Genomic DNA, 70,736 nt, shown 5'->3' with positions numbered 1-70,736 from the left:
GCACTAGGAAATGTCCTTGTAATATTTCTTGCCTTGAGTTTAAAAGTTTTGTCTGAAATTAGCATAATTTTGCCGACCAAGGCCAGTAAGATGACTCATGGCCACCAAGCATGACACTCTGAGCCCCATCCTTGGGACTTGGGACTCACATGGTGGAAGGAGAAAACCTGTCCCGCCATTCTCAACATGAATGCAGTGGCACACGTATGTATGCACACACGCACCGACTAGATGCATTAAATAAAAATATAAAGACAAATCATACCAACTAATTGAATGGTATTTCTTCTCCCATTTTGTAAATTTTCATCTGTTTGTTTTTTAATCTAATTAAAATATGTTTCTTGGAGTCAGTATGTAGTTGATCTTGCCTACTTATTCACTATGATAATCTTGTTGCTTAAGTAATGAATCCGTCCATATATTTTTACAAACACAAATTAATAAAAATATAAATAATGGACTAATACAAGGGTCATTTTAGAGTATTTTCTTTTTGTCTCCTGTATCTTTTGTCCATGTGTTCCTCCTGTACCTCTTTGGCATTAAGTAAACATGTTTAATTTGCTGTTGTAGTCTTCTGGGGTTTTTTAAAATTCTGTTAGTAATTGCTCTGAGAGTTATACATGTCTCTTCCTGTATCACAATCTATTTCAGAATAGCAGTAATTCAATCCAGTAAAATAGGGAGGCTGTGACCTAATGCATCTCCCCCACTCTCGTTTTTGTGCTTTTATTTTTCATAATCACTGTATCCTTATATGACAGGAACATAACAAAATGGATTTATAATTATTATTGCAGAAGCATATATATGTAAGGAAGCTAGGGGAAGAAATGAGGGAGCTGAGAGATGATTCAGCAAGGAAGGACACTTGCAAAAGGCCAGTTTAGTTCCCGGCACTCACATCAGGTGGATTACAACCACCTGTAATTCTAGCTGCAGGTGATCCAGTGCCTTCTTCTGGCCTCTGTGGTCATATCTGTTTACTTACACACAAATGCACATACATACACATCAATAAGCTATTTTAAAGAGAATAAAATGAGAAAGACTATGCCTACAAAATTTTCCCTAATTGTCTTGATGTTTACCCTGTCCAGAGCTTTGCATTTCCTCGTGCAACAGCACCTCTCCTCCACAGCTTCAGTGTCTCATATGTAGGACAAGTCCAGCAGAGCAAAACTTCTCATTTATGTTTATCTGGAAACTTGTTTGTTTGTTAGAGGGAGTTCTACTAACACAGAGCTCTTGATTAATGGCTACCTTAATTGTGCCAGTCCACAGCCTTGGGTGCTCCATGGTTTCATATTGGACGTTAACTGTGAGTTCTATTTGGTGTTCCCTTGTATGTGCTTTTATGTTTTCTCTGTCTTCAGTAGTGTGACTGATGTGTTGGCGTGTGCATCTCTTTATGTTTATTCTACTTGGGATTTGCTGTGTCTCTTGGTGATGTAGAGCAGGTTACCAAATTGGGGAAAAATTGAGGTAAGTTTCTGAGGCTCTGTTCATATTCTCTCTCTCTCTCTCTCTATCTATCTATCTATCTATATCTATCTATCTATATCTATCTATCTGTCTCTGTCTCTCTCTGTTCTTTACATTTGATAACATTCTGTTCATTTGTTTTCAAGTTTACCAATGTATTAGGGTTTTACTGTTGCGAACAGACACCATGACCAAGGCAACTCTTGTAAGGACAACATTTAGTTGGGGCTGGCTTACAGGTTCAGAGGTTCAGTTCAGTATCATCAAGGCAGGAGCACGGCAGCATTCAGACAGGCATAGTACAGGAGGAGCTGAAAGTTCTCCATCTTCATCTGAAGGCTGCTAGCGAAATACTGACTTCCAGGCAGGTAGGGTGAAGGTCTTAAGCCCACGCCCACAGTGACACACCTATTCCAACAAGGCCACACCTCCTAATAGTGCCATTCCTTGGGCTGAGCATATACAACCATCACAACCAATTCTTTGGCACCTCATATCTGCTGATGAGTCCCTCTAATGGTTTCTTATCATTATCTTCTCTTGGTTCTAGCTAGCTTTGAACTCACTGGATAGCTGAGTGTCCTAATTAACTTTACCTGTCACCTCAACACAACCTAAAAATCATCTGAAAATGGAGTTCTAATTGAGGAAAATTCTCAAATCAGATTGGTCTATGGATTTATTTGTGGGAGACTGTATTGTTAATTGATATGAGAGGGCCCAGCCCACTGTGGGCAGCACCATTCCCTGGGCAAGTAGTCCTGGCCCATGTAAGAAAGCTAGCTAAACATGAGCTTTGAGCAAGCAAGCCCCATTCCTCCAGTTTCTGCTTCAAGTTCCTGTTGGAGTTCTTACGCTGACCTCCCTCGATGATAGGTTGTAACCTTTAAACTGAAATAAACCATTTCCTCCCTAAGTTGCTTTCAATATATGTTTTGTCACAGCAACAGAAAGGAAGCTAGAACTCTGAGGGTGGCGTTAAACCCCTCCCTGGTCCTCCTGGCTTTAATTCCCAAGTGCTGGGATTACAGGTGTGTTTTACCCTGCCTGGCTTTATCTAGCTCTCTACTATGGCTTACTAAGATCTTCTATTCCTTGGAGCATTGTAATTACACGTCCCTTAAACTCTTTAAGCACAACTTTCTTTATTGATTTACACATATTTATCATTGCTTTAAAATTTTTGTCTATCTAGTCTGATTAAAAAAAAAGTTTTTATTGACCAGTTTTTGTTTTGTTTTTATTTGATATTTTCTGACTATAAGTCCCTGTTTCTTTTTCCGTGTTTTTGTTGACCATCAAACCTTTTAGCTAATGTAGTAACTATGGAGTCTTACTTCTTATGCCATATGAGCTGTTGTTTGTCGAGTCCTTTGAGACACGGTTTGAATTAAAGCTGTAAAAAAAAAAAAAAAAAAAAATCAGTTTCTACAGCACCAAGCAGTTGCTGTTGTTTCTACTTGGATTTTCCTTTCTTGGCTGCAATCTTAAGATTTCCTTCGTTCTAGTTCATGGGAGTCTGCACAGTTCAGTGTTTACCCAAAGAGCAGTAAGAACTTGCACTCTAAGGCTTTAGACACTAAAGCTTACTTACCCGCTCTGCTGGTGCATTTGTAGTGTGAGGCCCAGGGGAACATTCACTCCCCAAACTGTTTTCCAGTTGGTTCTCATTTTCACTTCTCAGTAAGATTACATCTCTCTGCGCGTAAAGTCTGCATTACCGGGCAGTGGTGGCACACGCCTTTATTCCCAGCACTTGGGAGGCAGAGGCAGGCAGACTTCTGAGTTTGAGGCCAGCCTGGTCTACAGAGTGAGTTCCAGGACAGTCAGGGTTATACAAAGAAACGCTGTCTTGAAAAAGCAAAAAATAAAAAAAAAATTTTTTAAAAATGAAAAGACTTTATTTACTAAAACAGAGGCTCTCAGCATGTGGCTCGAGACCCCGTTAGGGGGTTGAATGACCCTTTTACAGGGGTCACCTAAGAGCATAGTAAAACACAGATATTTACATTATGATTCATAACAATAGCAAAATTACAGTTATGAAGTATCAACAAAAATAATTTTATGGTTGTGGGTCACCACAACATGAGGAACGATATTAAAGAGGTCTGAAACATTAGGAAAGTCAAGAACCACACTGGCTGACAAGATCTGGGCTCTGCTCCACTAGATGCCTGACAGTAGACAACCCCAACAGATTTGGAGAGCCTCTCAAGCCCTTGAAATGACTATTCAGGTCATTCCTGTGCCAGATAGCCCACTAACCCATTTCTTGCTACAGTCAGAGGCACAACTTCAGGCTAATATAACAGCTAACCCTGTTCATTCACCACTGCAGCTGCTGCTAAAATGGTACCATTCCAAGTCAACTGTACTGTCTCTTACCCACAGTATCAGGGAGCTGCTGGCTTCCACAACCTGTTGTATTTGGGCCAACAGAGACAGTGGGGAGTATGGAAAGCAATTCCAGGCAGAATCTCCCGTTTTTTCCAAGTTCTCACTGATCTTTGCCCAAGAAGAATTGAGACAGTATTCTGATCGTTGTGTCCATCCTGGTGGCTGCATTCGTGGAGTAGTTAAATAATCTACCTCCATGGTCTTGGGCGAGCCACAGAACCACCTTCAAATATAATTACCTTACTTGAGAGATGAGGACATTAAGGACATCAGTGACAGCATTATGTCACTAACCAAGGATTTTAATCATGGTATTTACCACCTGCAGGACTTCCTCTCCCTAAAGCTTTTGGAACTTCTAATTTTTTTGATGGTGGGGGGGATTATTCATTCTGCAATAGCAGATAATGTGTGGTGATCTACATGTCCCCTAGGTCTGACTTGTGGAAATAATCAGGAGTTTCTAACATAATACTAATTAGTGCATGTGTGTGTGTGTGTGTGTGTGTGTGTGTGTGTGTGTGTGTGTGAATCATGCATGTGCGAGCGTGCATGATTCAATTACAGGAGCCAAGACAAAAAGAGCAAAGAAAACCAGTTCTGCAGATTCCACACTCTTCTCTTTCGCTATACTTAGTTTTCTTTTGTTCATTTGTGATGAGGTCTCGCATAGCCCAGGCTGGCCTTAAACTCATTATGCAGCAGAGAATGATCTTGAACTGGTTCTCCTGTCTCTGGTTCCTGAATGTTAGAATCATAGGCATGTGCCAAAAATTTGACTGTGAGTATTTTTTTTTCTGTGTATCAGCTCCTTGGGGAAAACAAAGATTTTAATGATCTTTATATCTTGAATATGTTTTACATTGAGTTTCTGTCCTAGTTTTTTTTTTTTTTTAATTATCAACTTCACAGAGCCCACAGTCATTAGAGGAATTGTCTATCCAGATCAGCCTGGCCTGTGGGCATGTCTGTGGGAGACTGTCTTGATTATTAATGGATGTAGGAGGCCCAGCCCACTCTAGCCGGCACCATCCCTAGGCAGGGAATCCTGGACTATACAAGGAAGCTAGCTAAACCCAAGCCTGTGAGTGAGTACCCCTCGGTGGTCTCTGCTTCAAGCTCCTGCCTCCAGTTACTGACACGACTTCCCTCAGTCACAGATGTAAAGGAAGCTAGAACAGATGCCAACGGGATCGATGGACAGTACCTGCAGTCACATGCCTTTGATAAAGCTGCTTCCCAGGTCAGCCGCCTCAGTCCGGGCCCTGGGGCAGAAGGCTGCAGTGAAACTCTGAGAAGACAGCCCTTGAGAGTGCCTCAGCCGTCATGGCTCTAAAGCTATTTCAGCTTGTTCCAGGGACAAATACAGAAATCTGTGGACAGCATGGCCTCACCAGGGATCTTCTCTCTCTCCCTATGAGAAACAGCTTGTGGTCACCGGCAGCATTTGTGAATTTAACACTTAATGGATTAGATGTTCATGAGTTCCTGGAAATTCCATGTTAAGGCAAATGGTCATTTTTTTTTCTTCTATCGTGATTATAAGTCTCATGATGCAAGTTGGCAGGTTGGAGCTAATCTCCTTGATTGATGGGTGAGCCAGCCAGTCCCCTCACGCCGATCCTTACGATGCTTCTCCACTCCGCTCCACACTTCCCACGAATCCAGCCTACATAGTGACTCTACCAATGTTACGGGAACCTGGCTTCTCAGGGCTGGAGGTGTGTGGCTCAGTGGGAGAGTGCTTGTCCAGGATGCTTGCTGGAAGCAGTGGATTCGGTCTGCAGCACTGGGGAAGAGAGATGTGGAGCTAACTTTAGAGACAAAAGAGAAGAGCACAGGAAGCTCTGGAGACCACTGATGCATCTAGCAAGGGAATGAGAGCTGGTTTGGGTTCTAGACAAGTGTATTCTTCCACCACAGCTCTGGTCTGCAACCGCAGCTGGCTCATAAATAGGGAAGTTGGCTTGTGAAATTGGTTCAGTGGACTTCCAGCCCACGAATAAATATTTCTGCAAGCCAGTAATAAAATATTAGGGAATGATGGCCAAATGGTGAAGATACGGGATTGAGGTATGTGGAGAGACATCTGGGCTCATTTTAGTGTGTTTATCTGAGAGGCAGGATGTAGCCTAATAGTAGAATAAATCACTCCGGGCTCCTGTTTAGAGAATCGTTAAAGGCTTGTGGGTGGTCGCATGTATTTCCCCAGTTACATCTGAACACTGTAGTTGAAAACCTTCTAGTTCGCAATGGCATGCTCTCCTGTTAACTCTGGCTTGTAGACCAGATGGGAGCAGAGTCACTCTGCTGAAGTGAGACCAGGAAGCTCCGTCGACACAGTGAGTCTTCCCCTCTCCAGGCTACAACATCTACTGGAGGATCTCTCACTGTCCAGTTTGAGAGGTTCATTTGTCTGATTCATGGTAATGGTGCAAACCTGGAATGAAATAAGCACTTAGTGGGTACTGGATCAGGATACATGAATTTATGGGTAATGGATAGGTAGGTTACCTGGATGGAAGGATGGATGGATGGATGGATGGATGGATGGATGGATGGATGGATGGACACATGCATGCATGCATCAGGTAGATAGGTGAATGAATGAAGGTTAAATAGTTAAACAATGGTGGATCAATTAATGGCTGATAGGTAGGTGGGTAGATGGATTTATTGATAGATACATGATAAGTAGGTGGATGGATGATTGATGAGTAGATGGTTGGGTAGATGAACAAATAGACAAATGATGGTGGGTGGGTGAAGAGATAGATGGATGATGGAAGGATAGATTGATAAATGGATGGATGCTGGGTATATGGATGCACAGTTAAGTGGGTTACTAAGCAGATGCTGAGGTGCTGCCTGGCTAGATAATGCCCGAGAAGACTTCATTAGTTAGATTAATAGAGAACCAGTAAATAACTGGACAACTTTATACTTCATTCCTTTCTACCATGATCTGCCCCACTCCGGACATCACAAACGGACCTTGATTTTGCATTAGTTGATTTCTTGTAGAAGTACATCTCCATTGTAAGAAGAATCTTGAACAGCAAGTAGCCTATTCTCACTCTCATGGTCTGAGGTGACACTCCCCCCAAGAGTGCACCCTCCTCCCTGAGCTCTTCTAGGACCTAACTCCTCTATGGTTTTGCCCATGGTCCTCCTGCCTCTCCTCGTGTTCTGCACGCCGCCTTTTGTGTCCTCTCTGAGACATTTCTGACCTGCTAAGCCCTCTGGCTTCCTCACGCTGGCTTCTTGAAACATCTATTCCGTGGCTGGGGATCAGTAAGTGAGCTGAGGTGTCATTCAAGACAGCAGGGAAGGAGATGCAAAAAGGTCCAAGCCAACGATCTCTGTCCTCTGCACTCTCCCACAGGAAGCTGGGACCTGTCAATGGGGAGTAGAGGAAGGTAGTATCCCTACCATGTTCCCTCTGTTCCTTCTACTGACTGCTTGGCTACCCTGCTATGAAGAGATGCCCTGCTGAGTCCACACCTTCCCAGAAAAGTGCACCTGTGACAAATGCCTTGGAAATTTTTGTGACAGGAGCTATCAGTCAGATCTATGCCCTTGCTTCCTCCCCTTCTTTCTCTCGCCAGTATCTGTGGGAGAATGGGCCAAAAATGTTGACTCAGCGCCCTGGTGATGCTGTGTTTTCTCCCCATCCCTGAGGCTCAGATAGCTTGGGGCTATAAGGAGGATTCTCTGTGCTCACTGACTCTTTGGCTGCCCAAATGCTGAAATCAGCAGGGATTTAGCAGCAATGGTCTGCTACAGTGTCCCTGCCCTGCCCAAGTTCTCCATCCTAGAGTCAACCTTGCCCTCAGCCTAACAGGGATCTTGAATCTTGTTGCCTCCATTCGTGGTTGTCAGCCAGTCTGTCCCTCATAACCCCACCTACCTACCCTGCAGAGAGGACAGTTTATGGCAGGCAGCAGGTCCAGAGAGGACTATGTCCAAATCATATTATAAATGAGTCTTAGAGCCAGGATAGAGCAAAGACTGATCCCGTCCACTGTACCCTCTCTTCCCGATGTCTTTGTCTATTTGTTGCTAACAAACAAAATACCTGAGGTTGGTTACTTTATAATGATGTTTGTTCGTGGGTTTGGAGGTGTAGATGTATGGCACTGGTGTCAGCTTCTACTAAGCCTTGAGAGAGAGAGGGATGGAGGGATGGAGAGGGGGAGAGAGGGGCCCACATTAATTCTCTCATAACAATCCCCCTTCCATGCATACCTGCTCGAGACACAAAAGCTCTCACCTCTGGAAGCTTGGTATCTCACCAGCATTGTTCTGCTAACTTGGTCTGAGTACGCCTAGATCACACAGCCTGACAACACAGAAAGTAACCTAGAAGCCAGGCATCATTTTAGGAGACATTTTCTTTTTGCAAGAAACCCTGGGCTCCCGGGATACAACACCTGGTGTCCACAGACCTTCATCAGAACGTAGAGCAAGAGGGCTATGGCTTCCCATTGGCCCAGGTCCCTTTCTGCAGTGCCCTATGATGTTGGGGAAATTCCTTAACCTCTCTGTGGCTGTACCTTTTACCTGGGGATCTCATCGCTGAATTAAATGAAGTGATCTGGTAGAGCCACACAGTAGGTACTCGAGATAGCCACCACCCACTCTGAGGAATGGTGACATATCAGGGAATTGTGCACATGGTGAACTGGTGTGCACTTGGCCGTAGGCACCCTTGGAGAAGTGGCCTGGAAAAGTCAGGGGCTGAGACAAAGCTTGCTTCTTCCTCTGCCCTTGCCGCAGCTGACGCAGGGGACAGGGAGGCGGGGGTGGGGGTGGGGTTGGAGGGGGCTGTCACGATATTGCTCTGCAGTCATATTTATCTTCTTGATAAAATGGCCCTGAGTTTGGAAATTGCAAGACTTGCTCTCATGATTTAAAACAGAGCCTCCTCTGTGGGCGATGGTGACTGGGATATTAATCTCCCAGCCAGTCATGCAAGAGACACTGGCGCCAACTGGCTTCATCTGCAGGCATGGGAGCTGCCATCTCCCACCCAACTCAAAATGAGTCTGAAGTCCTTGGACAGGGGAAGGCTCTCATCTGCCGCTGCAGCAGGTGGAGGGAGGGATATCTTCAAGGTGGCCCCATGGGGCTAGCACCTGTTGGCAGCAGGTTCTGCACACTGAGCAAAGGAGACAGGGGGTATATGCGCATGTGCATAGTCTCACACACACACACACACACACACACACACACACTTCTGCTTACAGTTTAGGCACCTGCATCTCTGACAGGGACAGCTTTCCAGTATTGTATACATCTCTCTGCTTTAGATCAGGGTTTGACTAGTGTATTCCCAGCCCTCCCCACATTTGGGTTCAGAATAGGACAGCCCAGAGCCCCATTGGGAGCAAGACTCTTGCCCTGAGCTCCCTGTTCCCCAGTAGTACACACCCCACTCGCCACAGTCCCTGCCCCATTGACTCTGAAGGTGAGAGCAAGAACATGGCTGTTGGCTTGGGAGGGACAGCATGGTGCATTGTGTCACACAAAATGATTGACAGCTGAAAGCACCAATTCATGACTGACTCTAGGCAGCTTAAGTCATTGCATGGAGTGCCCTATTGAAAAGGATACTAAGGCTGTCAAACGGGGAGGAGAATCATGATTGATTAGTAGTACCTATCACCAGCATAGACATAAAACAGTAGAAGGCATGCTACAGATTAGCCCTACACTGAGATCAGACAGCACAATTTAAAATGATCCCTTCAGAATGGGGGGGGGGGGGGGTAGGTGGGTGCATGGGAGTTTCACCTTTCATCTGTGTGTCATGAAGAAAAACAGAAAACAATACCTGACAAGGAACATTAGAAGTTGGCACTTCATCTAAAATCCAAGCTGTTAAAGAGAGGAGAAATCAGATTCTAGCCTAATAGATAAAAGAGATTCAACCAAGTCTACTGCAGTTTATTCAGTCATCCTGCAGAAATTTAATGAGCATCTATTATGTGCCTGGCATTTGACCAGATGCTGCAGATTCACTGAGTTAGACAAGATAGATGGGATGTCTGTGTTCAAGGGACTAACAAACTAGTAAGGTGGGCAAGGAGCACAAAGATACAGAATCACAATAAATTACTAAACACATGAGCAAGCGAGGCCTTCAGAGATGGTAGTGGTGTCGTCTGAAGGAAGGACATGCTGTATATGCTATAGTGTCAGGTAAAGCCAGTCTGCCTTGTTTGGCCACCTCACTACACAAGTGACAATGGGTAGGAAATGTGTGTCAGGGTGCACATCTCTAGTCAGAGGAGAAAGTGAGAGAATCCACCAGAATCTCACATGAAGGGTATATCTCAGTGACCTACAGGCTCCGCCTCCCAAAGCATTCGCAACTACCAATCATACCACCAGATCTCTGAATTCAATAATCTCTGAGGATGTGGCTTTTAAGAAAAAGTCTAGAGCCAGGCAGTGGTGGTGCACAGCTGTAATCCCAGTACTCTGGGAGGCAGAGGCAGACAGATTTCTGAGTTCAAAGCCAGCCTTGTCTACAGAGTGAGTTCCAGGACAGCTAGGGCTATACAGAGAAACCCTGTCTGGAAAAAACCAAATCCAAAAAAAAAAAAAAAAGTCTAAAGACTGAGAAAGAGGAAGTTGAATTCTGTGTACTTTGGGGGTTATTAGGATATTATTTTGCACAGATGTGTTTTCCCTGAATATGGGAGGGTGGTGGCTGGATCATCTGAGATTACATTTGGAAAGGACCAGAGAGAGTACATTCAGAAAACAGACAATAGCATCAAGTGCATTCCATGTGCAGTCCAGAAGATTCTCACTCCTTCACAGTACTTGGTGTTATTGATCCCCCCCCCATTATAGCCATCTGTATCTCTGCACCTTTTCTTTCGTTCTTTGATTTTTGTTGTTGTTGGTTTGGGGGGGTTGTTGTTTCTTTCTGTTTGTGTTTGTTTGTTTGTTTGTTTGTTTGTTTTCGAGACAGGGTCTTTGCCTAAGTCGGTGTTCTATTGCTGTGAGGAGATAGCATGACCAAGGAAACTCTTATAAAGGAAACATTGAACTGGGGCTGGCTTACAGGCTCAGAGGTTTAATCCATTATATCATCCTGGTAGGAAGCATGGTGGCATACAGGCAGACATGGTGCTGGAGAGGAAGCTCAGAGCTCTAGTTCCAGATCTAGGCAGCAAACAGAGAGACAGAGAGGCAGACAGAGAGACAGAATGACAGAGTGACATAGACAGAGAGACGGAGACAAACAGAGACAGAGACAGACAAAAAGACAGAGACGCTGGACCTGGCTTGGGCATTTGAAACCACAAGACACACTTCCCCCAAAGCCACACCTACTCCAACAAGGCCACACCCCTCCTAATCCCTGTCAAGTAGCATCACTCCCTAATGACCAAGCATCCAAATATATGAGACTATGGGGTCCATTCCTATTCAAACCACCACAGTCTCTGTAGCTCTGGCTGTACTGGAGTTCACTATGTAGACTAGGCTGACCTCGAACTCACTGAGATCTGCCTGCTTATTCGTCCTCAAGTGCTGGGATTAAAGGCATGTGCCACTATACCCAGCACGTTTTCATGTGTATATTGGCCAGTTGTATTTTGGAGAAATGTCTATTCTTACTGTGGTTTACTTCTAACAGCATAATCTTTATATATTCAATGTGGTAATAACTCTTTATATATTCAAGACTCTCACACCCGCTGAGATATCTGACTCACAAAGTTTCTCTCCCATTCTGTGTACTGTCTTTTCCATTCCTTCATAGTCTCCCTTGGTACAAATGGGTTATAAAAATGTTATGTTTATCTGTTTCCCTTTGGTCTTTCATGCTTTTGTTGTCATATCCAAGGACTGGTTGCCAAATTAGAAGTCATGAATTCAACAATGCATTTCACTAGCATTGTAGCAGGAGGCTTTGCTCTATAAATTTTGGCCTTTTGTTTTTATTGTAGTGCCTTTGTCTGATTTTGGTATCTAGGTAAACATAGCCTTACATAATAAGTTGATAAGCATTCTCACCTATACGACTATTTTTAAGAAAAAAATAGTGAATTTTTCAATTCTGTAAAAATTGGCATTATTTCATATGGATATTCACATATATATAGCAGTTGTACATATATAACTATTTTATCTGTACAGATGTCCAGATGTTATTTAACATCACCATCCTCTCCAGAACTTTCATTTTCCAAACCTGGAACTTTGTACCTATTAAAGTTATTTATTCTTTAAATGTTTGGTGCAATTCACAAACAAAGCAGTCTCATGCTGGATTGCGCCTGGAGGAATTGTTTTTATTAGTCATTTATCACTTCACCGGTGATAAATCTGCTTAGAGACTTTGGGTTATCTCGGGTCTATTCACCCAGTTTTGTGTATCTCTAGGAATTTGTTCATTTCATGCAAGATATCCAATTTGCTGGCGTTTAATTGTTCACAGTTCTCCTTGAAACCAGTATTTCTGTAGGGTCTGTAGTAATGTTCCCTTTTTCATTTATGATTACAGTATTTTGAGACTTCTCTGTCCATCCTTTCCTTGGTCATTTTGGCATAAGACTCACCTATTTTGTTCATCTTTAAGGAATAAAGTATAGCCATTCTGACATTACCTCTCTTTGTCTTCTGAGTCTCCATTTCACAAATGTCTACTCTAATATTCCTCCCTTCCTTCTTCTTACAGACTCCAGTTTGTTCTTTCCAGTAGTCTAAGGGAGAAGCTATTCGTTGATGCAAGATCATTTTTAAAAGTACACAAGCACTTGATGCTATAAATGTCCCTTAGCCATTTCTCACAGGGGTTCGCTCAAACTCATCTTAATGTGTGTTTGGATTTCCCCTATGCCTTTCTCTCTGACGTATCTGTTTATTGGTATGTCGCATAATTTCCACGTATTTATTATGTTCACAGATTTCTTTGTGTTCATCCTTCTAATCTTCCTTGTAATCAAAGAACATGCTTTGCACAGTTTTGATCCGTTAAGATAAATTGTAGTTCATCCTACACCTGGCATGTGGCCCATTCTGGAAAGCATTGCACCGGACTGGAGAAGAGTGCATGTTCTGTCAGGTGGAGTGTTGTGGGTGTATGCTAGGTCTAATCTGTTTATAATTTTGTTCAAGCCTTGTATTCTCTCTCTCTCTTTCTCTCTCTCTCTCTCTCTCTCTCTCTCTCTCTCCCTCCTGCTTAGTTGTTCATTTGTCAGTTGGCTAGCTCATAAGCTGGCTTGTGAGAGGGCCTCACTATGTAACCCAGGCTGGTCTTGAACTTAGGATTCTCCTTTGCTGGGATTATAGGTATTTGCCACTACACCCGGCTTCTACCTAATTTTATAGAAAATGAAATACTGAAGTCCCAGCTTTTGCTGTACTGTGTCTATTTCCTCTGTTCTTTAGCCTCTGCTCAGTGTATTCTGTAACTCTGTTGTTAAGTGAATACATGCTTATAGCTTTTTGTGGCTTCCTGAAAGATTAACCCTTTTATTACAAGATGTCCTTTTTATTTCTAATGACTTTCTGTTTTAAATTTTTTTCTTAACTATTACAGCCAGTTGAGGCATCTTTTGTTTTCATAGTATATATTTTTCCATTATTTCACTCTTAATTCTGGTTCCCAACTGAGATGTCTGCAGACAGTTGCCCAGCCTGACAGACTCTGCCTCTCGGTCAGGTTGGTTAACAAATCATGATCAGCTGACAGGTGATAGAGCTGTGCTTACCATGCCATTTTACCTTTGTCTGTGCGTCTCCTGTCTTCCAATTCTCCTTCGTGCTGTAACTGAATACTTTATAGTATAATATTTTGATTCTTTCAAAAGATTTTCCACCATATTCAGTGATTTTTTTCTAGGGCTTGCCACAAATATCTTGCCACCGCTACCTCACATTTATACATATTAATCCCAGTGAGAATTAAGTTACTCACATTCTTACATAACTCAGTTCTATCTTCCCCAAACCTATTGTTTTAATGCTCCTGCCAGCTTCTTATCCATTTCCTCCTGACTTGTTTAGTGAGGGAACCAACCACAGCACAGAGAGAACCTGCCTTAGTTACCTAAGGGAACTTTGAGTCATCTAATAGCATGTAGTCTCAGTGTCTTCACACTAAATGGGAAGTGGATGAACAGAAAGAACCTCAAAGAAGAAGTGAAATCTTAGCCCTGAGCCTACATGCAGTAGAGCCTCTGAAAACTGCCCTGTGTTTGCCCTCACTGAATCCCAAGAATCAATTTTCATCCACATTCTCCTGTCAGAGCGTCAAGAAGTGTGCGCATGGGCTGGAGAGATGGCTCAATGGTTACAGCATTTGCACCCAACCTTGGAGACTGTAGTTTGGGTGCTCAGAACCCATATAGATATGAGTTGGGAAGCTGTATAATCCCAGCCTCAGAAGTTAGAGACAGAGAATCTCCATTCAGCTGGTTACTAAAACTAGCCCTATTGGTTATCTCTGGGTCTGACTGAGAGGCCCTGCTGCAGTGAGTGCAGTAGAAGAGTGATAGGGGGTGATTCTGGACATGCTCAGGTTTCCACATGCATGCACCCCATGTTCACATGAAAACATGCGTACACACATACAGAGAGAGAGAAAGAGGAGAGAGCACTAAAGAGAAACATGCATGCCTAGCGAGGACCATGGAGTGCACATCCCTCCAGGGGTCAGGCAGGGATAACAGTGACACACCCACTGATGGTGATGATCAGTGACCTGCAAAAGCCCCCAACATGTGCTAACATGCTGCCAGGCATGTTCGAATCCCAGCTAAGCTCCCGAATTCTTTCTTTACCCTCCTGACCTTGCTGGGGACTGAGCGTACTGGGGCTTTTGAGGTAAGTGGGTAGAGTTTTTGAGGTAAGTTCTGGGAAGGGATTTGAAGAGAAAAGCAGCCACCATTGAAAGGGGATGTAGAGACCCTCCATAGAATAAAAAGCCTTCTTTCAGTTACCCAGGCAGAATACCATTCACACTCCATTTGATTACCACCCAAGACAGAAGCCTCAATGTTCCAAAGCAACTCAAACCCTCCCTGACATTCTCCCATCTGATTTCAAGTCTGGAGCCACTCACACCATATACACATTAGGTGCCTTGGATACACCCAGCCTGGTTGCTGGACATGAGGACACAAAGGGTAAACAAAGGCAAGGCCTGGAAACACCACACAGTCCTAAGCAAAGGGTACACCTAACATGGGCTGTGGACAGACAAATAGAAATCCCTCGCAGAACATGACCCAGTCATGGCCTAGGTCTATCTGAATTGTCCTATCTGTGGGTTAGATGGGCTACTGAGGCAGAGGGGACAGAGGAAACACAGTAGGACAGCCTACAAGCAACAGAAGTCTCTAGGAGCCATTGAATGGAATCCTGCTTCTCTCTCCCACAGCAGGAACAACCAGGATGAAAAGTCTGACCCTGACTTTCCTCCATTTATTTAGAAACAAATGACTCCCAGGACAGCAGGGTTGAGAAAATAAGGTTTGTGACAGGCCTGGGACCCGGCTGAGTGTCATTTCTCTCTGTTCACAGTAGCACGATACAACCGTACCAGCTACTTCTACCCCACCACATTCTCCGAGAGCTCCGAGCACAGCCACCTGCTGGTGTCTCCAGTGCTGGTGGCGAGCGCTGTCATAGGTGTGGTCATCACTCTCTCCTGCATCACCATTATTGTGGGAAGCATCAGAAGGGACAGACAGGCCCGGATCCAGCGACACCATCATCGCCACCGCCGCCACCATCACCATCACCGCCACCGCCGGCACAGACACCGAGAATACGAGCAGGACCACGGTGAGCTCTGAGTCATGCTACTCCTGCCACTGTGACTGACTTAAGGAGGTGTCCAAGGGATAGAATCTCTGCTGTCGGGTCAGGGAAGTATCCTAGTCTGTAGGAAGAGCACATATGTGTCCACTAATATGTCCCACAGCATGAACAGGCCTGTGGTCTACCAAGAGAAGGGTCCACAGAGGCTGAAAGCCAGACGGAAAGTATGTCACATTCCTCAACCCCTGCCATTGTTGAGTCATGCTGTGCTGATACTGGTCCAATGGCATCTGGCTGGCTGTATAGATAGATGGATGGATGGATGGATGGATGGATGGATGGATGGATGGATGTGTTTGTGGATGCATGGTGGATGGGTGCATGGATGAATGGATGGATGGATGGATGGATGGATGGATGGATGGATGGATGTGTTTGTGGATGCATGGTGAATGGGTGCATGGATGGATGGATGCATGGATGAATAGATTCATGGATGCATGGAAACATGAATGGATGGAGAGATAGATGGATTTGTGAATATGTAGGTAAGTGGGTAGATGGATGATAGGATGAATGGAAAATGGTTAGTTGGGTGGATGATAGAGAGATATGTGGATGGACAAATGGATGAGTGAGTAGAGAGATGAATTAAAAATGGATGAATAAACTATTCCACAAAATAGAAACAGAAGGAACATTACCCAACTCGTCCTATGAAGCCACAATTTCGCTGATACCAAAACCACACAAAGATCCAACAAAAAAAGAGAACTTTAGACCAATTTTGCTTATGAATATCGATGCAAAAATAGTCAATAAAATTCTTGTCAACAGAATCCAAGAACATATCAAAATGATCATTCACCATTATCAAGTAGGCTTCATCCCAGGGATGCAGGGATGGTTCAATATATGGAAATCCATCAATGTAATGCACTACATAAACAAACTCAAAGAAAAATACCACATGGTCATTTCATTAGATGCTGAAAAAGCATTTGACAAAATTCAGCATCCTTTCATGTAAAAGATCTTGGAAAGAACAGGAATTCAAGGCCCATACCTAAACATAATAAAAGAAATATACAACAAACCAGTAGCCAACATCAAACTAAATGGAGAGAAACTTGAAGCAATCCCACTAAAATCAGGGACAAGACTGACCTCTCTCTCCATATCTTTTTTAACATAGTACTTGAGGTTTTAGCTAGAGCAATTAGACAACATAAAGAGGTCAAAGGGATACAAATTGGAAAGGAAGAAGTCAAATTATCACTATTTGCAGATGATATGATAGTATACTTAAGCAACCCAAAACACTCCACCAGAGAACTCCTATAGCTGATAAACAACTTCAGCAAAGTGACTGGATATAAAATCAACTCCAGCAAATCAGTTGCCTTCCTATACTCAAAGGATAAACATGCTGAGAAGGAAATTAGGGAAATGACACCATTCACAATAGCCACAAACAATATAAAGTATCTTGGTGTGCCTCTAGCCAAACAAATGAAAGATCTGTATGACAAGAACTTCAGGAGAAGGAAGAAGGAAATGGAAGAAGATCTCAGAAATGGAAAAATCTTCCATGCTCTTGGATTGGCAGGATTAATATAGTAAAAATGGCCATCCTGCCAAAAACAATATACAGATTCAATGCAATCCCCATCAAAATCCCAACTCAATTCTTCATAAACTTAGAAAGAGCAATTCTCAAATTCATCTGGAATAACAAAAAACCCAGGATAGCTAAAACTATCCTCAACAGTAAAAGAACTTCTGGAGGAATCAGTATCCCCGACCTCAAGTAGTACTACCGAGCAATTATGTTAAAAACTTCATGGCATTGGTTCAGTGACAGGCAAGTAGATCAATGGAATAGAATTGAAGACCCAGAAGTGAACCCACACACCTGTGGTCACTTGATCTTTGACAAGGAACTACAATCAACCAGTGGGAAAAAGATAGCCTTTTCAACAAATGGTGCTGGTTCAACTGGAGGTCAGCATGCAGAAGAATGCAAATTGATCCATTCTTATCTCCTTATACTAAGCTCAAGTCCAAGTGGATCAAGGACCTCCACATAAAACCAGACACACTGAAATAGAAAAGAATCTGGGGACATAGACATAGGGGAAAATTTCCTGAACAGAACACCAATATCTCTAAGATCAAGAATTGACAAATGGGACCTCATAAAATTACTAAGTTTCTGTAAGGCCAAGGACATTGTAAAAAGGACAAACCAGCAAGCAACAAGTTGGGAAAAGATCTTCACCAACACCACATCTGAGAGAGAGCTTATATCCAAGATATACAAAGATCTCAAGAAGGTATACTTCAGAGAGCCAAGTAACCCCATTAAAAAAATGGTGTACAGAGCTAAACAGAGAATTTTTACCTGAGGAATATTGAATGGCTGAGAAGCACCTACAGAAATGTTCAACATTCTTGATCATCAGGGAAATGCAAATCAAAACGACCCTGAGATTTCACCTCATACCATCAGAATGGCTAAGATCAAAAACTCAGGAGAAAACAGATGCTGGTGAGGATGTGGAGAAAGAGGAACACTCCTCCACTGCTGGTGGGGTTGCAGGCCGGTACAACCACTCTGGAGATTAGTCTGGTAGTTCCTCAGAAAACTGGGAATGATGCTTCCGGAGGACCCCACTATTCCACTCCTAGGCATATATCCAGAGGATTCCCCAGCATGTAATAAGGATACATGTTCCACTATGTTCACAGCAGCCCTATTTATAATAACCAGAAGCTGGAAAGAACCCAGATATCCCTCAAAAGAGGAATGGATACAGAAAATGTTGTATATATACACAATGGAGTACTATTCAGCCATTAAAAACAATGAATTCATGAAATTCTTAGACAAATGGATGGAACGGGAACATCATCCTAAGTGAGGTAACCCAGTCTCAAAAGATCAATCATGGTATGCACTCACTGATAAACATATATTAGCCTAGAAGCTTGGGATACCCAAGACACAATGCACATATCAAATGATGCCCAAGAAGAAGGAAGGAGTGGCCCCTAGTCCTGGAAAGGCTCAGTGCAGCAGTATAGGGGAATACCAGGACAGGGAAGTGGAAAGGGGTGGATTGGGGAACAGGGGGAGGGGAGAGGGCTTATGGGACTTTCAGGGAGGGGGGATCCAGGAAATGGGAAATCATTTGAAATGTAAATAAAGAATGTATCAAATAAAAAAAGAGAAAAAACAAAGAGAAATTCTGTGGCTAATAAGTGAAGTAAATGAGAAAATGGAGTAACACCAATAGCAGAATCATTTGGAGATAAGAATCTAAACGTGAAGATGAATTATTTTAAAACAGTAAAAGGAGAAAAGGGAATAAATATATATAAAGAATTTTTTTAAAACAATGGATGAGTAGAAAGATGGAAGGCAGGGTGATGGTAGGCGGATGAGTGACTGCATCAAAGCATAAGTATGTAAATGAGCAGATGAATGAGAAAGGGATGGGTGAGTGGGAAGTGGAGATGTGGATGAGAGGACGAACGAGTGAGTGGAAGGATGGATGCGTGGGTGGGTGGGTGACTGGATGGAGAAAGCGACTGGTGGGTGAAATAGGCCAGTAGAGGGATAGGCACCCAAGGATTGAATGCATAGAGCGGTGGACAGTTGGATGGAGGAAATGGATGGGCAAATGGTCATGGCGGATGGATAGACAAGTGGAGAAATAGATGAATGGGGTAGAAGGCTGGATCTAGAGGTGAACTGAGTCATATGCTTGACTAAGATGGATGATCTGGGTGAGAATATGGGAACTCAGGCCCAGGTAGGAGTGGATAGGAGGAGTAGCTAAACAGACAGATGAATCGATGATGGGATGAATGAGCAGTGGAAATATGAGCCCACAAAGAAAAAGACCATTGCAGGGTTTCTTGTCATACACTGGTGGCTATTTAGGGGACGGGGGGGGGACCAGTCCCAGAATTGTCCATCTGGTCAGAATGCATGGACTTACACAGAACATGGCCACCTGACTCCACCTCATTCCTGGCAGGGACCAGCAAGGAAGCAGAACAGTTCAGTTCTGAGGCAATGTTCCATTGCAGGGACAAGGCCCATGGGAGCAGGGACTGGGCAGCCAGAGCCACTGCCCAAACTAGGGACCACCTGCCCCTTAAGAAAACAAAACCAAAAACAGACTTCCCCATGACATTCAGGACCCCGGGAGGCCTCTCACGGTAGCTGAAGGTTTTTTTATGGGACCTTCAGGACCCAGTCTAGAAATTGGGAGAACCAGCAGGGCTGGGACACCTGTTAGCAGTTAAGGGACACCTGAAGCCAGCACAGAGGGCTGGTGGGAAAGAGCACCTGCTGATTCTCGGGACATCCTTTGCATAATCTCATTATGCAAAGTCCTCCTCCCAACAGTTTTGAGTGGCTAGCTGTGCTCCTCACTTCCATTTGGTGATGCAAACTTTTAGGTTGGAACAGTTGAACAATGTATCCCGGGGTCACCCTCTTGCAAGAGGTAGGTTAGAAATGCCCTGGGTAGCTGACCTGGGTGCACTCAGGACTTTAGGACTCCCATGCAGCCCTAAAGGGCCACCTGTAGGCTTAGGGCTGGGTGCAGCAGACACCTGGACGCCAAAGGCCCTTTGGACCTAGATGTTGCTCCTCTGGAAGCCTAGAGGGAAGCAGGAGGCCGGATCTTAGACAAGACTGAGAGTGGTGACAGTGGAAGGACAGCCAGTTAGCGACATCAGAGAGCCATTGCTCTCTGAAGCAACTAAGACCAGTAAGAAAAGTCAGCAGGTTTGTGCATGGACAGAGAAGGAAGCTCAGGCAGCCAAGGCCAAAAGTCTCCACGGGGGGGGGGGGGAGGGGGGGGGGGAGGGGGAGCCAAGCTCTCCCTAGCAGACAAGTCAAGGGCACATACAGCCCAGACCAGACTGGCGTGACCTATGTTCCCATGAGGAGACCAGGTACTACCTTAACTGTCCTGATCCGGGCAGGCACAGTACATCCTTCCTGCTTCCTGCTCCTCCCACTCAACCCCTACTGCCCCACCCTTCACACCACCCCTCCCACACCCCACCCCCACGTACCTCATGCTCTCCCAGCACCCAGCCTTTCACCCTAGGTTACCCCCACCTAGCCACTGTTCTGAAGCTGCCCTATCAGTCTCAAAGGCTGTTGACTTCCTTTGGGAGGTATCCCCAGCCCTCCTTATCCCTATGGGAAAAGTGAAGTGAACAGGGGATTCCCCCCTTCTTCCTTCCCTCCCACCCATGCCTCCTGCCTCAGTCACGGGAGTGGCATCCTTGAGAGCAGGACCTGGGTGTGGTCCACCCCACCTGCAGCCCAGAGGAGGTTTTGCAGAGGCTGTGGATGGACTGACCTTCAGGAGTCTTTGTGGTTAAGTCTCACATAGAACCAGGGAGGAGTGCTGTGGATAGCTCTGGGCTTGTATTTTGATGCTAATTCCACTCCTCAGAGGGGCTGCAAATGAGGAGTTGCCTTGTGAACCTTCTCCCCACCGTAACTTTTCAAATAAAGGCTTGAGCCAATGATTGGGCAGGAGAAAGTGGGAAGAGCTGAGAGAGAAGGGGAGGAGGACTGCGGCAGAGAGAGAGAGAGAGAGAGAGAGAGAGAGAGAGAGAGAGAGAGAGAGAGAGAGAGAGGAGAGGGAGAGGGAGAGGGAGAGGGAGAGGGAGAGGGAGGGAGGGAGGGAGGGAGGGAGGGAGGGAGAGAGAGAGAGAGAGAGAGAGAGAGAGAGAGAGAGAGAGAGAGAGAGAGAGAGAGGCTCGTGGCCTGGAGAAACCTCAAGTTATATGAGATAATATAGATGGAAATAGAGTAAGTAGTGTAGTGGGAAGTCTGCCCAATCTAGGCTTGTAGCTTGTTTTGTTGAGTGATTGAATTGAGCTTTATTTTACCGGGGAATTGGGTTGGAAACAAAGTAGCAACAGACAATTTTGTAATTCCCAAGTCAGGGGTATGGAGACAAGGAAAGCAGCAAACCCCTGCTTCCACTCTACAAGTGGATCCCCGCCCTGGGTGAGCCCAGAGATCCTTCTGGGCAGTGCTGCTAGCGCAGGACCCCAGCTCCAGTGCCCGGCAGCTCCAGCGAGTTTCTGCTTGTCTCCTCTGACTCTCCTCTCTCACATCCTTCCAAGCTCCCATTTTTCAGCTGACACCTGAAGGGGAATAAACCTCATCTCCCTTTTCACAACCTGCTATTGGGTTGGATTTATTTTTCCTAGTAGAAACATAAACTATGTATTCATTGTAGAAAAATGTTTAAAACCCAGGCGATATGGGAGATAAGATAAGGATCATGACCTGCCAGACAGACAGAGCCACCAATAATGAATAGATATCTCTATAATATTCTCCTCTGAGAGTTTTCTTGATTCCCATGAATAACCCCAGAATTGGATCGGTGAATATAGTTCCTCATCCAGATTCTTCTGTTGCTATTGGGTCAAAAGTAAGAAGTTTGTATGGGGACTGGGAGTTAGTCTCTGAAGTCACATGTGTGCTGAGCACACCTGTCTCTTCACCCGCACGCAATCCTGTGCTAACATAGGTGACATCTCCATCACCTCCATCCTCAAAGGGACTTGCTCAGTTGGAGGGAAGAGGATGTGGCCAAGCCAACTTATCAAAGCTTAGCAGGTACCACCTAGTGCTATCAACGCCCTGGGCTAAACTGTCACCATCCTCAGGATAGCACCAGCCTTGACTCCTCTCTGGGACCCCACTCCCACAACTCCACATTCTGGTGGTGTGGTTGGGATAGAAGCAGCTGAGTCTGGTAAGAGGATGGTCATGCGGGGGACCACCTTGGATAGATGGCCTGCACTTCTGTTCTCTGCAGCATCTGGAGGACACACACACAGCCACTCCAGCCACAGGATGCCCTATGCCTGCAGCCCTGCCGAGGACTGGCCCCCGCCCTTGGACATCAGCTCTGAGGGGGATGTGGATATCACCGTGCTCCGGGAGCTGTACCCAGATTCTCCACCAGGGTAAGGAGCCCCTGTGGTGGGGGGAGCAAGGGATTCCCTGAATAAAAAGATCTCCAACCCAGGGCAAGAACCTCAGCTGCCCCTGTGTGCAAATACAAAAGGACTCCAGTTGACTTGGACACAGCCTCTCTCTTCCCTCCAACAAATCAAGCCCCCTTGAGGATGGAGATGACTTGGGAGATGCCGCCAGGGTGGACAACAAACACCAGCTGGCTTCTTCAGGCTGATGGGTGACGGGCAGAGAAGCCTTGTCGTTTTTGGCATGGTCTCATGACAGTTTTCATGAGCCCCAATAAGTGGGGTGGGGAGGAAGAATAGTGCGGCACTTGGGATCATAACTGTGGAATCAGTATTCATTCAGGGAGCAAAATCTGTTGAGCTTCTGTTTGTGACACCAGGAACCTATGCCCACTCAAAGATCAGTCTTTCTCACATATTGTGGGTGTAGCCACAGAGTCCCCAGACTTGGCTGGCCCCTATCATGTTTGGTCTCCATGGTGTGCTGTGCGGTCGGCCTGCCTTTCCAGTCCTCTCTCTGGCCTCTGCATGTTCTTGTCTTAAATCCTAGCCTTGCCTTCTCGCAGTCTTGCTCTAGCCTTTCCAGTCCCATCCCCGACCTGCTGCACACTCTTGCCGCTAGCCCAGGAACGGCTCTCGGCCACCCATTCCCATCTGATATGAACCCAGACAGCTCTGACTCACAGAGAGCCCCACCTCCTCCCAGACGCTCTCTGCCTGCATCTTTACATCCATCGAAGTAGCCCGTGGTGGCCCTGCCCTTTAGATGAACTACAAGGTCAGAGGGGTACCCTTTAGTGTCCAATTCAGGCTAAAACAGCTGGGCTCCCTGGGGAACAGGGACATTGGCATATTCTCAGGGAACACTTTCAGAAGCTGTAGGGTTCTGGTCCACTCTGAACTGTGTTGCCCCCAGTTACCCACAGTACCATCTTAGCACCAAGAAAAACCCAGTAAATTGAATGACCCATACTACTTTACACAAGAAAATAGACTGTAGGGTCTGGGATGGAGGAGATAAATCTACTGCTCCAGGAGACTCAAGGGCAGTGTCCAGGGCAAGGGAGGAAGACAGAAGGAAGTTCGCTGGACACTAGGCTTCTGCCCTTGGGGTGAGATGTCTAGATCCCCAGATTCCAAAAACTGTTCAATGGGACAGGAATTATCATCATGGCCAGCCTTCACTGGGGCACTGGACCCTGGGAAGTGACAGTGCCTTCTTGGACATTTGAGTTCTCCCAGAGCCTGGTCCTGGCAAATATGTCTTTTCCCTCCCACCAGAGGCTCTGGGAGGAGCAGATGGTGCTCTTGGCTCTATAGCTATGGTTTCAGGGGCCCCAGAGACTGCTTCCTAAATCTAGAAAACAGCAATGTGGAGACATCTCAGGAGGGTCCTACCGAACCCATTCACAGTGCCCAGGCTGGGACTCTTCCCTAGACAGGGGCTGCTCTTATTCCAGGGAATCTAAAACCCCAGAGAGAGGAACAGTGTGAGGACTTGCTTGGGTTCACATGGGATGTGAGGGTAAAGTCTGGTCCAGCTAACAATGTCAGGCTGTCCTCCCTGGGGACTAGAGGGTCTCATACGTGGAGTCAGCATATGTGAGGCTGGCCGTATTCTACAATGAGGGCAGCTCCTCCCCACACAGAATACAGACTCTTCCACCTGCCCTACGGCCTTGGAATTGATAACCTGAGTGAAAACTCTTCTCTCGCAGCTATGAGGAGTGCGTGGGACCAGGGGCCACTCAGCTGTATGTCCCCACTGATGCGCCACCACCGTACTCAATGACTGAGTCCTGCCCCACGCTGAATGGCGCCCTTGACTCAGGCAGCGGCCAGAGCCACCATCATCAAGAGCAGAGGACCCAGGGCCGGAGTGGCCTCCACACTGTCTCCCTGGACTCGCTGCCACCTTACGAAGCCGTGTGTGGAACGGGCTCTCCGTCTGACCTGCTGCCATTGCCAGGGCCAGAACCTCAGCCAAGTAACTCCCAGGGCTCACCCACCCCAACCCAGGCTCCGACCCCCAGCCCTGAAAGGATTGTGTGAGCGGCCAAGCCCATAAGTCCCATTGGTCCGACCAGGCTACCCTGTCTCCTCCAGGCACACAGGTGCACACACAACTCATGCACATGCATATATATGACTACAAATATATACTGACACCCCCCCCCGAGTGCATACACTGACACATCCCACACATACGCAGACACCTGTAATATGCACAAGTCCCACTACCACACAAACTCACCTGGGAAGGTTTTCTTTAGACGAAGTATTCCCTACCTGGTATCTCTTCCTCCCCAGCCTGGTGCCTGGTGGTAGTGCCTCTCTGAACAGTGCTGAACAGGCTTTCCCCAGCCTCCTCTAGGCCGTGGCCACAATCTGATTCTCCCGCAGATACTGCTTGGTCAACTTCCTGCCATAACTCCTACCCCAGGGCTTATCCTACTGGGAGCTGAGACAGGTCCCAATGAGGTCCTACTGTGCACTGTGCCTATCTCTCAACCCCAGGGCGGAAGAGTCACAATGTCACCATCCTGCCACTTACACGGTGGAGAAAAAACAGGTCTGGTGGCTTAGGCGTGACCTGGAGGCCTCGCAGCCCATTTAGCCTGTCTCGATGTCCTCAGTTTGGCGGTGCTAGTGGGGTTAGCTCAGACTCCCACCCTAAGTTTCAGGGGGAGACAGGCCCTTGGGCATGTGTCATGAAGGAACGTCACATGTGTTCTTATGTCCGTGCCGGGATTAAGAGCTCAAGGAAAATAAGGTGTGGGTAGCCACCCCCCTCCCCACAATGCTGCCTAGACACCACCCAGAGGAGACACAGAAGGACCCACTGCTCAGTAAGTGCCCAGCCAGCCCTGGCAGCCTGAGTCTAAGAGGTCTCAAGCCAACCCAAGAGCCAGCGCTGTCGTCCAGGATGGCGACTCTCAGCTGAGGACTGACTGAGTTGATGAATTTTGGGCTTGCCTCTCTGGGGCATATGCAGAGACAAAACAAAAAAAAACAAAACAAAAAGACAAAAAAAAACCCACAAATGTACCCCACTCTGTGTCACTATGAGAAGACCAGTGCTGCTACCAACACCCCATCCCGGAAGCAGGTGTGTGGAGACAGTCGGTTGGAGACAGGCTCAGATATTAGCCTGCGGGCTCCAGCAGTCTCCACCAAAGACTATATAAGGTGACAAGGTGATCTTTGAAGACCCAGCTTGCCAAAGCTAAGCACTGAGGAGTATCCCGTCAGCACTGCTGCTGACAGGGAGTGAGACCCCCTGCCTCCCCGACTCCGACCTTCTGTCAGTCATCCCCAAACAGCAGACCTGTCCCCCCACTGATCCCCTTCCCACATTCAATTCCTCCAACGAAGGGCTAAGAAACTTCAGCAATCCCTTTCCTAAGCAGAGGGGTGGCAAGGACGGCTATCTTGATTTTTATTTTCTATAGAAATAGCATTTATTCTGATGCAGAACCGAAAGAGCCCAGCCCACAGGTTCTGTAACATCGGGCGGGCAGCACCCTAGAGTCACAGCCTGGGGGAGGGAACCTTGTTTACAAGCACTTCTGCCCATCTTTGTGGTGTTCTGCTTTCTAGGCAAAGATGTCTGTCTGTTGTACTGCACAGCCTTTAAAATGCACCCCAGGGGTGAGACTGTTTTAAGAAAGGCAGCCTGTTTCTAGAGCTCTGGAAAGTGGTGGGGGCAGAAGAACATTCCTGCCCGCTCAATGCCTTGGAGGGATCTACAGAACAGCTTTTCTCCTTCCTAGATTAGGCTGAACAAGCAGCAGTGTATCTTTTCTGTACTCAAAATAAATGCTCATTACCAACAAAGGTGTAGAAGGGAGTCCTACTTTCGAGGAGTGCATGGGGGCCCTGAGGGTTCCTGGTGGCTGCAAATTCAGAGGCAAAGGAACCCCTCTAAACAAGCAGGTCTTAAGTCAGTCTCTGATCGGTGGCACGCCCAGCTGGCCGATTCTCAAGTTTGAGCCAGGTGGCGCTCTTGTAGGGAAGGGGTGTCTACACAGTCTCACAGGATTTCCGTTTTTTGTTTCTCTTTTATTTGGGTTTTTGAAACAAGATGTTACTATGTAGCCCTGCTGGCAATCCTCCTGTCTCTGCTTCCCTATTTCCTGGAGACCCCTATTAATTTAGATTGGCTGGCTGCCCAAGTCCCCCAAACCTCCTGTGTCCAGCTCCCAGTCCATGCTGCTGCCCCTGGACTTTTATGTGGCCCTGGGAATCTGAACTCAGATCCTCCTGTTTGCACGGCCGGCCCTTTACTAAGTCATCTCCTAGGCCCTTCTCCTGAAGCATGGTGCCACTTCTCTGAGACCCGTCTGATGGGAGAATGTGATGAGTCATTAATTCCAGAACTTGACTCCACATACACAAGGTACCACCTTTTGGCCTTCAGTACTGCAAAAGCTTATCCTTCCGAGGAAAACAGACAGAAATATACGCCTTGCTTCCCTCTGCAGAAACACTCGTCTTTCCTATTGCCCTTCAGACAGAGGCTTTGCCTAGTTGACCCCTTTTTACGCACAGAAGACTGTCTTTCTCGGACACATTTCTTTTCCTTCCGCTAGCATAGAGAACCCCAAAATCACACCCAAAAATTCGGGTGTGATCCTGAAAAAGGTGAGGCGGATGGGGAGGGTGGGGTTATGAGACAGGGAGCCACAGGTTCCTTCTGGAAATCCCATTTCCCTGCTTGGGGAAAAAAAAAAAAAATGCAAGCACTGGCCAAACTCAAGCTCACACTGCCACCTGCTGGCCCTCTGCTGCCACTGCTATACGCTGAGCTTGACGTTTGGGTCCTGGACTTGTCTTATACTGCCGATTTTCTAAAGGAGTCTCTGTCCCTGGGTCTCATTTTCAGGCAATCCCTGTTGGCTATGGTCTCCTCTCTTTGCAAAACACTTGCCCCCTGTTCTTTGCTACTATGTCCCACTGTGAGGCTCAGTCTCCTTTATGGTGATGGTGTCCAGACACACGGACTCCCACCCAGACCTCCTACCCTGACACCCGCTCTAAAGACTTAAACGCCAGGGACTACCAGCCTCTTGGTTCTCTCTGTCTCTTCTATCCATGTACTCTCTGGGCTGTGGGAATCCTACTCAAAGGCTCTGCACATTCCCACAAAGAGTCTGAGTCCTCTCTTTGGCAGGGGCAAGGCCCAAGGAGAACAGCTGGGTGCCTGGAACCCCTGGGAGATGACATGTGATGGTCCATCACTCAGATGGTACGCCAGGAGGAAGAAGGACCAACCCCGGCTACACAGCCATGCTATGAAAAGCGCTGGTTAGGGAAATATCCTCAGGGAAGTAGGTGAGGATGGAGGGTGGGGGAGAAGAAAGCCAGGGAGGACACAGGTCACCAAACTCTCCCGAGGGCAACCCAAGGGACAGGGCACACCATGCCTTGAAGGCCTCAAAGTCAGGCTTCCAGAGGTGACAGATCTGTGTCGCTCATACCTGGCTCTCGGCAGCACTGTTTGGAGGCTGCCCTTTATGGAGTGTGGATTCCTGCAACGCGGGCCCTTCTGATCAGAGGAGAACTTCCTATGGGGAAGCCACAGCTGTTGACAAAGCCAGGCCGTAGCTGAATCATTATGGATGCACACAGAAAGACCCAGGCCTTGGATAGCAACCGAAGGCCTCTGCCACTCCTGAGCCCCAGACCTCACCAAAGCAAAGGCAGAAAGAACAAGGCACTAGTGAGGCTACAGCAGTCCTTGGCCACCATGTGCAACATTCACACAATCACTAGGTTAAGCCTGTGTTCATTCACAATCTGTGCACACACAAGGCACCGTTGCATAACTCCCTTCTCCTTCATATACATTTACTCAGACAACCTTGGTGCCCTCTGCATGCAGGGCTCCCGTCTGCACACCAGGTGCAGCTCCAACCCATGCTCAGCTGATCCTGTCTGCATCCTTTGGCACTAGCTAGCATGGTCGTCCAAGGACTGGATATGAAGGCCGCAGCTTTATCATCAGAGGGAGAGCTATTGTCCTGGGTTCCATTCTGCTTAGCCACATGGTACTTCCCAAGCCCACGCAAACTCTCTGGAGCCCAGGAGCCCTCATCTGGCCAAAGCCTAATGGGTCTGAGCTTGGAGGCTAGGCACACCTTTGACCACTGGGCTGTAGCACAGCTGTGTCTGCTCAGCGCATCTCCAAGAAATTCCAAGGTGGCAGCCCTGTTATAGACTCAGCCACAAAACTGTCACCCTCATCAGGTCTGGGGAGGGGCTGCAGTGCTGTTTTCTATTAAGATAGAGAGTTTGACCCTCTGACTGGCTCTGAACCCCAATCACCACCCTCCTCTCTACTCAATTGCAAGAGACAAGAAAGAATACTTTACTGGTTCACGTGACCAAATTGTCCAAGTGATAAGTCAGACTTCGTGCATGGCTAGATCCAGGAAGTCCAAGGGCGTGGGTTGAGTCCCTCTGGACTCTGACCACCACATTGTCTCCATTCTCCCATTGGTAAAATGGCAGTAAACGTCCCATGTCTGATTTGGTTGGTTCTGACTCAGAATGAAGAGATGCTCTCTCTGCCAGAAACCAAATATCAGATCTCACAGGACTCTGACTGGACTAGACAGGACTCTCCTGGAGCCTCTAAGTGGCTGTGGTTGGGGCAGAGCAAGGGGGTCTGATTATCTCTGTCCTGAGGACATGTGCCACTCTGGGGATGATAAACCAAATATTCTTTCCTAGGATGGGTTTTTCCAAAAGAGGAAGAGACAAGGAGAACTGTATGCTCACAGTCTTCAGGCTCTAGCCTGTTACCTCTCCCTACCCATCATCCTACCACCCTACCCACCATGCCCAAGCCACCACACTCTCCTCCTTGACCCTCTCCATCCTGGCTCTACCCACCAACCATCAGTCTCAGTGATGGCCAACCAGAGGTAGATGGTGACCACATGGTGAGGGCAGACGCCCAGGAAGGCAAGGCAGGGGATGATGAATGCTGACCATAGCCAATAAAGTCAGAATTGGCCTCCAGTCAGACTGGACTCACTGAACAACATCTTGATTCCATCTTGACTCCTACCTCCCTGTTGGGGGGAGGGGGACACTGAGCCCAGAGAGGCACAGCTCCAATGTCCATTATGCCTAGCTGCAGACTCCATCCTAAAGCCACTGACAGGACTCTCACAAGAAAGACAATTATCCCTTGTTAGCATACAGCTTTGCTTCTGACATAAGTTTGGCCAAGGTTTAAGGTGTGACTCTGTGACATCACATAGGGCCTTAGGCTACAGCCCAGGGACTTGTCACAGCCCCCAGGACTATCTCACTGGGACTCCTATGTCTCCTCCTTCCAGCCTCTCCTTTCCTGGTTTGTTCCGGAGTAACTGCGTTGTATCTCTACCTGGGAAGGTTCAGGGTCAAGACTAGTTTAGAGGGCGTGGTCCATCAGAGAGCTCAACAGGGAGGGGTGGGGGAGGTTTGGGACAGAGAACATGTAACAACATACGCTTGTATTCTGACAGAAAGCAACCCTTCCCTTGGTGTTACACATGAGCTTGATAGTTAATGCTGAGTCTCAGATCTGGGACCCTCTATCCAGGCTGCACCCTTAACTGGCTCTCCCTTCTTAATAAGGCCGAGTTCATAGGTTATACCAGGGACCTTAGGGCTGTTGAAAGTGGAGGTTCTCCAGTCTACTGAGACCAAAGAAGTCCTTGAATATCCCTTCGTCCAACCTCTACTAATCCCCATTGCTCCCCTGAAGCTAAGTGCCTGGGCAGCCAGTGAAAGCACTTTCTCTCTGAGTCTATCACTCTCTCTCGTGAGGGCCCAGAAAGTATACTCGCTTCTCTGAACAACAAATACACCAGGCTTCGGCAGGCCAGATGTGGATGCAGGCGCCAGGCCAGAAAGCTGCCTTGGAGAAACTGGGCAGGTTCGAACTTGTGAGGACCGAGGGGAGACTTCAACCACGCCCAGTGTTTTCACCCTCCTTCCCAATCACGGCCTCCCTCTGAGAATTAGAAGTGGGTGGCTCTCAGGCACGATGGGTTTCAAGTGATGGGGACTAAGATGTCTAGAGTCAGGGAACTGCTTATTAAGAAATCCAAAGCAAACAGAAGAATCCCATGAGGAGGAGGAAGCTTGAGTCAGTTTGTGAGGCCACTCCAGTCTTCAAGGAACAAGTCTGCCCACAGCCAAGGAATCAAAGAGAGAGATAGGATGCCAACCATGGTGATTAGTGTCTGTCAGATACCTGAGTGCATGTCAGCACTCAGAAGGTGGACGCCAGGGAATCGGATCAAAACCAGGCTCAGCTCCATAGTGGGTTTGAGTCCAGCCTGAGTGACATGAGCTCCTGTCTCCAAAAACAAGAGAGAGCAGAGACTCTTGATTTAAACTGTCTCTCCCACAGATACACTTCTTGTCTTAGGATTTCTATTGCTGTGATGAAACGCCATGGCCAGAAAACAACTTGGAGAGGAGAAGGTTTACTTGGCTTACACTTCCATGTTGCTCTTCACAGCTCAAGGAAATCAGGACACAGGGAGAGATGCTGGAGGCAGGAGCTGATGCAGAGGCCATGGAGGGGGTGCCTCTCACTGCCTTGCTTCACATGGCTTGCTCAACCTGCTTTCTTATAGAACCCAGGACCACCAGGTCAAGGATGGCACCACCCACAGTGGTCTGGGCCCTCCCCCACTGACCACTGATTGAGAAAATGCCTTATAGTTGGACGTCATGGAGGTGTTTCCTCAACTGAGGCTCCTTCCTCTCTGATGACTCTAGCGTGGGTCAAGTTGACACACAAAACCAGCCCGAACAGCCAAGGACCTAGAGTCCTGCATCTCCCCATCTAGCACCCCCACTCTCAACTTTCACAATATTGGACAGGTATGACTTTGAATATCAGCTAGACTTGGGATGACAGACCACAGAAGGACTCCCCTCCCATGCAAAGACACTTGCATATTAATCCCAGAGCCTGTGAACCTGCTGCCTTTCTTAGTGTTGGTCAGAGCTGTGGGGGTAGCAGCAGGTCTATCTAGGTTCTTGGCCTTTTAGCCAAAGAATTGACAATAAGGGCTCAGCTTTCCCAAGATGTGGTGGTGCGCGCTATGGAGCTCTGTACAGTTCGCTCCTCCTGAAGAACAAGTCGGTCAGGAAGCCATGCCTCAGCTGTGGCATTTAAAGATTACAGGAAAGAGGCCCGTGGAGCCTGAGATGGCAAGTCACCAAATTCAAGTCACACTTGCCCACCCGCAACGTGAAGTCGCTGGAGGTTTGTGCAGACTTGATGCATAAGCTCACCCTTTCTAGCTCTTTCTGAACTCCAGCTGGCTGGTTCAACTCAGCTGTTCTGGCTCCAAACTTCTCTCCAAGCTGACTGATCAAACTGGTTTCTCTCAGCTTCTGACTGAATTGCTCTGCTTGGCCTCAGAACTTTGGCAATATGTTCTAATCTTCTGGTCTCTTCTCATTCTCTGGCTCATTCTGTCTTCACCTGCAACCTGTCTCAGTAATACTGTCCTGGTAAGTCTGTCCTCCACCCTGCCCCTCTCTTTCTGTGCTGCTCTCGTAAATCATCTCTCTTGCCTTCCCTCTCCTCATGAGAGTTGGGCAGATCCTAGTCTGTCAAATCTTTCTCTCATTTATCACTTTGTCACTCAATTAGACATCACTTTCAAACATGGGTGCTTCCTTCTACAAACTAACCTTACCTGCATCGTTTGGGATTGAAGGTGTGTAGCAAAGGCGTGTCTGTATTCCAGCCAGAGAGGTCATGTCAGTTGGACCACACAGCTCTGAAAGGCCTTTGAATGTGCTCCTTTGCCATAGCAAGTAACTCTAATCAGAGCAAAGTGATGGAATAGATTGGAGAGGGACACACTGTGGGTGAGGACACACAAGGTTCCGACCATGGTTCCCGAGAGAATGGTTTGTTACTAAGAGGTGGAGTGAAGGCGGTTCTCGGATTTGAATGATAGCTTTGGACATCTAATCATCTTTCTGCTGTGCACACCCTTTCCTATAATTCATCTGACTTTCATCATACACACCCCGTTATGCATAGGCATAAGATGGTAAAAATAGAAGATTCTGCCTACAAGCTTAATCCAGGACACAGTTCTGCCTATCCTGCATGTACACCCAAAACCAGTTGAGGCCGTATCAGCCTTTCTATTCTTCATACCTAGACACACTGGGAACATATTTAAGTAGAAACCATCTGTTATTAGGGGAAGAGAAACTTACTCCATTGTTTCAATACGTGTGTGTGTGTGTGTGTGTGTGTGTGTGTGTGTAGTCCGTCAGAGGTAGTGAGCCGATATTGCTAGGTAACCTGGTTGTGTAAGGAGGGGTGTGTGCATGGAAAGGAGCTTGGCTGCCCGATATTACAAGAGGGAAATAAATGTACCTGGCCTAACCCAGAAGAGCCCCAGTTACTGAACTATCTCTAGATTGCTTGCCTCACCTTACCTGGCAAAGGAGCTTTGAAACATACCCAGTGAGCCCAAATCTGAGCCCCGGCACTCACATCCAGCATCTCACAACAGGTAACTGCAACGCTAGGCATCCAGGACCCTCTTCTGGACTCCAAGAGCACTGCACACATGTACATATGTGGGGTGCCACAGATACACGGGCATACACATGATTCAAAATAAAAATAATGTTTTTATTTAGAAAGCCAGAGTCCAAGAGGTTGGGAAGTACCATACATCTCTCTCCCTCCAAGACTCCCAGACCCCCATAGACTACTACTCGGCCTGAGAAATCCTGGAGGCCAGGAGCAAGGGGACCTTAGCCACAGGTCATCTCTTCACAAAGCCTGAGAAGTGACCCTCCACAATGAGACGCAGTTTGTGAAAGCTGACCCAGATGGAAGGAATGAGTGAGTAGAGGTCTTGGTGTCAAGCAAGGACACGCTGGCTCTTCAGGGACGCCAGTCCCTGCCACATTCTACCAGCCACTCCAAGACAGCTGGAGGCAGTGATGCCCTGCGTCTGAGCTTGTGGCCAGCCATGAGCTACCTGCCCTTTTCTGGCCATGAGATGTCAGTGCTGGTACTTGCTCCACGACTCTTGCCCCTCCCAGGTCTGCCTCATAGATAGCAGCCCTTGGGAAAGCTGGTTCTGGCTGTTTTGGGGGTGATCTATGAGCTGGAAGGTTCTGGAAGGTTCTGCAAAGCTGAGCCACTGCCTGCAGGGTTGCGGTGCAAGGTCGGCAGGCTCTTGCGCACTATGCTATGAAACATGGTGTTGGAAAAATGAACACGGGGCTGCAGAGGGGTCCGGGGTCCCGAGCACTGGCTGCTCTTTCTAGGGACCCTAGGTTCCATTCTAGAATCCCCATGCACCCCACAACTGCAACTCCAGTCCCAAAAGATCCAATGACCTCTTCTGGGCTCTATGGTCACCAGGCAAAACACCCAAACACATGACAATAAAAAATAAAATTACACCAAATCAAAAGTGAACGCACAAGCCTGATGTGGTGCCACATGCCTGTAACTCAAAAGGCTGAGGCAAAAATGCTGCTGAGAGTTCCAGGCCAGTCTGCGCTATATAGTGTAACCCTAAGAGAGGGGGCGGGGAGGGAGGGAGGGAGACGGAAAGAGAGACAGAGACACAGAGAGAGGGGGAAAGAGAGAGAGAGACAGAGACAGATAGACAGAGGGAGAAAGGGAGAGAGGGGGAGACAGGGAGAAAGCTGACATCAGAATAGCTTTAGAATTTATTGGCTACCACAGAGGAAAAGAAACATCACATTTTCCCCTCCAAAACAAGTGCTCTGGTAGAGTAAAGGGGCGAGTAATGGGCTGTTCATTTACAAATCCTAAAGACGCCCCCCGTCAGGGCGGCCGTTCAAAGCCCCATCTCCCTTATGGCTTACCCACTACTGGACTGCATGTGCTGATGGACAGTCCCCTGGCTGCTACTCTTCATACCAAGAACTGGTACAAACAGGAAGGACCAAGAGCTGGACTCTCGGCCCTCTTTCTGGCTACCACACAGCTACAGCAGGGCCAGCTGGCGCACACTCCTCTGTAGCCCCACCCCAGCCCCTGCTGTTTCTCTAGAGTACACAGTGACCACCCCTTATATCGTGTGTCCAGTCTTGTCCAGATGCGCTCCATCTGTTCTGGAATGTCCAGAGCAGCAAGGCTTTAAACGCCTGTGTTGGCAAACTGTGCCTTTCCAGGCTCTGTCCCAGAGGAATGGTCGTCGGTCTCTCTCTTGGTCTCAACTAGTTCAAGTAACAGTTGCTCCTTTGGTGCACAGTGATGGCCAAGCAAAGCGAAGGTATTTTCTCATCCAACAGAGATGACTTCATGCTCTGTGGTCCATGACATCCGCTCATATGGAAAAATATTTCAAAGGAGTGAGTGAGTTAAGGCCACATCACTCTCCCTGGAACAGGGGCACTGCTCCTCACACGGGGACAGGAGAAGTGGTGGGGTCTTGGACGCCCAGCTGGCTGCCCCTGGCCTCGCTCAGCACAGGGCAAAGTGTCCAGGTCCCATGGCCCCCTCTCTCACACAGAATGACACGAAACTGGCAGTCTGGCAAGGAGCTCATCCTCAAGGACTGTGGCACCATGCAAAGGCCGGCCCAGGATTCCCCATGGACACCGAGGTCCAGACGACAGAGGGATGGAGGTTGCGGTGCCTTCATGCCAGGAAATCCTGGGCTCATGCCAAGTAACAGAAGTGCGCCAGCGCCTCGTGGTGCCTGGTCTCCTTGAAACTTGCCCAGTACTCAAAGATGATGTATCCATAAACTGCCAGCCCTTGTCACAAAAAGGTGGGGGGCTGGTGCTCAGACCAGCAGGGCTGTGGGGAACAGTTTAGGGGGAGACAGCCCAAGCCAGGTGTCAGAATGGCCCCAGCTCCACCATGTTCCGACTCGAAGAGTCCCTGCACCTGTCTGGGCTTCAAGTCCTTGCCTGGGATGGAAGACTGGGCCTTCACCCCATGAGGTGACACCCTAGGGGTGGCTAGGGACTTTTACACAGGGCTTCAGCATTAGGAAGCCACCAGAGGGGACACCAGGGGGAATGTGTGCTGCAAGCATCTGACAGACAAAAGCCATTTGTACTGCAGTGGAAAGATCATTGTGAAAATAGATCTGATCAGGTAACAGAACCTCCTGAGAGTAGATTCTTGCAAATGCTCCTAGCAGCTAACCTGGCCCCAGCTGGGCTGTTTGTGGCACTGTCTTGTAGACCACTCAGTCCTAGGGTCCATGCTTCCAGTTCTCTGGAGTTAATATCCGGGCCCGGTTTTGTTCAAAGAGTTCTAACATTTTCTCCAAGTTGTGGTCAGCCTCAATCACCTGGAAGTAAAACAAACAGGTCACAGACTGCACTAGCCAACTCCATTGCCACTGGGGAGGCAGACAAGAGGCTGAGAGCCTCGGACCACAGACTCTGGCCCCAGAGCAATTGACACACTCAACCAGATTCCCAAGGAAAAATCCATCCCGTCAACAATGCCTTTCCTTTTCACTGGGACTAGGAGTCAGGGGCTCTGCCAGGGGGCTAAACCCAGGGACTCAATGTCTAGACAAGCTCTCTGCCACTCTGCCACTTCCCCAGCCCTCTCAGGTTTTCTTTTCACAGTAAAAGAAACTAAACTCTGAAAAGTTTCCACAGTTCCTTGCCACCTGCCCCTCAGGGCCAGACTGTCCATGTGGCCTACAGCCCAAGGCCATAACAAAAGCCCTTGATGCCCTGCTGGACGTTGAGACAGCCTCAATAGCACCTGCCTGCCTGAGAAAATGCAGGAAGAGCACAGTGGAGCATGGGGCACACGAGGTAGGACAGACGGACAGGTAGGACACACCAGCACTGCTACAGTAGGCCTGGAGCTTAGAGGCAGCAGGAGCGTGTGCCACTTGTAACCCTCAGCACCTCCTGAGGTGCCACTGTGTGACAACTAAGGACAACCACTGAGATGCCTTCAGAAGATATGGAGTCACCTAACCATCATGGCGGGCTCCGTGTCACCCACTAAAGAATGGGGACCATCATCCCCAAGGTCTAAATAAATGCAAAGCCAGATCCAGAGCAACTGGGGATTCTCTGTAGTGATGCCGTGTATGACAAGTTACTAAGATAACAGTCTTCTCAAGTCTGAGTCCCTTCTGTGGCCTGGGTGACATTCTCAGGGGGATGGGGGTGAGGGCACTGACTTACCAGAACAGGGGCTGCAGCTGGGAAGAGACTGCCATTGACCAGCCACTCCTCGTAGAGGCGGTGAATAGCGCTGAGGTATTCCTGCCATGGAAACACAGAGGCTGTGGGAGTGGGAAGAGGGAAAGTCCCACTCACCAGGGGTCCCTGTAACCATCCGCCTGGCTGTGGAAACAGCCTGTGGTTTAAATGGTCAGTGTACCCCCAACCACCCACTGGTCCTTGCCCGGCCACGTTTCAATGCACACCTCCCAACATGGTAGCTCCCATTTCTTGCCACTTCTCCAGCAGGAGACCCAAGTCCACAAGGTGTCAATGACAGGTGTCCCTGGACTGATCAAACCTTTCCTCTTACTAAACCCTCCCTGTAGAGCACTCATTAGAGACTGCCCAGGAAGGCCATAACCTCTCCGGTGAAAATCCGGGTGTGGGATTGCACAAAGGAAGAAGACAGACATGCCCACGCCATTGTTACCTCCACTCTGGGAAGCCCTGACCACCCGCACTCTCAGGCACTCAGCCAGTGTAGGCCGGCTACCTGGGTACCTCCTCCAGCCACATTCTGCCCTCCACCCCAGAAGCTGGCCCACGACCCATGCTGCTGCCCTCTTACCCACCACTGGACTCCCCCTGGGTACTAATGCCAAGCCTGTTCTAAAGGCACTGTCAACCCCTAGGATAATGGCTTAGATAACTCCAGACATTTCTAAATGCCAAGCCTCATTACAGCACAGCCTGCGGAAGCCAAGCCCACAATGCTCTGCCCCTCTCTCACTCCTGTCTTTGAGATTTCAAAGGAAGTACCCAGCGCAAGGCCCGGGCCTTCATGGCCGGGATGTGCCTTGCTGGTCCGAAATAAACCCTGGCTGAGTTTTAGGGATCAGACAGGCCTTTCAGGGCCCCAGCTCATCTCAAGTCCAGAGCACCATGATGGCCCGGAAGAGCTTGCCAAGGCCCTGCCTGTCCTTCAAGGACAGCTGTGCACATAAGGTACTCAGTCCAGTATTAACTGAGCAACTGCTAGATGCCAGGCCCCAGGACACATGTCAAAGACAGAAGAAATAAGACCAAAATCTAAAAGTATTCACACTGTAATGAGAATAGGAGCAAACAATGCCAATATGCTGTTCTGAGGGCTATCACTGCAGGAGGCCTGCGGGGCAGTGTAAGGAAGGTCGGGGAAGTGACATCACAGCTGAAGACAAAGAAACCACTATACAAAGGCACATCTGTGTAAGTCCATGGTGTATGAGCGTATGCGTGCGTGTGTGTGTGTGTGTGTGTGTGTGTGTGTGTGTGTGTGCGCATATACACAGGAGTGCAGAGGCCTGCATCAGGAACCACAGGAAGTAAAGTGGCCCTGGCACCCACAGGGCTCCAAAGCCGCAGAGGAAGCCAGAGTTGCCCTCAGTTGTACTTCCTGGTTTTTGCTACAGATGCCCTTGATAATGTCATGGTGGTGAGGAGGGAGGGCTAGCAGGGTGAGGGAGAGGTGGCCCTGGTCTCTTACCATCGGAATGACTTTCTCCTCCTCCCGACACCTCATCTTCAATCTCTGGTAGCAGATTTCAGGAGTGGTTCGAAGATAAACTGAGAAGTAAAAACACAAGTGGCTCTGAGTGCAGTGCTCCTGCTGTGGGAGGTGACAAGGGCGGGAGCCTCACCGAGCCTGCTCAGTCTGCAGGACCCTCAGCCCCGCAGATCACTGTGAAGCTTAAAGGGATGCCACTTTTAGACAGGGTGTGGCAAGCCATTGGCTTAGCCACTCCCCAATGTCTGTCCCTCCCACACACAGAAAAGCCATCAGGTCAGAAGGGGTGGGGCCCCGGAACTAAGTTGTCCCAGAGGAAGGAAGTTTAAGGAACCAAGGCCAGAGTCCCTTCACAGGCAGAAGAAACCCCTAAATTCTGCCTGCCCTGGTGAGCTATGCTAGAGAAGGAATCATAGGTGATAGGTGTCCCTGCTGTCTCTACAAGGTGGAACCTCCCAAGTATACCCCAGTGGTGCCCAGGGAAGCCTCCAGGTAGGAGACAGGGAGAGACTGTCTTACCTATCAGATCAACAGAGACATCAATGTTCCTTAAGATCCAGGCAAACCACTCAGACAGAATCGCATAGTCAACCTCAGGCATCTTCCCACTGCAATCAGAGGTCAAAGGTTTGCATTCACCCGTGTGCTGTGTCATTTTCCCAAAGGACCACGGGGTGGCGTTTGTTTGGAAGGGCAGCACCAGGAACATGCTGCATCGTGTGGTCCATGGGTGACGCCTGTGTGGCACTGCCAGGACCCCGAGCATCTATCTGACCTTCTACCACTAGGAAACAGGGGCTGGCCACGGCAGTGACTGATGGAGACTACTTTGAAATTGAACTCCAAGTAGACAAAAGCACCTTCGTCTGCCCTCTAAGTGTGGAGACATCATTCAGGTTGGGAGTGGATGGGCAAATCATTTTCACTTCTAGAACTCATTTTCTGTGAAAATACTCACGGATGCTTGCCATGCCCCACTGTTCAGCATAATGAGAAATGAAGCCTTGATCTATCTCTGCAGCAAAAGCACACAGTAGCTGAAGAATGCTGGAGTAAAGTCATATGCAGACAGGAGAAGGCTGAGCTTGATGCTCAATACACACAGGAGGTTAAACTGTGTGCACACACCCCAACCAACACCACACACACATACACACACACAATATATATATCCACACATTTGAAAAGAAATGCACAGGGATGCTCGCAGTGCTTTTCTCTGAGCTGAAAACTGTAGACTTTTTCTCCTTTGCAATTTACTTTTTAAACTTGAGCAAAGTATCAGTGCACAAAACAAGAGTGAAGTGTGTGGCATTATGACATAGTTTAAATAGCAAAGCTGGGAAGAGGGCTCAGTAAATCAGAGTGCCAGCTCTGGAATCACAAGTTCAATCCCACAGGAAAGAAAACACCAGGCAGACCCAGCCCGGGTGCTGGACAGACAGGGCTCCCAGACCAGCAAGTCTAGCCAAAAGGCGAGCTTTGGTTCAGTTAAAGACCCTGTGTCAGAGAAGGTAAAAAAGTGAGAGAACAGGACTCACAGCCCTTATGTGGCCTCCACACTAATATATAGTGAGCACACATACACGCTGGGTGCTATAAGAAAGCAGGCTGAACAAGCCATGAGGAGCAAGCCAGTAAGCAGCACCCCTCCATGGCCTCTGCATCAGCTCCTGCCTCCAGGTTCCTGCCCTGCTTGAGTTCCTGCCTGTTCTAACTGGTTTTGACGATGAGCTGATCTATGGAACTGTGAGTGAAATACTTTCTTCCCCAAGCTGCTTTTGGTCACCGTGTTTCATTACAGCAATATTAACCCTGACCAAAACAGAGTCCAATTCAACTCATTAACTGAGCCACGGGCAGGACAGGAGCTCACCATAGTTTGCACCAGGTTTCCATTTAGTTCAGCTGAAAATACCTGATGCTCAAAAAACCAAATCAAAGGCTGGTTGTAGTGGCACCCACCTGTAATCCTAGCTCTTAGGAGGTGGGTTTCTCTTGTTGAAGATCCCAAAAGCAAGAACACTAAGAAATTTTGCTTTGAGGAAAAGCAGAACAGCAATTCACATCTGTGGGCTTTTCCAGAAACCCAAACCTTCTATTACAGACTGCAAAACCAGGCCCCTATCTCCAGATCCTCAGGGATCGCTGAGGAAAAGATGAACCCGGCAGTGCCAGGTCAGCCATAACTAGACCCCTGTCTATGAAAGGACTCGCCATCACTGCACATTAGCAAGCCTTGGACATCACAGGAAGTGGGGAAGCACACCAGCTGAGCCTCCACAGGTGAGAACTTCAGTCCAAATGCAGACTAAAGAGAGCACTAAAGCTAGTTCTGCATTACATGTGGTACAGGCTCAAAACAACAGGTTGACAGTGCATAGACATGCTGGTTGTAACTCTATATAGACATGCTGGTTGTAACTCTATTATAGACATGCTGGTTGTAACTCTATTTTATCCACTATATGAGCCTGGCATGTATTCCAAGTCCTGAAGAGCAAATAAAGATATTCAGATATCAGTCCAGAGTCACTGATGCCCAAACTGCTGCTTAAATGACACAGGGCACATTGACAGTTTGTTTATTTAGTGGTGCTATTTCAAGACAGGGCTTTTCTGTGTAGCCCTGGCTGTCCTGGAACTCACTCCATAGACCAGGGTGGCCTCAACCTCAGAGCTCTGCCTGCCTCTGCCTCCAGAGTGCTGGGATTAAAGGTGTGTACAACCACACCGAGCAACCAGAACCATTTTAAAGAAAAGTCAATTGCCAGCCTGAACAAATAAATCTCTCTGCTTCAGGGTGCTGGGATCCATCCTCCATCTTGCTGTCACCCACGACACACTTCTACCCACAAGTCCCTAATAAACTGCACTTTGCATAGTCCTGGATCTATCTGCCTCTTTATTTGGTTTTAGCACCTTTTATCTTTGGTGACTAATTCTCACAGAGCAGGATGAGAGGGGAACAGGAGGCAGAGAGCTCTAGACAATTCACCCCACTGTGACAGCCCAGTGCACTGGGCATGCTGGAGTTACAAGGAGAGTGACCTTACAAAAACCCCAAACTCCCTTCTCCTCCCATTGGTCCTCTGATCGAAAACCCTTTTCACTGTCAAAACAGAAGCCTTTGGCTGACAGCTGCCCCACACTAGGCCTGGATGGAAACCTGGGAACCTTTACCACAAAAAGTGTAAAAACTGAACCAGCAAAACCTCAGGCAGCACATGTGAAATAGAAATCACATGCTGAGCGCAAGAAAGAGGAAACCTTCACTCAGTCCCAAGATCAGCTCTCAGAACTCACTCTTGTTCCCAGACCGAAGCCTCCTTCCCAGGAAAAGGGCTAAGGGTAGGGATGCAGGGCTCCAAGCAGTACGCGGTGGTCCGACTCTACTGGACCTCATTTACATCATAGTCCTCAACCAGAAGGTATTTGATAAACATGGAGAGTCCTGGGCCTGCCCGAAGTTCTAAGGAGACTTGCTCAGTATGGTAATAGAGGGAGAGGCAGGCCAGAGTAAGGCCAGTGGGGAAAGAGGCTGGGTTATCCAGAATAAGGGAACTCTGGGAGCCTGTCACTATTCCACACCCCTTGCTTGCCCCACTAGCAAGATGTAGATAACCATCCCTTGTCCTGGACTGTTGCTTCCACCTTGGAAAGGGAGCTGGCTTTGTGATCCAGTCTTAGCTCCTCCCTTGCCACACAGAGCCTAAAGTCAATCAAAGCAGCTGTGGTCCACGGCCCCGCCCATCCCCTTAACCCATCCGCAATTGCTTCTGTGTCTAGGGACTAATAAAGCAGGCCCAGTTCTCACACCAATCACCCACCTAGCGAAGCTAGTGCCTTGTCCAGGTTCTCTCTGCTAACCTCAGGGCTCGGGGCATGAGATGCGGGAGGGGGCCTCCAGGCCTCTCACTAAGCATGGTATTTACTAGAAGATCGTCCATTTCTCAGGATAAGTATACAGACTAACTTTTATATGTGAACAGAAGAACATGACGGGGACATAATGGAAAACAGATTCCTAGGATGAAAGATGAAATGCCCAGATGGTTAGCCGGGCGGGAGGAGGGGGGTTGCTAAGCTGTCTCCATAGACATTCTAAGGCTCACAGCCCTCTCCCATGCTCCCCGACCCTGAGACAAGTAGTGTTGCTCTCAGGGTGTCCCAGTGCTGCGGCAGCCAGTGAACTACGCAAAGCCACACGTGGGCCACCAGCTTTGGCTTCTCACAGGTGTCCAGGCTACAGGAAGGTCTTCAGGGAACCCTGCTCCCTTGAAGGCTATATAGCCTCAAAACAATTATATTGCATGGACAGAAACAAAGACACTAAGCTCTTCTGTGCTTCAGTCTTATAAAAATCCAAACTACAGCTACCAGGGAGGCACAACCATGTAGTCACCAGGGCAGGAAAAGCCCTGGAAAAGGAACAGAGGGGAGGAAAAAAGGGGGAGGAGACTACATTCTCCTCTTATGCCACCTGCAAATGCAAACTGCAGAGCGACACCAAGGAAGCTCGGGGCTGCCCTGCCGAGCCTAAGGAGGCAAGGCAGCAACAAGGCGCCAGCTAAGCCCTCCAGAACCTAGGGCAAGGGGGCTCTGCTGCACAGGCAGCCTACCTTGAGAAGGATGAAGATACCATACCAAGGACTTCACACTCACCCCTCACCTCTGGCCATTCTACTCCAGGTTAACACCTCACAAAGCAGCCCCAACAGTCCTCAAGAAGGAGTAGTGATGTCTCCAGGTACACAGGAAATAACGCGTGTGCATGCGCGCGCACGCGCGCGCACACACACACACACACACACACACACGCACACACGCACACGCACATACCATGTCCTCTGCCTCAGGAAAGGACATCCTTTCCTGAGCTCTGCCACTGCCCTTCTTCTTGCTGAGGTGCTGGAGGAGGGAGCAGTAGAGAAGGAAAGGCAGGCAGGAAGGGATCTTCTGGAATGTCACCTGCTGGGAGGCAAGCTGGAGCTCACAGGGAAGACCTTAGTCAGAGGACAAAACAACATCAGGGCCCTCCTGCCCCTGCACTCACAACAGCCTGACTTGAAGTTGCCCAGGAACAGAGGATCTCATTCAGGAAACCCTGCAGGTTCAAGAGAACAACACATAGCAGCTCGGGACCAGCAGGGGTGGGTGTACCCCCTCAAAAGAAGGAGCTTGAAAGAGAGGGCAGGCATTGAGGACCAAGTCAGGTAGAGGCTGAAACCATCTACTCAGCTAGAACAGGCACTAAGCAGGGCCCTCTGTGCTTGCTCAGCTTAGGACAGTAAAGCAGAGACTGTCCAGCCTTCACGAGTGAGCGTGTGATCCAGCTGGGGACACGGAACAAGCACTGAAGTGACCATGTGAAGGTGAACCACAGAAACTGCCACTTTTACATATTAAAATTAGCCAAATGTTACCAATGCAAGTAATTGCTTAAGTACTACAAAGAGGCTCATTATTAAAAGCATCAAGGGCGGTGTAGCTTAGTGGTAAGGAATTTGTCTGGCATATACAAGGACCTGGGTCTGATTCACAGCAGCACACCAAAAGCAAAGCCAAGGAGGCTCTGTCCACGTAGACAGGACTCAGGGAGCTGGAGAGATGGCTCAGGAGTTAGGAGCGATTGTTGTTGCAGAGGATAGGTTTTGAATCCCAGTGCCCACACTGAACATAGCTTTAGTCTGACAGGATCCAGTGCCCTGTTCTGACCTCTGTGGACACCAGGCACAAACATGCATGCAAGCAGCGCGCACACACACACACAGACACACATACATGAAGGGCTGGGGCAGAACCATAAGGGCAGCTGTGGTAGGACGAGGGATCTGGGGCGCCAGGACCACTCTGCACAAGTGTCAGAAACAGCTGCCCAAGAAGTGGCAGTGGTACTGCAGGCTCGGGGCAGGAAGAGGTGGTGAGAATCGGGCACTGACAAGGGCATGGGGACCAGACACATGTCTATGAGGATGGAAAGAGCTAGGAAAAGGCTGAGATTCAGACTTCAGTCTGCACCCCGTCTCCTCTAAGACCCTCCCAAATCATCAATAATCACAGAAACGTAGGCCCCCACACTTGTGCCCAAAGAATTGGTGGCATACTAGAAGCCTTCCAACGGCCTAGATAGAAGATTTCGCCCATGAGGACAGACGGTACATACAGCATAAGTGTGGGGCACACTAACTGCTCTAAGCATTCCATCTTCATCTTCCCATCAGCCTGCACTGTGCCATCAACCCCCTCGGCCCTCTCACCTGCCAACCCTGGGCATGGGACCAATGGGATCTGGGCAGAGGCGGCACAACAACTGTGCGCATGCTGTTGTGTGTCCACTGGAACTTTTGCCCTATTCCACACACATGAGAGGACAAGGCCTATGCTTGCTTCTGGTCCCAGAGGAGATGACAGGTAAGAGGAAGAGAAATGAGTTGCCTGGGTTACCCTGGCCAAGTCCATTCTAGTCCAGCCCATGCCCAGACATTTTTCTGGGCCCAGCCAAGATAAAAGGAGCCACCTGGCTGACCTCCAGTAAAGGAAGGCGGCTGTCACTACTGGGTTTGTGGTTGGTACACAATATTATAAAACGACAGAGGCTCGACAATACTGTCAGCACTCTGTATCTGCCAGGTGGCTAGGCAATGCCCACCAGCAGCAGTGCAGGGCCAGGAGACAGCGCTTTTGGTAAAGTAGTTGTGCTATCATGGGGAGCCGAGTTCAACTGCCAGATTCCATGCAGAAAGCATGGGCAGGAGGCTATCTGCTTGCGATTTCAGCCCTGAGAATTAGAAAGAGGCAGAGCCCTGAGGGTTGGTGGCCAGCCAGCCTAGCCTAGAAGTGGTAACTAAGCCAGTGAGTGAGCTGATCTCAAAAAGCACAGTGGAGGGCCGGAGAGATGGCTCAGTGGTTAGGAACATTTGCTACTATTTCAAAGAACTGGGTTCTGAGTACCCACATGGCTCACAGCCATCTGTATCTCCAGTTCCAGGTGATCTAAGAGCCTCTTCTGTCCTCCGGGAACATGTGTAGGACCCATACATATATGCAAGCAGAAAACACTCATACACATACAACTAAAGAAACCTAAAGAAAAAGATTAAAGTAATATACATTACTGAGAGCCAACACCAAGGTTGTCCTTCGGCCTCCACATGCCTACACGCCCACACTTACACACTCACACCTACACGCCCACACTTACACACTCACACCTACATGCCCACACGTGCCTATACCCACACACACACACACACACACACACACACACACACACACATATATACATAGACACATATAGACACATACACAGAATCAATTGTTTAATATGATGGACTATATAAGCTACAGTACCTTCTATACAGGTTTTCTACAAAAATGTATCTTGCGCTGTAAATTGACCTTTCCATCAACCGTACAGGTGACATCTAAAGGAATGGAAACAGGGGTTTACTCTCAGGTGAAGAGGACGGTACAGGAAGCCCTGAAAACTAGCCCCAGCCCTCTCACAGGTCCCTTCCATCTTTGCTGAACGGAGACTGTGAGGGAGGACAACAGGATGACCGAAGCCAAATCTGCCCTGAGGCTCCCTGTGCGGCTCCCTCCACCCTGAGCGGGGCCATCCTGCAGTTTGGAGGACAGAGGGCAGTGTGGGGCCCAGGGCTGCCAGCAGCCCTGCAGCACCTCTCACCGGAGAAGGGAGGCTCACTAGGATATGGAATATGCAGGCAAAGCTGTTCTACTGACACAGTCTGGTGAGTGGAGCCCTGAGCTGGGGAATCCGCTTACTTGAGGACCTGTCTGAAGCAGAGCCCCAAAAGGCTAGGGTTGGGGAGACACACTGCCTGCTGAAACTGAAAAGTTCTCTGACCAACAGGGAAGAGGCTGGACGTCACCTTTCTGCAAGCCGCTCACACCCTCTGGAACACCAACCACCCTTTTGGAAAGCAAGAGGGACTTGCCCATCTGATGCCTAATGGACAGAGAGCGTGACCCAGAGCACACTGAGGCCTACAGCCCACTCCGCTTACCCCCCGGCCCCCTGGGTCTCTGCGCACCCATCTGCTCTCCTGACCCTTCTGCGTGTGCTGCGCCCATCTTTCTCTGCCCATCTTTTCCTGGCCCCCTCTTCAGCCATCTCTCTCCTGCTTAGTCCAGCCAGCTCTGTCTCTGCCTCCCTAGCAGATTTCAGTCTGCATCCCATGATAGTCACATATCACCAGATATAATTTAGAATGCCCATTTAGGCAGAGCAGAGCAAACCAAGGGGATGATACTAACTATAGGTGTTCTGCTCGCTATCATTTAGGAAACCATTTGGAAAGGACAAATTCATATTCTTCTAAAGATTTTTCCTCACATCTGCCAATTTAAAAATATACAGATTTATGTCAACAGAAGAATGATACCTACAGCTACAGGGAGTCAGACATGGGCCAAACTGCTTAGCCTAATGACTGTGCTAACGTAACTGGCTCGAGGGGTATCCTATCTCCTACAGGGAAAAAGGCTCTAGCTGTGTATAAAGCTTTGCCCATAGGTAGCAACCATGGTCACCCCTGCCACCTTATTTCACCATGTGTCCTATCCTGCCCTTACAGCTGATTGTGACCCAAGGTGAATCAGATTCTTTCAAGAATCTGAAAGCCAGACCTCACAAAGGTCTGATTAACCACTCTCAAATGCATAGATATGCAGAACACATATCCAGGAGTCCTGCACAGCGGTGTAAGGCACAGACTCCTAGACCTTAGCCCTAGATTTCCTGACTCAGTCAATATGGCGAGGAGCTAGGAAATGTACAATTCTAACAAGCCCCTGGGTGACACTGATGCCATCCAGGGAATACACTCTGTATTAAAGGATGGTCAAAAGCTGGGACGACAGATCCAGAAGATGGTTGTCAGCCATCTTTTGGTATAACAGAGAAAATCCATTCACCTTCATACTTTCTCAAGGCTTGGCATCAAGTAAGACAACTGTACTTTAGATGTCTGAGACTAAAGGAGACACTTCACAGACCAGAAGTACAGTTTCAAAAGGTTGCACTACGAATGTCATCTTTAGCAACTTTTCATCGGGTTACAGACGTGAGCTTAGGATGGCGCCAGGAGGCACCTGTGAGGACCAGAGGCCTCACTGAAGGCAGAGAAAACTGTAAGCATAAAGGCTCAAAGGGACGTCTTCGTGAGAACAGACAGTCCCTATCTGACAACACTAGATCTGAAGGACGTTTGCACGGTGGGAAGCGAGAGCTGCCACGCACCTGAGGACGCGTGTGCTGGTCCAGCATGGTGAGCTGCACGTACGTCTGCAGCGTGAGGCCCCATCGACTGGCGTCTCGGTACATGAGACCCTGCAGAACGGAAAGCAAAGCACTTTGTGTCCAAGCGGCAAGTGCAGGACCCAGGTCTAGAAGTCCCTCAAAGCCATTTCAGGAAACCCCCAGGAGCAGGGGTGGGGCCAGAGGCGTACTCGGGACAGCTGCCGGACTCTCAGAGTAGGTGTCTCCGTCCAATTATAAGAGAGTCCCCTACCAGCCAGACCAGAATGTGCTCCCTGAGGAGAAAGCACTCAGATATTCGTGGTTGGCCTTTGAGGTCCCTGTGGTCTGTTCTCTGTCCAGCAGCCAAAATGAGCTTGTTAACATCTCCCTTCTAGGAACTTTGCATTGCGTTCAAATCAAATCCAAACCCCCATCTGAACCACAGGCCCCAGAAATCCACCATTATCCACTTGTCTCTTCCCCTTCTTTCTCTGGCCAACCAGCTTCCAGCCACACACGCTTCCTCGGTGTTTTGCAAGCATGCCAAGCAGGCCCCCATCACAGGGCCTTTGCACCTGCCTTTTTTACTCTGCCTCCAGGTGCCTGCAGTGCCCCCTCCCTCACGTGTGGGTCTCTGACAAATGTCACCTTCGCAGAGATGCATTCTCCTACCTACCCTATGTAAAACGGAGGCCAGCCTTCAATCTTCTGTCACCTACAGATAAAAGTACTTCCTGCTCCAGTCTGCTCTCTGGTAACCTTTTGCTTCTCTCTCTGGTGTGTGTGTGTGTGTGTGTGTGTGTGTGTGTGTGTGTGTGTGTGTGTGTGTGTGTGTTGCGCGCACACATATGTGTTGGGAGGGATGAGGTGGGGGGTTCTGTTTGGAGAGAATAGGGAAGATCAGGTCAGGAGCTTGGGATTTTTCTGCCTCAACTTTCAAGGGTGGAGAGGTCACAAACATGTGGCACTATGCCAGCTTCCTCTCTGCACTTTTTTTGGTTTGGTTTTGTTTTTTCTTCTTGAAGTAAACCCACAGCGCCATCCTGGCTCACCAGCCTCCTTTCCTCTGAAGCAGCTAACAGTGGGGCCAGAGCGGCTGTGCTGGGCTCAGGTTTCGGCGCCAGCATTCCAAGGTTCTCACAGGGAGGCTGGCATTTGTGCAAGAGGCAGACTACTCACCAGAGGGTTATGGCCGTGGACATTTCTCCACTTGAGCACAGGCTCCATTAACACCTGGGAGGAAAGAAACCATGTGACAGCGTGCCAAGTCTAGAATACAGAGGAGCAGGCAAGGGCGGGACACACCCTCTGAACAGCCGCAGCTCCTTCTCGGTGGGGAAGTCCTTCCTGTGACTTCCAGAAAGGACCTGTAAATGACTGCAAACTGGCTCAGTCTAAAGGGGTTGACTTCACTAAAGCCAACCAAGCTCTTCACAGCTTGGGGACAAACATGGGCAGCATCCCTGGAGTTGCACAGCCTTTGCCGGGACTGGTCCCGACACATACTACTCGATACGTGAGGACTCTCCACGGGGCAGAGCCAATTGCAGAAACATAGAAACTGACATACAAGATGAAGTCCATTAGCAGAACTGGCTCGTGCCATGTCATTATGGAGGCCAAGCCCTGTGTCATGACAGGTGTCTACAGCTTCAGAGCTCAGCCTAGGTCCACAGCCAGGTGTCAGGGAGGTCACTGGCGTAATGGTAAGTGTAAGGCTGAAGCCCTGGAACCTGCGGCCTCTGGCTAAGTCCCAAAGTCCCAAGACTGGAAAGCCCGCAGTTTTGATGTCCCACAGCAGGAACAAGAGGGAGGAAATGCTTTTCTTTCCATTTTTGTTCTATCCAGGACTGTGGCCAATCATATGACCTGTTAGATTAAAGGTGGCTATTCCCTACTTAGTAAGAGCACCAGTTTACACATCAGTCTGCTCCAGAAACACCCTCTAAACATGCACAGAGGTAATATTGCATCAGCTCTCCAGGACCCGCCTCCCTGCTCTTCGGGTTATGTTACAAGATGCCCAGTGGTTGCCTGAAGCTCCAGATAGAGCAAACCTGGTGCATGCCACGCTTCTTTTACCCTATGCTAGACAGAAGGATGGTTTACATGGGTGGGGCGCGGTCTCACTGGGTACATCACACTACAATGCAGAACTTACATTTTATGAACTCTTTACATCCAGAAATTTCTTCTTAATACTTTCAGATCCTGGCTGACCTCGGGTAACGGGAACCACACCTGAGGCTGCGGTAGTCTTTAATTCTGGCAAGCTGCCACATAAAATTAACTACCACACCATATAAATTTTATAAGCCAGTTAGTTATCTTTTGCTTCCTCGTCTCAGCAGAGGTAATAAAGCTTACCTCAGAGGGGTTAAGCAGATAAGTATGGAACCGATTAGATAATGCCATAAATGTTTAACATGGCGATTTGGATAATTTTAGCTGCTGTGGCGGCTACTGTCACTAACTGGCCCTGAGGTCTACACAGTGAGGATAGAAGATATAAGCACTTTTGAGGTTCTACTGAGAAGGTCACTACTCAAGGCAGGTGCCGGGTCGCTTTTCCAGTGTGATGATCTATGAGACATCATCCAACACTGACAGCCAACATTAACTGCCATAAGAGGTCACAGCCCCAAATCTGCAGAGGAAATGTACCTGGAGGGAGACGAGCAAAACTCCCACTATCCTTGCCCAGTGGAGTCACACAGGACACACTCCATTTTCCCAGCAACAAGTTGTGACAGCACATGCCAAGTGCTGTCTACCAGGGGAGCTGACCCAGGCCTGGGAGTTGAGGGATCTCATAGGTACCCAGGCTATCACCGCCTGGCACAAACCAAAACCCAGCTCCCCAGGAAGCCAGCAGTTGTTCAGGATAATCCATACTGTTTGCACCAGCAGCCCAAGCACAGAAAGTTCCCTTCTCAGACAGGAATGGTGGGACCAACCCCCCACCCCCCACCCTTCCCACCCCACCCTCCCCACCCCTCCCCACCCCACTCCCCCACCCCCCACACCCCCACACCCCACCCCCGTGTTGCACATGTTTCACCCCATACAGGGACCACAAGCCACACACAACTGCCATAACCTTGAAGTTTGACCACAGATGCTCCTCTTCTTTCAAGGGAGCTGTATCCTCACTTGGAAGCAGCCCGAGTTGAAGTGCATTACTAATCTACAGAGCAGAATGTGCAGCCTACGCAGCACTGCATAATCAAATAAAACCCTAAGCTGGAAAGTCCTGACCTGGGACCATCTGAGAATCCAAACTGAGAATGATGTAAATGTTAAGTGAACCCCAGACCCCAGAGATTTAGTATCAACCACAGAATATGAACAGTCCATTTATTACTTTAATGCTGACTTCATGCTGACATGTTAATATCTGGGGTGTCTTACAGAGCTCCTCCTGCTTCCCTCCAGGAGGCTTTAAAAGCACCAGACCACACGTGTGGATCACGCTGGCGGCTGGCATATGCCTTCTGCTGGACAGGGCTATCTGTGCCCTGTGTAACTTATTCCATTGAGGTGTTTCAGGTTCCTGCAAAGCCACTGTAAGAGTCATACCTCGACATCTGTGGTATTGGAGAAGAACTCCAGGCATGTCGTCTTCCCACTTGCAATATTGCCCTCAATACAAACCTAGCAGAAGACAAATGTACGTTAGGGAGAGAAATAAGGCACCCAGGGGAGCACGACGGAAAAACTGGGCTCAGGGAGTGGCCAGGTTCTTGGTTCGGGTCAGAACTTTTGAGTGGTAAGCTAAAACCCTGTCTCAGGAATCCCCCAAGTCCCACCAAACAGTAAGAGGAAAAAGCATCCCTGTAACAAACCCATGTGATCCATCCACTCCTGACCCAGTGTCTCTTGTTCTTGTTTTATTTAATAAGCTAGGGGTCAAAGCCTCAGCCTCATACATGCCAATCAAGCTGTCTACCACCAGACTACATTCTCAGCCCAAACCAACACTCCCCTCTCCCGGCCACCTTTGTCACCTGAACCGCACACAACTAGTCTGCCCAGTCAGGTTCTGAGCCCTTCCCTAGACCCACCCTTCAGATTGTTGTGTCGGCTTTAAAAGTGTCCCGTTTCCTTCACCCGAGTCTTACCGATGGCTTTGAGACTAAGAAGCATGTGTGTGTGCCATCTAGGACCCAACTTGCTGACCGGTACAGAGAAGCCTTCAATTGATATTTTGGTTTTGGTTCCAACAGATCACAACAGGTGCACAGTTCAATATAAGAGAAATTGCTCCTTCAGACACTCCTACACATCCTCTGGGGCAGAGAAGTGCCTACCCTATCATATAGTGGTCTGTTGCTTCACACCTGCTGGAAGTATCCACTGATAAGTGGTGATTTGCCAAGGCAGTTAACCAGGCAGGTGGGTTAAGTTTATACCCAGACCCAACAGGCCCCTTCTAATGACAGGTTGGTTACACCTGTCACATTCCACACATAACACCTATCACACCTCACCTCACCACACCCAAAACTCTCCCTAGCAAGTACACGGTTGATTGGCAGTGAAGAACTCCAGCTCTGAAACTAACAAGTGCCCAGAATGGACAGTGACACTTCCCACAGATACAAGGCCATACTCCAGTTCCAGGTCCCTGCTAGCTCATACGACAGAACCCAGAGTAAATACAAACTGAACCCAGAGGAGACAGGAAGAGAAAGCAGCAGCCCTGCAGGGCAGTACTGGACCTTTTGTTGCTGCTCCTTCCTGAAGACTACCTTTCTTCGTGGGAAGACAACATGTCTGGAGTTCTCCAATACAACACCCAGAAGGCGCTCAAGCTGGGCATCACGCCCCATCTGATATTTCTTTCCTGTTCACTACAAGGACCTCATCATTGCCATTCAGACTGTTCACTCGTCCCTACCACGCCGTGAAATCCTCCGGAGATCTAGGTGTAGACTTCAAATGTGCTCGGCCAGCACCCGCCCTTGTCTGCGCCCCTCATCACAGCGCAAGCAACATATAAATGGGAACACAAGAGGAAGAATAGTCGGCAAAGGAAGGCTTCTAACTTTTTTTTTCTTTTTTAATGAGGGTTCACTATGTAATCAAGACTGGCCTGGAACTTATAATCCTCCTGCTTCAGCCTCCTGAGTAGAATTACAGGCATACTCCACCACACCCAGTCCAGATCCTTCTTTTGTGAGTGTTCATGTGTGGGCACATGTATGCACTCATGCGTATGCGTGTCAACAGCAGAGTCCAGGTATCTTTCTCTAGCATTCTCAACCTTGTTTTGTGAGGTTGGCCAGGGATTCTCCTGACTCCGCTCCTCAGCACAGGGATGACAAGCACATGCTGCTTTTTACAGAGGGGTTGGGGACCCAAACTCGGGTCCCCAAGCTTATGCAGCAAGCGCTTTACCCACTGAGCCATCCCACCAGCCTCTGCCTGTTGTCTAAAACTATTTTATGAGGAGTGTCTGCACACAGAAGAAATTTAAGTCATCACAGAGAAAATATCAACCACAAGCTCAATGCAAAGGTAGCACCATTGCCTTCTGACCTGCTCCCTCCCCATAGACTTTTCTTTCTTTCTTTTTTTTTTTTTTTTGAGTCTTTTGATTGCTTGCTGAAGGCCTACTATGTGCCTAGCACTTCACATGGAAAACCTAATCCCAGCCTCCAGTGTTCACAATAAATGTGAGGGTAACAAAGAAAGTAGCAGGTGACTGCAGAAGGAGGAGGGTCTGCTGCTGAAGTTTGCAGGCAGCTTGGCCCAAAGTTTTGTGTGTGTATGTGTCCCAAAGTCACATTCGTCAACTCAGCCCCTGTCCCCCAGAGATGGAGTCCAATCCCCAGCCTCTGACTGGAGTGGGTGAGCATCTTGCTCTGGGGCTGGGATTAGAACTTACCTCATGCTTGCTAAGCACACACTGCCGACGGAAATCCACCCACTCTCATTTTCGATTTTTAGTTGAGACACAGCCAGGGCTGGAGAGGTGGTTCAGCGGTCAAGAGCACTGACTGCTCTTCTAGAGGTCCTGAGTTCAAATCCCAGCAACCACATGGTGGCTCACAACCATTTGTAATGGGATCCGATGCCCTCTTCTGGAGTGTCTAAGACAGCTACAGTGTACTCATATAAATAAATAAGTCTTTCATTTATAAGAAAGTGAGGAGAGAGTCTTGCTCCATCCTCTCGCCTCAGTCTCCTCAGTGCTGATCTCAGGCCTGTAACAGCATCACACCCAACTCTACACCTTTCTTTTTAAGTAACATTTTATATATATGAAGTCAAACATTCTCATTGCAGGGCCCATCTCATTAAGATAGGCATAATGGCACATGCCTTTAATCTCTGTACTTAGCAGAGCTCTAAGTGGTCTGGGTGAGTTCAAGGCCAGCAAGGACACAGTTGAGACCCTGTCAGGGGAGGAGCCATACAGTAATGATAATCACCCATAACCCCACAGAGCTGCCAATCAATGTGGACACTTAATGAAAACCAAGAACAAACAAACAGCATTTCTCCCACCCTTGGAGGGAGACCTCTCTACTCCTCTCCGCTTACCCCACGGGACTCCCACTGTGGTCCACTACCATCTTACCTGAAAGGCAAATTGGATCACAGTGCATGGCTGCTCTATGATCTGACTGTGTCCCCTAACGTTCCCAAGCTGGAAACTTAGTACCCGGTGCAACAGTGTTGAGAGACTGGACCTTGCAGAGAGACTGTGTGATCTCCGCAATCACGTACCACTCGCCAAGGTGCATGGGGAGTGGTACTGTGGAGGCAGGGCAGTCTTCAGTGGACGGGTTCCTGACAGGAAGGGGATGAACTGTGGATCTCTGCTCTCCTCTTCCACAGGATGAAGCACACATGCAGCCTCCAACAGGCATTAGTCCTTCACCCCTGAACTTCCCAGCCTCCAGACACAAGAGCCAAATAAATTTCTACCCCTCAAAGGTTACATGATACCCCCTTTAACTCCAGCACTTGGGCGGTGGAGACAGGAAGATCTCTGTGATTTCCAATTCAGACAGGGCTACATGGTAAAACAGTGAAACCCTGTCTCGAAAACTTAAAAAAAATAAATTAGTAAATGGTACAGAGTTTATGGAGAAGTCCTTTGGTGGCTCCGCCGCTGGCATCTAGCCCAGTTTCTCGGAACACTCCCAAGCCTCCGCGACCTCTCCAGGGACAGACTATAAAGCCAGCCGACTGCTCTTCCTTCATTCTTACAACTACAGTTCATGTCTTAGGGGGCATCAGGGTGTCCCAGTGAATGCCCTCCTCAAAGTCCCAGACTCACTGCTTTCTAGATTCACCACTGAATCCTTCTTACTGTCCCCTCTGTCAGATTGACCTTACAGTGCTCAATGCCAGTGGCTTGATTTTCAGGTCCCATGGTTCCAGCCCAGCGCCTCCCACACAGAAATGTACTTACGTGGCTATCAGTTATCCTGAACCTGAGAGCAGACTCCACACTACCCACATTCTACAAAATGCTACAATGCGCTCCAGGGTGCATCAGACCATATTCAGACAGCACCCAACACTTGGCAATGTTAGCTCAACAATTACAAACACAATTCTACGTTACTAGCCATCCATATTTTTATTTATTTATTTATTTATTTATTTATTTATTTTGGTTTTTCAAGACTGACTTTTTTCGTGTGGCTCTGGCTGTCCTGGAACTCCCTCTGTGGACCAGGCTAGCCTTGAACTCACAGAGATCTGCCTCCTGAGTGTTGGGACCAAAGGCATGTGCCACCACCACCTTCCTCTTCTAATTTTTTAAGTGTATTTTATATGTATAAATGGTTTGCGTGCTTGTACGTCTGGGCTCCAGTATATATACCTGGTACCCATGAAGGCCAGAAGAGGGGAGGTCAGATCCCTTGGAATTGAAATTAAACAGTTTGTGGGCTGTCACGTGTGTGCTAGAAACAAAAACCTGAATCTTCTGTAAAAATCAACAAGAGCTCTTAACTGCTGAACCATTTCTCCAGCCTTGAAACCAAGCCTCCTCTCCCTGTGCTGTCACCCCTCCTTCCCAGGGTCCCTTCTTCCTCCTGACTACCCTCACTCCCACCCCCCACTCCCACCCCCCCCACCCCCCGAGGGGCGCAGAGGGGCAGACCTTCCACTCTCTTCAGAGGCACCAAGGTACTCCAGCTATCTTCTCCCCAGCATCCGAGCTACAGTCTCTCAGTTCCCTTAGGAAAATGGGCCCTGACACACAACCAAAATCCCAGTATTCAGGAGGGGTTGAAACAGAAGAATCACAAGTTTAAGGCCAGCCTGGGGTACATGGTAAGATGATCTCCAAGGAAGGAACTGAACCCTTGGGCTGACAGTAAACAAAAAAACCTGTCCAACTGGCACTTCCTTTGACCTCGCAGCCCTACTCCCAGTGCCTGCCTATCAAGCACCTCCTGACTGAGGCCACCCTGTGGACCCTCATGGATTCCCTGGTCTCCACTAGATGGCAGAAGGAAGTGAGAATGCTTTCCCCCATATCTGGACGGAACAATCAGCAGTGAAGCAAATAGCATTTTAAACCGTTTCACTCAGCATCTTTGGCAGTTTACACATTACCTGAAGAACAGTAATATCTGAATGCCCCACTCACACCTGTACACACAAGAAACGGTGGTGGAATCTGGGGTGAGGGCCCCGGGCCACAGAAGGAAGACAGATTTTTATCCCTGGATATCATCTTGGGTTTTTTGTTTTTTGTTTTCACTGTGTGCACCACTGTTTCACTCTCTGCCTCCAAAAAAAAAAAAGAAGAAGAAGAAGAAGAAGAAGAAATTAACTCTATGTTGAAGAAGGCATGCAAATCGAAACTTACCACTGCTTTTCTCTCCTTATCATTTTCTCTATCTTTATCTAAAAGAAAGAAAGAAAGAAAGAAAGAAAGAAAGAAAGAAAGAAAGAAAGAAAGAAAGAAAGAAAGAAAGAAAGGTTTCAATTATTCACTCTGCTCTGAGTCGACCTGATAAATGACCACACAGTCATTTTGTATGCTTGCTCCTTGGCTTACAAAAAATGTTTACGTTCTTAGGACCCTCTATAGTTGGGTCCTGTGGGTGACACTCTACAGTGGCAGGCTGGGTCCATTTGTGCCTGCTTACTTTCCTTCGCTTGGTACAGTCTCCCTTCTTTTCACCTGGATGGTGTGCTTAGGATCTTCAGAGAGCACACAGGAATGACCTACACTCGAGAGATCCCGAGGGGCGGCGGGTGGGTTTAGGCTAAGGGCTGGGACCCAGGCTGTCTGTTCTCTAGCCCAAGGCTGGCAACACTGCCAACCCACCTGGCAACAGCCCGAGGCCAATGAAAGCTACGCCACCGGGCTTCCATTTCGGAAGTAAGATCCACAGTGCCAGGAAGAGAAGGGAGAAAGTCAGAAGCCTGAACCCACCCTCTGAGTCCGCAGACACCAGTGGATTTAGTCATCCACTAAGAGCTGACTAAATAAATACAGCCCGTGCCCCAACTAGCCACCTCCCAGGCTTAAAGAATCTGACAATAAATAAATAAAAACGGGGCGGGGGGACGAGAAGCCACATTTGGGCCCCACCAAGTGCTGGTCCTGACAGTTCTTTAGGACCCCACAGTCCCCAGACCCTTCCTAGGGAACTAGCAGGTGAGGGGCGGGATCCAGCGCAGCCTCTACGAGGTGACACAAAAGTACAAGTTACCCGGAGGCCAGGCGCGGCGTGGTGCCCACAGCGGCCCGGCGCCCGAATCGAGACTCCCGGGGCTCCCGGAGCTCCCCGGGCCCACGCTACGCAACGACCGGGCAGCCCAACCACGCAGCGACCGCAGCAGCATAGCCCGTGGCTGATGTGCAAGTCCTACTTCCTTCCGGTGCGTCCAGGAGCCCCGCCCCACCCCTGGCCCGGCCCCGCCCCACCCCTGGCCCGGCCCCGCCCCTTAAGGGGTCCGCTCGCATTTCTCACTCGAGGCTACACCGAAAAGATTCGAAGTGAGGATTGCCCTGAAGAATGGCCCTGACCCAAGTGAAACTTAGAGAATGGATGGCTGATAATGCCAACAGCTGATTGGTTCCTTAGTTCCCTGATTACTTCCCTGGTTCCCTACTCTACCCACACCTCGCACCGCCTACTCAGGATGTAATGTATTTTCCTTGGAAGAACTCTGCAAGTAGACCTTGTCAACTTGGGCACCCTTTTCCAAGCTTGTCCTTGTCCTTTAAAGGGCCCTTGGTTTAATCCCCATCATCATTACCCAGTGTGAGGGACTCGGTAAGAAGGGATGAAAGCCATTGTCCAATGTCCACAGCCTTTGACATTTTCAATGTTTGGACTTTAATGTCGGACCCCTCGGGAAAGCGGCATTTACAATGCACAATGCATGGGGAGAAGTTTTCCATTTCCTCCCGGTGGCAAGATGCTAGCAGTCATCTTGGGCAGGAAGCAGAAAGACATTTTCAGGTTTTTGTTTGACTCTTTTAGATCTGTGACAAAAAGACATCACCCTAACAGGGCTTCCTGTGCATTTGCTAGGCACCTAGCAAAGGCAAATATAATCTTCAAAATCAAAGTCAGCGGGTTTTGTTTTTTTGTTTTGTTTTGTTTTGTTTTGTTTGTTGTTGTTGTTGTTCTTTTTTGAAAGCAAGCATCTTGGGGTAAGATTGTTGGTAACTGCTGATCAGATTCAGCAGGATGAACAGGTCTTAGCCGGGCAGTATCTAAAGAGGTGTAAATGGACTGCGGTGCTGTGCTAGTTAGTTAGTTCTTACCAATGCAACACAAACTAGAAACACCAGAGAAGAGGGAGCCTCCTTGGAGAAATGGGCTGTGTCAGATTGGCCTGTGGGCGTGTCCTTGGGGCACATTCTTGTTGCTAATTGATGAAGGAGGGCCTCCTCACTATGGGCAGTGCTGTCCCTGGGCAGGTGAGCTCAGGGTATTTATGAAAGATCGAGCCAGAGAACAGAAGCCAGTAAACACGGTTAGTTCATCTGCTTTGGCCTCTGGCTCAAGTCCCAGCCTTGAGTTGCTATTTCGTCTTCCCTTGGCTACAGGCCTGTAAGCCAAATAACCCTTTCCCTCCCCACCCCACCCCCGAGTTTCTTTGGGCCAGTGTTTGTTTTATCACAGAGAAGCAGGTGATTATCCAGTGATCCAAGAGAAATCCTAAAACTTAGCTCACGTAACGGAAGGGATGTTTACTCCCTGTGTCTACAATGAAATGCTCCAAGATGGAAGTCCCGGCTACTCTGGAGCACGTTATAAACCGTGAGACAACTAACAGCAGTGGGAAGCCAAAAGTACTCGAGACAGGTTTGCACATTCTGAGAGCAAGGACAGACTGACAGGGCCAGACCATGCGTTCAGGCTATATATTCAATAGCTATTGATGAGTGCCCCAGACCCTGGGGACCGTGCGAGCAGAGGAGCAGACAGATCCTTGCTTTATAGAATTTGTTTTTATTTTAACTGATGCATTACTTATTTGCAAGATACCATGGGATGTTTCATTATATGTACACATTGTGTAATATTCATATCAGGATAAGTCTGACACTTCGGAATAATTCCTGTGCTGAAAACGTTCAAATTGTTTTCTTGCAGCCTTTTAATTTTTAAATAAAACAATACATTCTCATTATCCATCGTCAATCAGACTAACCGAACATTGGAACTGCTCTTGCCTAAGTTTAACTTACTACCAGTGAATCAATGTTTTCCTGGGAGATATACTTATAATCTGAATGGGATCTCAAAAAATGCAGAGGAATGACTGGCAGTTCTAGACTAGGTAGCCAAGGGAAATCCTAAGGAGGTGACATTGAGATGCTCAAATGGCGAGGAGGCCGACTGGCGTTCTTGGGTTTTCCTTGCTTACTCCAACAATGCTCCTCTACAGGAAAGCTCCAGGGCAGAGCAGTGGTGGGCATCTGGCCTGGGTTAGGCTAGGCACCGCGACCTGACAGGTTCCAGGTCTCAGCTACTGTTGGAAACTAAAAAGACACAGGCAGGCGGAGCCAATGGGCAGCCCGAGCTAGTGCGCACGCGCGCTGGACTTGGGCTGAGAGTGGATCCGGCAGGACCAGCCAGCCCCGGCAGTTGAGGTGGTGGCGCGAGTCCTGGAGAAGGCTTGAAAGAGAGGCGTGACTGTTGGGTCTGTGGGCAAGATGGAATCTCCACAGATCGTCGACGATCGGGCCTTCTGCTGCACTCTGAAATGCTTTGTGAAGTTGCTGCGGTTGGTGAGGACCCGGGCGGGAACGCAGGGCAGTCGGTGGTCAGGAGTGCTCCTGGGTAGAGAAGTGGGTTCGGAAGCCTGGAGCAGCATTTGCTCGGCTACCTGATTTCCAGCCACGCCTTTCCAGACGCAAGGCATTGATTGCTCCGTGGCTCAGTCCGGAGAACTGTAGGGTAGGGTGGCTTCCCCTTCGGACGGAGTAGGGACACGTCCGTGGGTCTATCAGTCGTTTTAAGAACTTGGTGATAACAAGACCTGGCAGCTGTAACGTCACCACTCAGAAGCCTTAAAGATTTTTTTAAGGTTCTTTTATTTTTAAGTTGATGGTCTTTTACTCAGTGTAAGTCGGATATTGGATGTGACCGAACTTAGAGCAGATACAACCCAGAGCGAGAGCAAAGAGGAAACTGCCCGTATTAGGGCTCCAGTCATAACAGGGGCATTGCTCTCTGTTCTGGACAGCACTTTGGAGAAAGGAGATCATCTTTAAAGGGTAATGGTCTCAGCTTGTTGAAGAAGTACAGACTGCCAGGTCCGGAAGAAAACTGGACCGGACTCACTCAGTACCTGTAGCTCCTCCCAGAACTCCTCACCCCGCCCCCTACGTAAACCTGATCTGCCCGAGGGCTGGGATTCCCTTCCCTTCCCTCTCATTTCCTTATAAACTAGCCATTTCAGCAGGTTCTCCTGGTGCCCCACCTCTCTCTCTCTCTCTCTCTCTCTCTCTCTCTCTCTCTCTCTCTCTCTCTCTCTCTCTCTCTCCCTCCCTCCCTCCCTCCCTCCCTCCCTCTCCCCCTCCCCCTCCCCTCCCCCTCCCCCTCCGCCACCCCTCTCTCGCCCCCCATACACCTCCCCCCCCTCCGCTCCCTCCTATACTGGCTCAATTCAATCTGACCACTTCCACTTCCTTTTCTCCTCAACCATACCTAAAAGCCCTCGTCTTCACTTACGAAATACCATAGTAAAAGGAATGTAAGAAAACTCAAAAGTAAATCCTTTAAAATTTTGGACAGTTGACATGAGATGGTTAAAAGTTACAAAATTGTCCACATAACATGAAGAGTTTATTATATTGAAGGCGTGTCAAAATTAAATGACACCCAGAGAAGGCAGTATTTCCCAGGCGACAGAAGGCACAGGTAGATGGACACTAGAGAGGTTGTTGTAAAGGAGATTCAAACTTCAGATGAATGAATGAGTGAAATATGTATATGAAAGCTTCCCCATACCAGAAATCTGTGGTTCTGAGAAATAGCACCAAATTATGGTTCATATGAGACATTCAGAAAAGTACTCCGGAGCCAAGGGAGAGGTGCCTTTGGTTTATTTAATCAAGAAGGTGACTGGTGATCTGGGGTTTTACATTAGTTTCAGAACACTGAAAGAGATGGGGGGGGGTAATATAACTTGTGTTTTGTTGTTCTGTTTTGGTTTTGAGAGGGTCTCATAGCATGTCTCTGGCTGGCCTTGAAAAATCACAGAGTTCCATCGGTCTCTACCACCCTGCTTCTTCTTCTGCTTCTTCTTTCTTTCTTTCTTTCTTTCTTTCTTTCTTTCTTTCTTTCTTTCTTTCTTTCTTTCTTTCTTTCTTTCTTTTAAGATTTATTCATTTTATGTGATAGTGTTTTGCCTGCCTGTATTTATATGCACCACGCGAATGTTTGGTAACTTCAAAGGTCCAAAAAGGGCGTCCAGTCGCCTGGCAGTGGAGTTATGGGTGATTGTGAACCGACATGGGGTGCTGGAAAACAAATCCAGGTCCTCTACCAGAACAATATATGCTCTTAATCACTGACCAAATCTCCAGACCCCGATATTCTCTACTTGGTGTGAGAGACTGGATGTAGCTCAGTGCTGCAGCTACTGCCCTTACAGAGAATGCAGGGGGCGGGGTCTGTTCAAGTTCATGTTGAGTGGCTCCCAGCCAACTGTAACTCCAGCTCCAGGAAATGGGACCCCCTCTTCTGGCAGCCATGGGCACTGCATGCCTGAGACATAAAACTTTACACAATTTATTTATGACTATTTAATGTGTTCCAACTTCTGGGCTACTAGCTGGAAGAAAGAGCAACCAAGACAAAAGCAGATTCCTAACTCACAGAATTCTGTCGCCAAGACAGAAGTCCCTGCGCCATAAAACTTTTGTGTTCAGTCAACAAAAGTTCTTCAAGAGAAAACGAGCTTGGTGGGCGGGGTTGTCAGGGCTGTAGAACAAGACAAGTCGTAGTGTCCTGGGTGCTAAGTGAAGAAACTTGAGGCTGTGATCAGCTGCATGCAACACCAGGAGGACAGAAGTAAATGAGGCCTGGGAAGTGACCACTGGACAAATGGACAGGCGAATTTTTGCTAGAGTAGATGGTAGCTGACTCTGAGATCCAAGACACACCGTGAAAGGGGGACTGTACAATAGAGAGTACAGATTTGAAGGAATTTTAAATAGACAAAGTATGTGAACAAATTTACTTTTTAGACGGTCGAGTTGCCATAGGTGATAGGAAAGACACTTGGATTTCCATTGTGTGTGTCATTGGATCAATGGGACACAGATATATACCTATGAACTTATCACCATAATCAGGCTAATCAATACAGCCATGCATGGCAAACCTTAGTTTTGAGCTGATTGCTTATATACCAGCAGTCCCGTGAGATGATGTCACCTGGTGATATCAGCACCATCTTAGTGTCTGTATTTTTATGATAATTTGCACAACAAAATCACTCAATGTATTTCCCAGAGTGGATCTGTTTGTTAAGAGGCACATGATTGGCACCCAAACCCCTAAAATGTTCCTCATGGCCACGGTAATCCCTTTCTCCTGCCTACTCTAGCCCCAGGGGTCCACTCATCTGCTTTCTATAACTATATTTTATATAAAATTTAGTTCTGTTTTGTATAAATATAGCTTTTGCTGTAACTGCAGGTGAACTTTTATTTTCTAGAATTTTTGACGAATAACATATTGTCTACTCATCTTGTCATCTTCCATATTTATTTTGAGAGTCATCTATGCCATATGACTACGTCATTCTTTTTGCTAACATTCCATTGTGTGGATAGACCTGTTTCCCTGCCCTTCGTGCATGTGAGCACCTGCATGTGTATGTACATGAGTGTGAGCACCTGTGTGTATGTGTGTGTCCATGCATGCCTGTGTGTCCCTGAGCATGTGTGCGGGTGTGCATACATGTATGTATGTGGTATGTGTATGTATGCATGTGTGCATCCATGTGTTTCTGGGAATTAACAAAGGCCTTCACATGTGCTAAGTTAGCGACCTCTCATACCTCCCAGCTCTGATCACATGTTCTTTATCCACTCACTAACGGGTATCATTTAGGTTGTTTCCAGACTTCAGCTGGCCATGTGTTTAGTAAGAGGAATTACATAAAAATGCACATAGATTTCTTTTTCTTCTGACAGTGTTCCTACCCACTTCCTCCTCCTCTTCCACTCCCACCCTCCCCTTCATCTTTCCCCTCATGGCAACATTCAACTGAAGTTCAATAGGAGATTGCAGATTACTAAGAGTTAAGCAACTGTGAGGGAGTGGACGGTGAAGAATTCTAGGCAGCCAGGATGCAGATGTTTTTGAGAAGTAGCAAGAAGCAGAAAACAAGCAAACAAACAAGCAAGCAGAACTGAACAGGGCTTGTCTGGGGAAGAGGCGAAAGCAAAGGGCTTTGGGGTGGGGGGAGTTTCACAGAAGACAACCCAGATGTCTATAGGAAGACAGGAGAAGAGCTGGCTGAGGGGGCAGACTGAGAGGGAAGGGAGACAGGCGCTTGAGGGGACAGACCTGAGCAGCCCAGTGGAGTGCTTAGCTGCACTTGAACAGGTCATTTAGTCCTCTAAACCATGAGCAGGACTCAGGACCCACGTTGGCCATGCCTCTCCTGTCTACAGCGTATGACGGAGCTCTTACTGGTTTTAGACCTCATTTTGGGGCTGGGATATGTGTAACTCACGGTACAGCACTCACATACCCGAGACCCTGGATCCAGTCCCCAGTACTACACATGCACACACCCTTCCCATAGTAAGTAAGCCGACTGAATGATCCATGACTAAGTCTTTGTTTTCTCCTTCTAGGTGGTAACTGTGGCATCTATGACCTTTTTCATCATTGCACAAGCCCCTGAACCATATATCGTTATCACTGGGTTTGAAGTCACCATCATCTTCTGTTTCATAGTCTTGTATATGTGCGGACTTGACAAGATAATGAGGTTTTTCTTTTGGTCTTTGCTTGTAAGTGATGAACTTCAGCATTAAAACTTAACTACTTCTCCAGCCATAGGAAGGCACCTTAGTCAACAACTTGATTCTCCTAAATGTTTAAGGTGATCTCTGCTCAACTGCTAAGCTCCCCGTGTTTTTCTTGGGGAAGGCCCTCAGAGACTCAGGGCAGCCACACGACATAAATTCTCTTTACTGTATGTACCAGTAGGTGTGGCTGCCCTTTCTGTTTGGGAGTCCTCTTTAGTATGAATGTTCTAAAGAAATTTAGATTTAGAATCATGTTAATAAGTTAGAGCATGTTCTTAACTCCCCTCCCATTTTTTTCTGCTTTTCTCTTTTATTAAAAATAGATCCTTTTCTCATACAATAATATATCCTGATTATAGTTTCTCTTTCCTCTGCTGCTCTGAGTTCCTAACTCCCTCCCACTGGATTCACTGCATTTCTGTCTCTCATTAGAAAAGAATAGACTTCTAAGAGATAACAAGCAAACATAACAAAATAAATACAATAAGATGAAGCAAAAGCTATCATATTGAAAGTGAACATGGCAACGCCACAGGAGGAAAAGAGTCCCAAGAGCAGGCAGGAGAGTCAAGAGTCCCACTTATACCTTTAGGAATGCTTGCCCCATCAATGGCCCCAAGGGGCTACCACAGCTATCAAAATAGACAAATGGAAATTATTGGGCAAGGTCTAAGTGGCGCTTCAGCAAGGGATTGCAAAGTTCTAGAACAAACAAAAACAAAGCAAAACAAAACAAAATAAAAAAACAACTTAACTTTTACCTCTCTCTTCTCTCTCAAGTCGCATCCCAGTACCTCATCTCCCCAGCACCCCGCCCCCCACTCTCCATCCCTTCTTTGGCTAAACAGGAAACTGCCCCCTCTTCCTCCACGGCACTTGACGTGTCCTCTTGGATTCTGAAGTGCTTGTACCCAAGCTGCTAACTAAGGAGAGAAGACTTCAGAGCTGTTCTCAAGCCAGAAGCTTTTAAATGGTACCTTCTGGAACCATCTTGGGAAGCAAGTGCTGGGCATGTGAGGCTGGAGGTGTGTAATTCAGTTGGTAGAGTTCTTGCCAATGTGAACGCAGCCCTTGATTAGCATAGCATACACTAGCTGTGCCAGCACACACCTATCCTCAGCATCTCAGGAGGTGGAGGCAGGAAGATCAGAAGTTGAAGGTCATCCTCGGCTACACAGAGAGATGAAGGGGGGCCCTATCTCAAAATAATAATATAATACAAGTTAAAAATAAAGCCCAAACTAGAAATGGTTTACTTTAAAGAGACCACTTAGGCTCATTCTCATAATCCAGCCATAAAATGACAAAGGCATGGACTAAGGTTTTAGCTGTAAGAGGAGAGAAAGGAGTTCTTTAATGAGGTTCCTCCTGCTCATGACTGGATGCAACATCTGCTTTCTGCACAACTGTCATTGATGCTCTTCTAGGGAAGTATTCCTACTGCCACTTCCGAGTTAGGGAGATACCATCCCACTGAGCCACATCTCCAGCCCTCTTTTTTTTTTTTAAGATTGTATTTATTTTATTATATGTGAATGCACTGAAGCTTTCTTCAGACACTCCAGAAGAGGGCATCAGACCCCACTGCAGATGGTTGTGAGCCACCCTGTGGTTGCTGGGAATTGAACTCAGGACCTCTGGAAGAGCAGTCATGCTCTTAACCTCTGAGCCATCTCTCCAGCCCATCCAGCCCTCTTTTGACTTTTCTATTTTGAAACAAGGTCTTACTGGGTTGCCCAAATTGGCCATGAACTCACCCTGTAGCCCAGGCTAGCCCAGGCTGCCCTTCAGCTTTCCCTCTTCCTGCCTGAGCTTAGCCAACCCTAGAGGAGTATTCACCCAGCGGCTGAGGGGGGAGAACGGGCCAAGGAGCCCGGCCGGGGGCATCTTCAGGTGGAAATGTTGATAGCATCGCCAGCTGAGGTGGGAACTAGACCTGAGGTGCTGGTCCTGAGCTCAGAGAGAATGTAGGACGTCAAGAGGAGCAGCCAAGGAAGGCAGGGAAGGAACCAGGGAGGCCCCGTGTCACCGACCGGAACCATGCAGGAATAGTGAAGAATGCCACATAGACAAGAAGACAAGTACTACAACATGTAAATCTCCCCCTCCCCCAGCTGGGATCATGGAGGGGCGGAGCTCTCTCCAGGGTGGCTTCCCATGACTGGCAAGTTCTAGGAAGACTGTGAGAAAGACAACTTATAACCAAGAGGCCACCACTGCTCTAATTTCCTACTTCCTAAGGGAATTGGACAGATAGAGGTAGCAATACTGGGGCCTCTGTCCGGTAACTAGGAGGCTCTCACTAGCATTAGAGGGCTTTGAGGTTCAAAATGACTATGAACTCTCCATTTTCTTGGCATTAATTTTGCCAAGAAATTAATGCCAAGAAAATGCTACTACATGCTACTACACAGCATATTTGGAGTTTGGGGCTTTCTTTATAATTTTGTTTTCTGACAGGGTCTCTCTCACTAGCCCTGGCAGTCCTAGGTCTCACTGCCCTTGAACTCCCAGAGATCCTTGTGCCTCTGCCTCCTGAGTGCTGGGGTTAAAGGGCTATGTCACCCTGCCTGGCTGAATATTCTGCTTTCCCTGTAAAGACAGTGTTCAAGCTGGGTGTGCGGCTCACACCAACGACCTCAGCGTGCAGATGACAGAAGCTGGGGCCTTGCAGCTGGAGGTCCATCTGGGCTACAGGATGAGTACCAGACCAGCCTGGGCTACAGCCTGAAACCTTGGCTCAAAACCCAAAAATAAATAGACATGATATCCTAAACTTCCTGTAGGGGGCATAGGTGTTCAGACATAAGCATATCCCCCCTCCCCACCCCCCTGGCTCTATGCACTCCCTAGAACAGCACTTTTGTACCAAGCCAGTTCCAGCCTAACTCAGCGATCACAGCTGCTGGCTGGGGTGGAGCCTGCTGGCCTGAGCCAAGCATCCAGCCCAGGGGAGTTCACCCAGGACAACCAGGCTCATTTGCTGCAACTTTTTTCCTTCCTTGAAGCAAATCTCTTTTCTCATTAACTACTTTTCTTTTGGAAACTACTATTTTTTTTTTCATTAATTTCTTCCTGTCTGCTACTACTATTTTTTTTTTTTGGTTTTTTAGATTTGGTTTTATCAGGACAGGGTTTCTCTGTATAGCCCTGGCTGTCCTGGAACTCACTTGGTAGACCAGTCTGGTCTTGAGCTCAGAAATCCGCCTACCTCTGCCTCCCAGAGTGCTGGGATTATAGGCGTGCGCCACCACTGCCCGGCCTCCTGTCTACTTTTTATAAGCATGCATAGACCATTGCATGTTGAGGACAATTTAATTTCCCACAATATACATCAATCTAAAAATGTAAATTTCTCTTGTCAAAATGCTTCATTTTGGAGAAATGATTAGAAGACATGACAATTGGCAAGCAACTGCTTGAGGAAGGTGGGTGGGACTTATCTGGAAATGACCTGTTTAGATGTGTGCTGTTTTCAGTTGGGAGTGAGGGATTTGTTTTCTGTTTATTTGTTTGTGTGTGTTTGTTTGTTTGTTTTTAAATGTGGTCACACTGTGTGGCACTAGCTAGCCTGGGACCCCGTGTAGACCACGCTGACCTCAAAGTTCTGCGTGCTGGAGTTAAAGGCGTGACCCACCATGCCTGGCTTCCTGTTTATTAATGGCACCATAGAAACAAGGTTATTTGACAGCAAATTTTTTTCAAATTTCCTATTTAAAAAAATAAGCATTCCAGCTTCCTAAGGGACCCTCTGTATCCTAAAACTTCTGCATAATTATCTGTCTTTCCTACCCAGATGAGTTCTCCCTCTAGCTATATCTATGTTTATACACACACACACACACATACACACACACACACATACATATACATGTGCTCAAATAACTAAATGAATTCATGTGTTCTAAGATGCCCACAGGTAAATTGTAGAACAAATATATGGGATTTTTTTTCTGTTATATTTTAGTTTCCTAAAAAATACTGAATTCTGAAAAATTGAAAAACAGACTTCAAAACATTTTAGGGGGTTGTTCCATTTATTTGGGAGACAACTGCTGTTGATCTTGCCTTCCCACAGACCCCATGGTGCAAGAGTAGAACTCCTAACCCAGAGCTCTGCAGGGCTATATCACAGTCTTTGACGGCACACTGACTTCTCCATTGTGTGTTCTTAGGATGTTATCAACTCAATGGTAACTACATTGTGCATGCTCATTGTGTCTGTGCTGGCCCTTGTACCAGAAACCTCAACGATGACAGTCCTTGGAGGGGTAAGTACAAGTCTTTCAGGTTTCTTCCAGTTGGATCAAAATGCAAATTAATTTGGAACTCTGACATGATCCTGGACTGGCCTACAGTGCCTACTGGCTTTATAGTTTGTGTGAGCAAATGCATTCTCTGATGAGCTTCAGTAGAGAGGGTTTCATACTGGAATCTGGCAAACAAAGAGGTCCTGGCATGTTTCTTACAGGGCCATACTAGACAGAGAGAATCTGCTAAAATCAGCTACCACTTTTAGCTCTGAAAAACCCGATGTTAAACAAGAAAAGCAGCATGATCATTTCATAACTCTCCCCTTGAAAGGATCTGTACCACTGTTAGGTGAGACAGAATATTCCCATAACTTTTCAGATGCAATATAACAGATTTCCTCCCTGCAAGGGGTGTGGTAGGAAGCCTTGCAAACCAAGGGTTATTCTGAATGCTGCCCAAAGAGAAGCAAGTCATCCTAGACAGACTTACTCCTGGCAAGCAAGCCCAGAGGGCAGAGCGCAGTGAGTTCCCTGTTTCTCCACCTGGTTTTCTCCTGGGATCTGCGCATCTGCCCTTTCCTAGGCTCCAATCTAGAGAGCTGATTTAGAAACATCTTCCTTCCTACTTTCTTGTTCTACCTTAGCAAGGGCCACATAGAAGAGACCTTGGTCTGCCATGACTGTCAGAACCCTAGACGTTAACTCCTGTAGGCACTAAGCAACTTCTGGAGAGATTATTGTAGTTTTCTGGATAGGAGGTATGCTGAAATTCCAACCCCCAGTTGTTCTAAAGACAGTTCTGTCTGTCTACACTTTTAAAAGATGAGCCAGTCATTTGACTTTCTGTTCTCTCACTCATCACTTAAAGGATGTCTAAGCGGAGTTGCTCCGGCAGAGCGGCCGGTAGCCGTGTGGCCACTGAGCAGAGGGAAAGGGACTAATATGGCTTGAGACAAGCTCTGACTATGAAACAGACATTGAATTTCAGAGATTTTATTTTCTCCCCAAGAGAACGTAGCATATTTCATTAATAACTTTTATCATAGCAGTGATTTGTAAAGGGAACGCAGCCAGCTCTAGATAAGCCATTAGAGGAGTGCTGCCCAGCCCAGAAGACAGGGAAAGCCACCTGTGTCTGCGGGGGAACTGCAGTTGGCTCACTTTCCCTTCTGCTCACTTTGATTTTCCTCGGGCCTGGCCAGCCTCCTCTGCCTTACACGGGTGCCGCCCAGCCTTTGAACGTTCACTCTGCAGATTTGTGTCACTCCACTTCTACAAAAGTTGTATCACGACTATGGTCCCCAGGACTTAATCTCGAGCGACTGCCAGCGCCAGCTCTTTCCCCAGACAAGTCTGGTGACAGAAAAAGCAAAGAGCTGACCACTGGAGAGAGAAATGTCTACGTGATTAGCTAAATACCGTCAGTAGGGCTTTGAAGAACTCACGCATGCGTGTACGTACGCAGGCACATACGCAAGCATGTACGTACGCGCGTATGCACGCATGCACACAGGCAAGCACTCATGCATGCCAGTGCAAATCAAGAAGAGGCAACTTGCACTCCACCTCAGGGGTAGTGAGTTCTGCTCACTGCAGTTATCTCGTCCTTTGCTGTGGGTGGTATGAGGGACACTTCGCAGTGCTCTCTAATGTCCCTTCCCACTCTAGTGTTGGATGGTAGTCCAGAGAGCAAGCTCCCTACACTGGCAGGAAAGGGATCTAAAGGGCAGATCGCTGAGCATTTGCGTGGCAGAAACTGACAACGGTGTCTCTGTTCGCAGGTGTTTGGTCTCCTGACAGTAACATGCACTATTGCTGATTGTGCCCTCATGTGCCAGAGACTTCGGTTCAGTCCACATCGGCCTTATCAGAAAAGGTCCGATGATAACATTGACGAAGGATGATAATTTTGTGCTCATTTTAGTAGTTATTAAAATAATTCTTTATACTTCCATGTACCTTCTGCGGATCTCATTTCACTGTGAGTGCCGGCTAGTTTCATGTCAACTTGACCCAAACTAGAGATCTTTGGGGAAAGGGGTCCCAATGGAAGGGCATCCTGAGGCACAGGAACTCAGGAACCACATAGCTCTGCAAAGTCCCCTCCTCAACAGAGGTGTCCCAGATGGGGAGAGGGGTTCCCAGCTGAGCTTAAGACCTTCAGCTGTTCTCCCTTCTTCTCTTCATTGCTTCTTTCCTTCTTGGCTTCTTCCAAGGAGAGAGAGTCACACCAAGAGGAAAATCTCATGAAAGAGATTTATGGTGTGTAGGTGTGAACCC

General features: G+C 48.0%; 3 protein-coding genes across 4 annotated transcripts in view; 2 read left to right on the top strand and 1 right to left on the bottom strand.

Moving 5' to 3' along the window:
• The window catches only part of Bean1 (brain expressed associated with NEDD4 1), a 51,906-nt gene extending 25,367 nt beyond the window's left edge, over positions 1 to 26,539 (top strand). The window contains exons 3-5 of the mRNA XM_052166513.1: positions 15,439 to 15,702; positions 22,551 to 22,701; positions 24,438 to 26,539. Of these exons, the coding sequence (XP_052022473.1) occupies positions 15,439 to 15,702; positions 22,551 to 22,701; positions 24,438 to 24,771 (749 nt within the window). The 3' untranslated portion in view covers positions 24,772 to 26,539. The remainder of the gene's footprint in view (positions 1 to 15,438; positions 15,703 to 22,550; positions 22,702 to 24,437) is intronic.
• Positions 26,540 to 33,373: 6,834 nt separating this feature from the next.
• On the bottom strand, positions 33,374 to 57,566 carry Tk2 (thymidine kinase 2). 2 transcript variants are annotated; one of them, XM_052166246.1, is made up of 10 exons: positions 57,401 to 57,565; positions 56,548 to 56,585; positions 51,288 to 51,362; positions 48,888 to 48,941; positions 47,709 to 47,798; positions 45,797 to 45,870; positions 38,963 to 39,051; positions 38,423 to 38,502; positions 36,916 to 36,996; positions 33,374 to 36,053 (listed from the first exon to the last, which is right to left on the bottom strand). In XM_052166246.1, the coding sequence occupies exons 1-10, from the start codon at positions 57,531 to 57,533 to the stop codon at positions 35,955 to 35,957; spliced, it is 813 nt and encodes a 270-aa protein (XP_052022206.1). In that variant the 5' UTR covers positions 57,534 to 57,565; the 3' UTR covers positions 33,374 to 35,954. The 2 variants fall into 2 exon arrangements, with proteins under 2 accessions (XP_052022206.1, XP_052022207.1); XM_052166247.1 differs by having other exon boundaries at positions 35,955 to 36,053; positions 36,916 to 37,016; positions 57,401 to 57,566.
• Positions 57,567 to 59,745: 2,179 nt separating this feature from the next.
• Positions 59,746 to 70,414, top strand: Cklf (chemokine like factor). Its single transcript, XM_052166885.1, has 4 exons — positions 59,746 to 59,937; positions 64,027 to 64,185; positions 68,379 to 68,474; positions 70,238 to 70,414. The coding sequence occupies exons 1-4, from the start codon at positions 59,863 to 59,865 to the stop codon at positions 70,358 to 70,360; spliced, it is 453 nt and encodes a 150-aa protein (XP_052022845.1). The 5' UTR covers positions 59,746 to 59,862; the 3' UTR covers positions 70,361 to 70,414.
• Positions 70,415 to 70,736: the final 322 nt, after the last annotated feature.

Source organism: Apodemus sylvaticus, chromosome 21 (assembly GCF_947179515.1).
Source record: "Apodemus sylvaticus chromosome 21, mApoSyl1.1, whole genome shotgun sequence".
Taxonomy (NCBI): domain Eukaryota; kingdom Metazoa; phylum Chordata; class Mammalia; order Rodentia; family Muridae; genus Apodemus; species Apodemus sylvaticus.
Note: the sequence above shows the minus strand (reverse complement) of the source record. Positions and strands in the feature narration are given on the sequence as shown.

What these genes read in the sequence shown, in the direction of transcription:
- Cklf (XM_052166885.1), top strand. Translation starts at nt 59,863, where the DNA reads ATGGAATCTCCACAGATCGTCGACGATCGGGCCTTCTGCTGCACTCTG. An exon ending in TTTTCTTTTGGTCTTTGCTT is followed by an intron (nt 64,186 to 68,378) that starts GTAAGTGATGAA and finishes GTGTGTTCTTAG; the next exon opens with GATGTTATCAACTCAATGGT. An exon ending in CGATGACAGTCCTTGGAGGG is followed by an intron (nt 68,475 to 70,237) that starts GTAAGTACAAGT and finishes CTCTGTTCGCAG; the next exon opens with GTGTTTGGTCTCCTGACAGT.
- Tk2 (XM_052166246.1), bottom strand. Translation starts at nt 57,533, where the DNA reads ATGCTGCTGCGGTCGCTGCGTGGTTGGGCTGCCCGGTCGTTGCGTAGC. An exon ending in TCCACGGCCATAACCCTCTG is followed by an intron (nt 47,799 to 48,887) that starts GTGAGTAGTCTG and finishes TCCGTTCTGCAG; the next exon opens with GGTCTCATGTACCGAGACGC. An exon ending in CAGCTGCAGCCCCTGTTCTG is followed by an intron (nt 36,054 to 36,915) that starts GTAAGTCAGTGC and finishes TTTTACTTCCAG; the next exon opens with GTGATTGAGGCTGACCACAA.